The sequence below is a fragment of the Stegostoma tigrinum genome, chromosome 11 (assembly GCF_030684315.1).
Source record: "Stegostoma tigrinum isolate sSteTig4 chromosome 11, sSteTig4.hap1, whole genome shotgun sequence".
In the NCBI taxonomy this organism is placed as follows: Eukaryota; Metazoa; Chordata; class Chondrichthyes; order Orectolobiformes; family Stegostomatidae; genus Stegostoma; species Stegostoma tigrinum.
In genome coordinates, this window is record NC_081364.1 from 56905381 (window position 1) to 56977469 (window position 72089).

Here is a 72089-nt window from a genome sequence, read left to right on the forward strand (position 1 = left end):
TCCTCTCTACCTATCTTCTTTTCTCTCCATCTTCAGTCCGCCTCCCCCTCTCTCCCTATTTGTTCCAGTTCCTTCTCCCCATCCCCCTCTCGGATGAAGGGTCTAGGCCCGAAACGTCAGCTTTTGTGCTCTTGAGATGTTGCTTGGCCTGCTGTGTTCATCCAGCTCCACACTTTGTTATCTTGGATTCTCTAGCATCTGCAGTTCCCATTATCACTCATACAATTTTGTATCTGGTGATGTGCAATGAGGCAGGTTTAATGAATGAGCTCAGAAGAAGACATCCCTTAGAACCCAGTGACCGTAACGTAGTGAAATTTAGCATTTAATTTGACGGGGAGGAACATGGGTCAGAAACTGTTGTGCTCAGCTTAAATAAGGGTAATTATGAAGGAATGAGGGCAAAGCTGTCTACAGTGGACTGGAAAAGGGGCTCAGCAGGAAAAAAAAAATTAAGGAACAATGGCAGATGCTTAAGTGGGTCATTCATAGCTCATAGCACAGGAAGAAGGGGCTTAAGAAGGGGATAAGCCAAGCATGTTTAACCAGGGAAGTGAAGGATCATATCAAATTGAAAGAAAAATTGCAAACTTTTGCTCCTACATCTTATAACCAGCTGATGTTTTTGGCATTTAGTTTGAATTTGCGTCATCTTGATGTCAAATCTCCAGCCAGTGGTCAGAGTTTGCCTAATTTGTTCTATCCAAACCCATCATTCACTGCCCATGTCTGAAATAGCTGTAGAATGATTTGAATTCTTCAGCGGATTTAGCCCACGCTCCAATTCTTTGTGGGTCTCTGGGCAATTACAGGCTGGAGGGAAGAGGAACAGCAGGAGATGGGAGAAGGAGAAGCAAAGGCAAGGAGAACAGAAAAAGATCCCATAGCCTTGTATCAGAGGTTATAAATTTAGCACAACACGCCCGCAGTTCTCTCAGCAGCAGAGCATAAGGAAGCTAATCTGCTTTGGAGAGACATCAAAGTGCGTAAGCTTGTGACAACAAGGCCTGCAGCCAATTACCACAGCATTACCTGCTGCTGTCAAGTTCACTGCAGTCTTCAGCACTTTTATCTCTTTGATATCAGTAACATCACTCAGAATGCTTTTGTCACACAGCTGTTTATATGGTCTGTTTGCTGGTGCAATTTCCTTTCATCACTTTCCACACAATTACTTAGAAGACTCAAGGTGGGGCTTTCGTGCTCGTGTGAACTGTCTCTCAAATCCAGGGTCTCAAGCACTGCAGCATCTCAATGGTAACTCTACTGACTTTATGGATTATGTGGACTTCCATTCCATTCATAAGCAAGTATGTGTGATTACCACCAGGACACCTCATGTCAGTGCACCCGCCTTACTGGCAGCTGCTATGGGATGTTTCTCCTCTGCTAATACTTCACACCCCACCCACACTTGTCCCAGCACAGCTGACGGTTGACGGTTTGGTAATGGGGGAGAGGAAACTGTTGTTGACTGCAAGGTGATTGATGATATGCATGGAAGATTTTCTCTTTATTTGAGCTGCAGTCTGATCACGTACAGTAAATGTGAGCTGCCACAATCTGGAAGCTACAAGGAACAAGGGACAAGCCAGATTCAATAAGCGTCAAGCTGGAAAAACACAGCAGGACAGGCAGCATCCGAGGAGCAGGAAAGGCAACGTTTTCAGCTAAGCTGTTTCGTCAGCACTGGAGAGGGGAAGGGGAGACCTGAAGCAATTAGAAAGAGGGTGGTACAGCTGGGGGAAGGGCAGGTGGCATGGTAATAGGTGAATGCAGGTAGGCAGTTAATGTGGTAAGGGTGCAGCAGATAGTTGAGGGGGAAGATGGTTAGATCAGGTCAGGAAGGCGAGGAGGAGTAGGAGTGCTACACATGGGATAAGACTGGGGGCTGGAGGGATTTTGAAGCTGGTGAAGTCGATGTTGAGGCCATTGGGCTAATAAGCTCCCAAGGTGAAATATCAGGTGTTGTACGTTCAGTTTACATTTGGCTTCACTCTAACAGTGGAGGAGACCAAGGATGGGCACATTGCAGGAGAATGGGAGGGGGAATTAAAATGGATGGTAACTGGAAGTTTGGGTTTGTTGGTGCATGCTGAGTGTAGATGCTCGGCGAACCAATCCCTGAGTCTGTGTTTGGCCTCCCCGATATAGAAGTTGCCAGATTGGGAGCAATGGATGCAATAGATCAAGTTGGATGAAGTGCAGGGGAATCTCTGCCAGTCAGGAAGAATTGTTTGGGGCATTGGATGGAGGTGAATAGGGAGGTGTAGGGGACAGGTGCTACTCTTCCTGCGGTTGCAGGGAAAGGTAACGGGTGTGGGGGAGAGGTTGGTGGGGAGTGTAGAGCTGAGGAGTCATGGAATGAATGGTCCCTGTGAAGAGTGGACAGCGGTGGGGAGGGAAGTATCTTTTTGCTGGTGGGATCTGACTGTAGGTGGCAGAAAATTCAGAGAATGATACATTGGATTCAGAGGTTGGTGGGGTAGCACGTGAGGAATGTGTCTTTATTAATATTGGGGGAGGGGTTTTGAAGAGCAGGAAATGGAGGAGATGTGGTTGAGGGCATCCTTAATTATAGAGGACGGAAAATTCCAGTCACTAAAATAGGAGGATATCTGGAATGTCCTGTAGTAATACACCTCATCCTGAGAGTAGTTGCAGTGGACGCGGAGGGATTGGGAGTATGGATAGACTTTTTTGCAGAAGGGTAGGTGAGGGGAGGTGTAGTTGAGGTAGCAATGGGAGTCGTTGGTTTGAAATGATTGTCAGTGCTGAGTTGCTTACTGGAGACGGAGACTGAGGAGTGCAGGAAGGAGAGGGAATTGTCATAATTAGTCCAGGTGAATTTGAGGGCAGGGTAGAAGATGCTGGCAATGTTGATGGGCTGCATGGGAGCATGAGGCAGCGCCAGTACAGTCATCAATATAGTGGAGAAAGAGGTGAGGGATTGGTGCTGGTGTATTTATTGAAGAGGGACTGTTCCACAAATTCTACAAGGAGGCAACATAGCTCGGCCCCATGCAGGTGCCCATGGCCACGCCTTTGTGTTGTAGGAGGTGGGAGGATTCGAAGAAAAAATTGTTGAGGGTGAGGGCCAGTTCTGCTAAGCAAGTGAGACGGTAGGCCTGCAGGAGAGGAAGAAGCAGGGAGATTTCAGGTCCTTTGCATGGGGGATATAGGTGTTATGGGACAGTATGTTCATGTTGAGGATGAGGTACTGGGGGGCAAAAGTTTTGGAAAGGCTTGAGGGAGTGGGTTATGTCACGACAGCTTTTCCACAACTTGATATTTCTCCTTGGGAACTTACAGCCTAATGGCCTCAATATTGACTTCGCCAGTTTCAAAATCCCTCCATCCCCAACCTTAGCCCATGTTCAGCCCTCCCCCTCCTCCTCAACTCACTGGCCTGGCCTAACCTGTCCATTATCCTACTCACATATCTGCTGCACTCTTCCCACTGACCAATAACAAAAATTCCGTCCTGCAGCCATCTGTCACCATCTCTCCTACCCTTTCCCCAGCCCCAACACCCTCTTCTATTCACTGCTGGGCTCCCCACCCCCTTTCCCAGTTTCATTTTGGCCTGAAACATTGACTTTCCTGCTCCTCGGATGCTGTCTGACCTGCTGTGAGTTTCCAAGGAACTTTTTAGGATCCCCAGAATGTAACGAGTTTATCTTTTCATTCAATTATGTTGCCATTTAAGCTGTTGTCTTCTTTGGGTGAAATTGTTGGTAGGAGTTCCAACCTCTCAAAGGTGACTAAAGGCTAATGCTCATGATGATTAAAATTTAAACAAAACCTGGGGCAAACTCACCATGAGATTCATGTAAATCATGGTGATGCAATCGATAATGATGTTAGCCTTAAATCGGTAAAAGACAAGACACCATGTTAGTATAAGCTAACTAGACATGACACTTGAAAGCCGCAGTTGAAAACTTACTGCATACAGACGTAGGTAAGGGTGTGTTACAGTACATAAGGAGTCAAAGAGCCTGACATAGAGATAATAAATAAGCAGCCTCATGAACAGTTTACGTGCAGACACTGACAGTCCGAAATAATCTAAATAAGTAGCTCAATATACTTGTAACTGTATTTGCTTAAAGCACCCACTAAAGTAAGTCTAGAGGTAGACAAACCAATCGTATTCCAGGTTACTGTTTTTAATTAAGCCCGCTTCATAATTAAACGTATCGGGAAAATTTGCAGACAAGAGTTAAAATGATTTCTTTTATGTTTTCTATGACAATGTTTTGATAGAGTAAGGTGATCCCATCAAGATCCATAGTGGGAAAGCTGGTCACTATTCTGTGCTGTGATAATGGGAACTGCAGATGCTGGAGAATCCAAGATAATGAAATGTGAGGCTGGATGAACACAGCTCCTGAGATGCTGCTGGGCCTGCTGTGTTCATCCAGCCTCACAGTTCACCACTATTCTGTGCTGGTAGTTTTAGCTGGTTAAACTCCACTTCTTTGATTCAACTACTCAAGTTGGCTGCAGTTGGGATAGCCATCTGTACATGCACCATTGCATAAAATCCCGATGGACAACACCACAGAGAGAATTTTTTAAAAAAGTAAATTCTTGATCACCTGCTTGGTCTGCCATGAACATGCACACCACACCACAACTCATATCTCAACTTCCTGACTGCATTTTCCTCTGGCATTAACATTAGTGAGGTCCGCATTTTGCATTTTCAGGTTCATGGTCATCATTGTCTTCAAGCACCTTTCAAAATCAACACATTGGTTTAAAGAGGAATGCCCTTCTCCATGATGTTGTACCAAATTCTGCTCCAAAATCTGGAATATAACCCTGACCGCAATTCAAGAGGAAATTGATTTTTCTGTTTTCCACCTTCACAATGCTGGGTTTTATTTTTCTCATTTCTCTTGCTGCATCTATTCTCAAATACAGAGACCGTGACTCTTTGTGAAGCCTGAAATGCAGCTTCAGGGTGGAAGATAGGGAAATGATCATTGATGATGTGATTCCACAACAAATAGTTCACCCAATTTTCATTCTAAATGTTACTGAGGATGAAAAACAAAATGTTGTGCGCCTAAGATGCTGCTTGGCCTGCTGTGTTCATCCAGCTCCACACTTTGTTATCTCAGATTCTCCAGCATCTGCAGTTCCCATTATCTCTGTATTTGATTCATGCTATTTTACTCAATTCTGTACAGCATAGAGCTTGCTGAATGTTCCTGACGAATTTCATTGTTAAGATTATTTAAACTCAACTTGCAACTGAGCTGCAATGAACAAGCTGGTCATTTGCATTTCATTGCTCCAACTTTCGCATTTATATCTTTAGCACTTTATTTAAATCTAAGAACAAAGGAAATCAGGACTCGTTATGAGAAAGTCTGGCCTAGGAAGCTCTGAAGATTTCTGTTGGGATTGTGGGCTTGTCTTGATTAATTTAGTTATTTCAGACACCAGAGTTCACAGGCATCAGTCATATTAATTGTAAAATCAGGTTGTTATTAAGACCTTATATTGTATAACACCGATATGCTTGTATGCATCTGCACTGAAGTCATGATTCAAAATGAGAACCACTAAATCTGACAGCATCAAAGCTACATAGACATATCAGAATAACAACATGGAGACAACAAAATGCATTAAGCTCCTCTCAATCTTTTCTAAATCATTCCGTTACTATGGCGACATAGCCCAATCTAGTTTATTACTTTGAGTGCAGTAACCAAATCAACATTTTTCAGACCAAAGACAGAAGTGGTTTCTATCAGTTTATGACTTTTAAGAAATAACACTTGCTTCAGGCCCACTCATACAATGCTTGTCATGTTCAACAGAAGGCTGTTTGAACTGATTTATTTGAAACCCATGAACAGCCCACAATAAGGAGGCATGCATTCTCACAGGTTCCATTACAGTTAAACAATTATTGCACGCTGACCTGCTACCAAACTATGTATCCTTAAATAATTGATGACATTTTCAGTCAATTTATCCATGGTTTCCATTTTGCACTCACATCCACTGAGTGAAGACAGAACTACATTGTTTTTACCCAAGATCTCAGGGAGAAGAAACTATTTTTACCACCATCACGTGAACGCAGTGCACAAAGGATAGTGTTAGTTTTGCATTTCTACTAGTGACGGCGAGCTTTAACTCACTAGCACCTCGCTGAATCTCTTCACTGACTCTAAAGTTATCTGTCTACTTGCCTGATAGTCGGTCCTGATCGAAGAGAAATTTGCCCCAGTTGAATATTAGCAATACATGATACTTTGTCTCTCAGCTACTATCTCTCTGGCAACTCATGTTTGCAAACTTTGTACCATTTTTAACCCTGATGAGACATCCCAACCACATAGTTGTACCATCAGTAAGACTTCCAATTCCACTTCTATAACATAGGCCAACTCTGCCTCTACCTCATCTCATGTACTATTGAAACGCCCATCCATGTCTTTTTTACCTCTAAATTTGATTATTCCATTGCACCCTAGCTGGCATTTTACATTTCAGTCTCCATAGCCAGGTCATACAAAACTCTGTTTTCCTTGTATTAACACTAGTCAAATGTCACTCACTTAATTCCCTTATATCGTTGATTTACACTGGCTGCCTCCATTTTAATACTACCATCCTTTCAAATGTTTTCACAGTTTCAGTTTTCCCCATCTCTGTAAGTCCTTCAGCCCTGTAACCATCTGTACTGCTTCAACTCTAGCCTATTGAGGCTGCATGTTTTAACTTGCTCTACCATTGTTGGCTATGTCTTCAGCTGCTTAAGCCTTAAACTCTGGAATTCCCTCTCTCAAGCCTTTCTTGCTTTAAGATATTATTTAAGACATGCCTCTGCCCTAATGTCACTCTACGTGATTTGTTACTTTTTAAGTTCCTAATGCTTCTGTGAAAAGCCTTAGGAAGTTCTGTTATGATAAAGATGCTGCATAAATACATGTTGATATTTTATAGGTCACATTGTAAATCATACCAAACATCTGTCATGTGTTATTTGGAGTTTTATCTAAAACAGCAATTATTAGAGCTTAAATAATAGAGAGTTTATGTTCAGGAATATCATTGGCATCAACTGCTGTATAGACATTCATGAAGGCTAATGGTATAATGGCTGTACTTAAATGTGCACAAATTTCTGGCTGTTTAATTACTTTATGAACTAACAGTGACTCACCAAAGGAATGATAACGAACTATGCTTATGAGGTATAAATATTTATTACCCTTCCCGTTTTACATCCTGACTTTTCCTCAGCAAATTCTGGTTTGCTTAATCAATAAAATTCATTGATATCCTTTTACAAATCTATTTGAACACAAGTGAAACCTCATTCTCCACTGATATTACTACAGAGACTGCATTTCAAACTAAGTCATTGGCTGGAAAGCCCTTAAGTTCCACCTGAGAGCACAAAATTGCCATTAAAATATAAATTACTTTGTCTGAAACGGAATCCATGGGAGATAATAAATATTGGCAGCTAATAGCACGCCTCAAACTCGCACATATTGGACAGCAATATTATAGGGACAGGAATAAAGCTAACCACATTAATAAGGATGTACTGAAAAGAAGTTACACAATTGTAGGAATGTTTCCATTCAATCCATAATAACCTTGTTACATACAGCACTCAAAGGAAATCTCTTATGTTTGTGGAAACATCTCGCATTTTCTTAGGCAGAAACAGCTCAAGTATGCAAGTCTGCCAGTAGACCCAGATAACAACCAAACATCGAGCCTATAAAAATGCTAACACAAGCTCCAGAGTGTTTTAAGAGGGATGCAGAATGACTGGTGGAATGCTAAAGCTGATGAGCTGCGACATCTAGCTGAGAGGCATGATTTGTATTTTGACATTGTGCTGAAGACTGGTTAAGCCACACCCATGACAACTTTCGCCCTTATCCTCATTGTAAATGGAAGCAAACTGCTGCTATCCTTTTTTTTAGCACTCCAAATGTGTTACTAATAAAAGCTGTGTTAAATTCAAATAATTACCCTGCCTCTGATGCTTACCTCTCCTGATGTACGTCCTTTCCCAGCTCTCCCTCTTGCCATTTTCAAATTCTTGTTACAAACAAGGTTTCACAAGATGGGCAGCACAAAAGAGCGAGTTAACGAGTGATAGAGAAGAACTGTGAGCAGGAAAAAGTGGAAGAGAAGTTGAGCAGTACGATTGATGACTAAAGACATTGAGGAAGGAAATGGTGATGCAGTCATTTTTTTTAAGATTACACGAGCTCAATAACTGTGCTAAGGCAACATTGGTAATGGTGTTATTAGGGAATGTCCAATATTTACCAATAAAGCCTTAACAAAAACTAACTACTAGCTTTAAAACTGTTATTGCTGATTAAACAAACATATTGGAAAGGTAACATGGCACTCTGTTGAGCTCAAATGTTGACATCTCAGGGGATTCTCTGAATCAAATATTGAAAGAAAAGCTGGTTCTTCTTTCTTTTGAACAAGTCATAAGGCAATTGAATTGAGCAAATAAAGCAATGGCCCTGGCACAGATAGCATTCCAACAAAGATTTGGAAATGAAACAGTACACATCTTATTTACAAATGTATTGCTATCTTCAGGAATATAGGTCACATTGAGGTCAGGTCTCAGGAAGAAGTTCTGAAAGATCTCAAGTTTGCCCCAAACTTGGTCAGCATCTGGAACTGGAAAAGGTCCAAAAATATATGCAAAAGCAACCAAAGAATAAATCTTCCAATCTTAAATGTAGCAAAGGCCATGACAAGGATCTTAAAAAAAAACTGCTTGCTGAATGTTCTTGTGTTAATTCATACTGAAGCTAGATGGTGAAGTAGGAAACCTGACAGCAGTACTTTACTCAACATGAGATTTATTTGTAGAATTCAACATTTACTATGTCTGCTTCCTCCTTAACTAACACCCAAGAAGTACTGCCAAAGATCCTTCGAGAACAGCTTCTGAGATCACCTCTATTGGAAGGAAAATGGAAACAGATATGCGGAAACACCATCAGCTGTAAGTTCCCCTCATCATCCAGACTTGGAAAAATATCACCGTTCTTTCACTGCTACTGGGTCAAAATCCTGGAATTCCCTCCCCATTGGCATTATGGGTCTACCTACGCAACATGGACTGCAGCAGTTAAAGAAGACAGCTCACCACCTCCTTCAGAAGGGCAACTGGGGATGGACAATAAATGCTGGCCAGCCAGCAATGCCCACATCCCATGAGAGAATAAGAAAAAATCCCAGAAATCTCTCTTTACACTCTTTTGAGTAAATCAAATAAACAAATGCAGAAGTCAACCAACAAACCTTCTCCGAAAAGGCACTATAACAAAAAAAAATTCTTTAAAAGAAGCTTATGAAATTAAATAAAAACATGAGATTGTTTTTGGTTGAGATGATGTAATCCAGCTCCTGAAATGTCCACAGATTGTGGAAGAAAACCTACATTTATATGTTGTAAGATAATAAAATGTGAGGCTGGATGAACACAGCAGGCCAAGTAGCATCTCAGGAGCACAAAAGCTGACGTTTCGGGTCTAGACCCTTCATCTCTCTGATGAAGGGTCTAGGCCCGAAACGTCAGCTTTTGTGCTCCTGAGATGCTGCTTGGCCTGCTGTGTTCATCCAGCCTCACATTTTATTATCTTGGAATTCTCCAGCATCTGCAGTTCCCATTATCTCTGATACTACATTTATATGTACTGAGTCAATCATTGCCCTTCTCCTTTGATTATACTATTAATCAACCTGTTCAGAGACATTAGAATGCATGACCAGGATAAATGGAATTGAAACCAGACCTTCAGGCTCAGAGGTAGGGTGTCACAAGAGGCTTAACAGCTCCCTGTGTATCCTTAATATTAATGCTGGAATTAATATACCGTGAGAACTTTATTGAAGATGTTTTCCTTGAATCCCAGTGTGGATTTGGCGCTATCGATGCGAGAGCTGATGTGATGCTTGCAGCAAAATGATTGCTACAAGACAGTGCAGAGAGCAACATCAGGATCTGTATTTGCTGCTCATTGATTCAACTATAGATTTTGACAGTATGACTCAACTCTTTCTGTGGTACTTTGTCTCCAAGCTACTATGTCCAAGGCAAGTTTGTCAACTCTCTGCCCTGACAGCATGTTGGCATAGTTAGTTACATCTATGCCTTTGAGATGCACTGCCTTGAGAGTAACCAGTAGCTTAAATTCTTCATGCCTCTTTGACCGCCCCAACCCCTTCACAGTCCACACCCCCCAAACCCACTCTCCCCAACTTGCAATCTCTTTTGTGCCGCAATGTTTAGGAAATCGACCAATGACATGTGTTTTAGCATCAATATTAGGTTTCAATCAAACGTCTTTATTCTGACCAGATTGTGGTGCTTCCATTAAAGGTACAGAGGCCATAATCAGAAACTGTCCATATGTAGATGACTGCCTTAGCTACTCATGTTGTCTAATCCAAGCTACAAACCTCAATACCCACAATCCGAGCTACCAATCTACTCCAAAACCTTAGAGACCTATGGGCATAACACGCTCAAATTGGCAACAAAATGGGAAAACTACGCCAGATGAGAGACCGCAGCCTGTGACTGAGGGTGTTACCTGGCACGCTAATGAAACATCTGCAGAGCAATGAGCCAGCTCAGCAAGCCAACCAACCACAACACCCACTATCCAAGCTACAAATCTACTTCAAAACCTAATCCAGACTGCGGCAAACAAATTTCCGAATGCTGCCAAAATCTTGGGTCACCAAATTAAGGTCTCTGAAAGCTATATGTTAACCAAATATATTAACCAGCCCCAGCCTCATTTTATGAAGTGCCGGGCACAACTCTTGATGACACCGAAGTTGTGGAAAAATTTTTATATCTTGACATGGATACCGTTTTTGGTGAAGGTATCAGTGCACGCATCCTGAATAAAAGTTCCATCTATGACTGACTTGATGACCATGTCTGGAAGCAGAATAGCAATAAGTTGATGGTTGATTGTGCTGGGCTCACATGCATGGAGGTAACACTTCTAAGAAAATTCAACTTGCATGGCCCACCCGTGTCTCTTGGATGCATGACGACAGAATCCCTCAGCCGATCTGTGGGTGAAAGAACATCAAATTGGCCAGCACAAAGCAATACAAGGACACGTAAAAAAAAGCCTTACAACCCTTTGTATTGCAAAGTACCTCTCTTGAGAAAACATTGTAATCTACAATTGCACATGGGGGCAGGCACTAAAACTTGTTTCAGCATATTTTGAGAGTCTTCTATGCCAAATGTGAAATAGCTAATGTACACAAGGGAGAAGGGCAGCGCTAGCACAGCTGCAGATATTCCTCTTAATACCAGCAATGACTAGGAACTATCCATTTTGTGAATACCTATATCAAAGCATATCATACTCTTCAATCATGAGAAAGCTTACAGAAGGTGATGAAGTCCCTTATATATTGGATATACTCAAGTAATGAGGCATCACCACCTGCCCCGATATGCAGTTCTCATGCTTTACCAAGCTTTGATTTAATATTGCTGTAATATCAAGAAGGTTTAGCAAGGGTGCTTGGGTTACAAATCTTCTTCTGTGCCATTATGTTCTAGTGTCACCGTTTTGACTCTATGCAGAAATGTAAATGCAAATTGTGTTTTAACCATGATCTAATTGAATCGTGAAGCAGGCCCAAGGGACTTTTCAGACTATTCCTTTTGCCATGATGTTTTAACTAATAGCTAATGAATTAACAACTAAGTTGTTTTGTACACTATGATTTAAAACATAATGTTGAATAAGAAGGCAAAATCATCATTTTCTCTGGATTGGGGATTGTATTCCTTTATGTCACTGGAAGTAAAATGATAGAGAAAGAAAGAAATTCAGAAATGTCACTCTTTTTCTAGTTCTGAGTCAGCAACAGGTTTCCATATGTGTTTAGTTTAAGATTTTTAAATCAAACATTGTTGCAAGCCTTATTATTATTCAGTTGTGAAGAAGTCACATTTGACTCTAAACAATGCCTCTGCTTCTCTTCTCCATAGATCTGCTTACTATTTCCAATATTTTCTGTATTGATCCAGACCCACTTCCTTTCAAATATCATTATTCAATGCAGAAACATCTCTGGATCAAATTCCCTCTGGTCAGGTACATCGCTCTCCCTTAGCTAACATCCATCATTGGACAAAGAAGATGGCCATCAAATCCCTTGCATACATATTTAGCTTTTGGTGATCTTTCTAAGTGCTACTCGAATGGCAGAAAGGTGGTTGTTGAGTATTCCTGGCAGCTCTCTGGCCAGCTTCTTAGTTCTGACAGTCAACACCAGGCTTATAACTACATTATTGGGATGAGCATCTCAAGTTTTCAATCACTTTATATTGTTGTGTGCTTACGTGGCCTGCAATGAGAAGACAGCACTAAATGGGAAGCCTCAGGAAATAATCAAGATTTGACCATGGGCAGTTGAATGTTTTGTGCTCCTGCATTATGATGGCTTAATGGAAAGAAAAATATATTGCCCGAGTCTTTAAATTAAACACCTAATAACAATTCCAGATAGAGAATGCAATTTTTCGTATGGTGCAAACGTATTGATGGTGAAGGTATTTTGCAGCAGAAATGCTATGCCTCCTCGAATGTGTCTCCGTCTACGTGGCCCTCTTGGCAATTTGCAAACTGTCAAATACTTCCCTCATTTTCCAAAACTTCACCCATTACAGCTCCCTAAGTCCAACTTGTTCGATCTAACAGCAAGTGTTGGTATAGCTTTCATGCATATTGAGTTGGTGGCTCCAACCATTATGATAATGGAGGCCTTGCCTTAAAGGTACATTGTTAGATTTAGTTTCCCACACTGCTAGGAATGTACCCACTGCAGTTTTGTGCTCCCCGCAGCCCCAGTGATTGGCAAATACAAAAAAAAATTCATTTTCCAGCACTGTAACTTCAATTTCAAAAGAAATATAACTGGATGACTCCACAATGTATCACAACTGACACTTGAACAAGTATTTTATTGATTTGAATAAGTTCCTTCACTTTTAAATATATATGTTCTGATTAATAGCACCCCTGAGAACTAAGAATGCAATACATTTGAGTATTTATAACAGGAAGCCTAAAGTAATTTATTGTACAAACAACATATTGTATTGGAATTCTGTCATGAGCTTACTTCAATTAGCTGATATATCCAGATGCATGGAAAATTGAATGTTTTACTGTGTTAAAGGTACTATATAAATGCAAGGTTGATAGATTTATTAACATCCTATGAATTTAGGAAGTGCAAAGTTTTTTTATAAAAGGTACAGCAGCATAATAAAATTTACTTAGCTGCTGAGGAATTTCTTATGTTTGAAAAGACTGTCTAGAAGTCATGATTGTGTAGCTAAGAATCTTGAAGAAGAAGGTGCATAAGAGACGCTTGTCTTCACTTCCCAAAGTCGTAAGCACCTAGTACAAACTGCTTTTCCACATGGATAAAAGGAATCCATAAGCTGAGGCATCCTGCGTTACCTGTCACAAGAAAAGAAACCCAACCGTTCTCCACTGGCAAGTTGAAGGAAATATCAGCAGACAAGGTGACCATTCAGCCCACTATATCTATTCTAGTACCTCATGGACATCAGTGTAGCTACTATAATCTCAATACCCAGCTCTTTTCCCATACAATTTAATATCATTTCATTTCAAATGAATACATTCTACTTAAATAACATGATAGACAGATGATGAAGTGCTGTGGAGAGTGAGGGAGCAAAGAAATTTGTTGGTCATCATTCAGAAATGTCATTATTTTAAGACAAAACAGACTTACAGAAAATGTTATGGAGAGAATATGTCAAGGAATAAAATGAAGAGGAAGGAAGGGAATACCAAGATTGGATGACTTAAAAATTGAAAGAAATCATCGGCGAATGAAAAGAATAACAAGATAGAAAGACACAGAAAGACTACAATGAGTCAAGGCTGCAGGGAGAGTAGCCATGGTGGTGAGAACAATGACAATAAATCTTGTAATCAAAATATGATTGTAACCATGAAGATGAATCTTCCATTTTTCACTTTGCCCAGAAAGTACTGTAATACAGCAATCGTTCTGAAGCATTCACTGACTGTGTGTATTTAACAACTCAATGACAACCAGTGTGCTCCAGCAACCTGACAGGAATATTAAAGGAACACTTCTATTCAACTCAATTGAAAGGTAGTAACTTGATAAGAGGAACAATGCCAGGAAAAGGTAAGATTGGCATGCATTTACATTGAGGCTTTGGAAAAACGGGCAGTAAACATTGAATGCTATTCTGGAAACTAAAGAGTAACATTAATGTCATTGAGAGGTAACTCTCAGAAAAAAATGTTTCCTTTGAGCTGCATGGTTGTGTGATCATGCAGTGACTCAAAAGATTGTGTGCGGACCACACACACGTTGCGCTTTAAGTAGTTAGGTAGTTCTGTGTGTGGCCACACCAAAGGATTGAAAAGCAGCATGCACTTAAAAGCAAATTGGCCACAGACTCTGGAAAAAATAAAGAGCATACATTGTCTGAAAGTTTCTAATTTTACTGTAGTTTAGAATAGTGAAAGGAGTTGCGCAAGGAAAGATGATGGGATTAAATGTTGGATTGGGATGGGGCCTGGTCGCCTGTATTGGCTTAATCTGTGTACTTCCAGCAAGAATAAGATGGATATTTGAGTTCCTCCTGAGTTGATTGTGAGTCACTCATCCTGAACTTGCTCTGGTTACGGCAGCAAAAATGTCAACACTCGCCATCATAATCCTGCTGAAACCAATAGCAACTTTAGCACAGCACAAATACTTTGTAACACAAGGATACAAAAGCCACAATCGGTGAAACCACACTCTTCCGGATTGCGATCTCCTTTGTAATTGTGATTTGATTTCTCTATGTCCAGAACACTAGAAAACGTTACACTGTGTTCAATGAGGTGTAAACAGGATTTTAATGACTTCTCAACTTCAGAATTATTGTTAAAGATCCTCAGTGACCCAGAAAAGTTAAATTTAAATACTTGTGGGTTACCAAATGCCTCCACACTTATTTAAAAATAGTCCACATACCTTGCAACATTTACTTTTGCTAAAAGCTTGTTTATTTTTACCTTCTCTCTGGAATGATTCATAATAATTTACTTCACTGCCTTAAATTTTAAATTTAAACTGAATGACGTTGAGTGTTTTCAGCTTTCTTGGTTTGCTATCAATGGGGTGAATGATAGTGTCCCTTTCCCTCAATGTAAAAGGTCAGGATGAGTTAATCTAGTTTCACCCGGTAGAGACGTGTTGATATTTGGCTCAGATATGATCTTCCAGCTTCATCTGCCCAGTGTCAGAGGAAGGCCTGTCTCTCCGAGCTGCCAGCCAATCAAATAGCCGGCAAGGCATACAGCTGGGTAAACACAGCAGGCCAAGCTCTACACCTTGTTATCTCGGATTCTCCAGCATCTGCAGTTCCTACTATCTATGAAATAGCTGGAAATTTTGTTTTAATATTATCACACAGGCTGGGCAAGCATTTGTTGCCAACCCTTATATGCCCTTGAGTCAGAGGTGGTGAGCCATTGCAGTCCATGTGGTGCAGGGATACACGGAGTGTTAGGAAGGCAGTTCTAGGATTTTGATTCAGCAACAGTGAAGGAACGGCAATATAGTGCACCACCAGGAGCAGTTTTCAGTACCAGGATGGCTATAAACCATGTGTCACAAGCTGCCTATTCTTAACATTACATAATCACAATAGACCTGGCAAGAATGTAATACTTGGGCCATGCCAAAGTGGCTCACAGAAGTATATGGTCTTCCCTTTTGACCTAATTGTAAATCTATTGGGCAGAGTCTTATGAAAGATGTGAACTATGGTAAGACTTGTGGAATCACACAAGTAGTGTGTCAAGGCCTATCTCCAAGTCAGAAACAACTCACTACAATCTGTTACACGTCCTAATTAATTGGTTCATCATATAATCCCCACAGTTTGGAAACAGGCCATTCAGCCTGTTGTGTGTACGCCACAATGATACAACTGCATCTAATGCCACAACTTGCTTCATTAAAATTCAGCTTTCTATCTGAACAAACACGCTGAGCTAGCCAGACATGGAGAATTCTCAACACGGAAGCCAGAGTAGATAGTTAGTGACTTCAGCTCACCCCTGGCTGCCAGACGGTGGCTCAATGGTTATTGTTGCTTCCTCACAGTGCCAGGAACCTGGGTTCAATACCACCCTCGGGCAACTGTCTCTGCGTGGAGGTTGCAAATTCTCCCTGAGTCTGGCCGGGGTTTCCTCCCACAGTCCAAAGATGTGCAGGCTACATGGATTATCCCTGGGGACTGCAAGGTTACAGAGATAGGGTAAGAAGTAGATCTGGGTGGGGTTCTCTCTGGGGTGGGGGGGGAGCGTTGGTGTAGACTCAATGGGCCTGTATTACGCACTGTAGAAATTCTGTGAGTCTCCATGACTACGAGACAGTAAGGACTGCTGATGCTGGAAGCCAGAGTCAATAAATGTGAAGCTGGAAAGGCACAGATGGTCAGACATCATCAGAGGAGCAGGAAAGTCAACATTTCAAGCCAAAACCCTTCATCAGGACTGGGGAGGAGGGGAGGCCAGAAGTAAATAGAAGGAGGGGGAAGGGCTGGGAAAAGGTAGGTAGGGATGGTGATAGGTGCATGCAGGTAAGGGGTTTTCATGATTGGTCATTGGTTAGGGTGGAGTGGATGGGTGAGGAGGAAGACGGGCAGGTCAGGGAGGCAAGACTTGGGATAAGACTGGGGTGGGGGGATTCCACTCCACCACACCTGATACCTTTTCCTGCAACCTCAGGAATTGGAGCACCTTCCCTCTCACCTCTGTTCAAGGGCCCAAACAACCCTTCCAGATCCAGTAGAGGCTCACCTGCACCTCATCCAACCTGAAGTATTGTTTCCATTGCTCCCGATGTAGAACGTAGAACAATACAGCGCAGAACAGGCCCTACGGCCCTCGATGTTGCGCCGACCTGTGAACTAATATAAGCCCCTCCCCCTACACTATCCCATAAACCTTGGTCTGAACATTAGCAAATGCCATTTGGATTTGCATATACACCACATCCATAGAACTGTTACTCAACACGCCAGTGACCTTTTTACAAAAATCAAAATAGTTTTTCCCAGACATTATCTTTCCTTCAGAAATGTGGTCTCCTCTATATCAGGGTGACCAAATGCAGACTAGGGAATCGGTTCTGCGCTCTGCACACACCAACCAACCAACCTGACCATCCAATTGCCAACCATTTTAATTCCCACTCCCCTGGTTACATATCCATCCTCGGCCTCTTCCACTGTTAGAGTGAGCTCAAACATAAACTGCAGGAACAACACATGATATTTTTGAAATATCGAGGAAGTGAGGGCTATGAAGTTCTGGTATGAAAGAGGAGTTGAGGCCTGCAGCAGATAATCACAATCTCATAAAATGTTGGGGGCAGGCTTGAGAGGTCAATTGTATCCTATTTCTATATCCCACAGAAGGGATGAGGAGCTAATTGTCAGATAACCCTCTATCCATCTTGATTGTTTCTGTCCTATAGTAAGCCGTTTACTGCCCAGGATGACAGAAAGATAGATAATATGCCCAGCTGGCTCAGTCTCGGTTGAACATGAGACCTTTAATCTCAGGGTCATGGGTTCGGGCCCCCTGCTGAATGCATTCATTTGTGGACACTGCTATCTCATAGCGGCAGGGACCTAGGTTTAATTCCACACGCGGGTAAGTGTCTGTGTGGAGTTTGCCAATTCTCCTTGTATCTGTGTGGGTTTCCTCCAGGTTCTCTGATTTCCTCCCACAGTCCAAAGATGTGCAGGTTAGGTGGATCAGCCATGGGAAATGCCGAGTTACAGGGACAGGGTGAGTGGGGTAGAGTCTTTATGGCATGCTCTTTGGAGGATTGGTGTGAACTCCATGGGCTGATTGGCCTGCTTCCACATTGTAGGGATTCTATGATTCTTTTATGGTGTTGGGTTGGGTGACAGCCATGAGGGAATTTGTCCCAAGGAATAATATGAGTGGTACAACATGAGTCTTTGTGGAAGATGGGGTACAACAGCAGACAAAGAGTAAGTGAGAGCTATCATGGAGAAGATGGTGGCAGTTGCACTGATAGAATCAGAAAGGCCATGAGCCTTCTTTCTACTCTGTGCTTATGCATAACTCCAGATGACAGAGACTGAATTGACCTCGGACCAGATGTTGTGTTGGGGCCTCTTCTGTTGCTCCTGAGGAATGGGGAAGTCACATTTCTGCACCAACCCATCCAGCAGGAACTCCAGGACCCCGATCACAAAGCAGAGCATCACATTTCTGTGTTTGGAGCAACTGTGCACGGCAGTTCCAGGCTAACAGCCCTGCCTGGGTACAGAACAGCCCCTTAGAGGTAGAATGCCAGTCATTTCCATGATATCCCTGCAGACGCAATTCAGTTGATGGAATGGCATGTCATAAGGCGGGGCTGGAATCGAATGGGAGGGATGCTACAGTGTTGAGTTTGGTAGTTAATGAGATGGGTTCGGTAAGACATGGCAAGAAAACCCTCTTGGCCTTGTGGCAAAAACCTTCAAAAGACCTTGGCAAAGTTCACACTTATCTAAAAGAATGTAAGATTCAGGCCTACAATACAGAGCTAAATGCCAAGTTGACATGAGAGTGGAATTATCACCTCAAAGCAACAGGCTGAGAAAAAGCGACATGTATAGAGGAGTTGCTATTGTTTTCCTCTCACATATAGTACTCAGAAATTTATGAACAGAAATATTGACTTCCAAATGAAATGTGACAAATACTTTTGAAATAGCTCCTGAGAGAAAAAAAAGTGTGACATATGAGACACAGAAGTCTGTCAAACTGCTCAGTCAGACCAAAGTTAACCTCATTCCTATTACCAACAAGAGCTTTGTGGGAGTCAAGATTTGTTTTGCCTCAGGCAGATAAAAACAAGTTAGTATATTGGACTGAACCTCCAACAACTTTAGGAAAAAGTGATTTATTAGACAATCCTCAATGCAGGTTAACAGCCGTAGTAAGATAGCAGTGATAGCAACTCCAGACAAATACAACAATCACGCACAAATAGCTTGGAGCACAATTTCATCTCTTGATCTACCAGGCTAACGACATGTTATCTGGGGACACAGTAACTCATTGAATTTACACCCACGCAGTGTTGCTATTTAGATTTAGATCAGGAGGCCAGTGGGACAGTATGATTTGGCCTGGGGAGATCAGTATGAATTTGACTGCCAGCATATTTCCAAAGAAATATATAGAGTTATGAAGAATTTACAGCAAAAAAAGACCATTCACCCTCACCAGTTTTTGCTTTGCATTTCTGTTTCAAACACGTCTCATAGAACAACATAGAACAATACAGCGCAGAACGGGCCCTTCGGCCCTCGATATTGCGTCTCATTCACTTTATTTACCTTCTGAGGCTTTATTAACATATCCATCTATTCCTTCCTCCACAGCTTACCTAGCTACTCCTTAAATATCTTAAATAAATATTTAGGTAAAAATGGAAATGTTTTCGGTTGTACTATAATCTTGGCTGGGTATTCTAGAAGCTACTGTTTTGAGACATTCTTTTCTACTGAAAAATCATGAAACTATCCATTTTGTGTCATCAATTTCCGAGGAGTCTGGAGCATGAGATATTTCCCTGGGTCTTTGCATGAATAAATAGACCAATTTTCAATCTATTTATCTTTAGACACATGGAGTAGAACATTCTCTGAGGCGGTGGGATCAGCAATACCGGATTTGTTTCATATCCTTTTCTTGTCTGCAGCATCTTTCAGATGTTGCCACTCAGAACATGATACAACTTGATGGGCAAGCTATTGCCACTTTGAATGATGAGCAATGAACACCTTCCAGTCATTAAAGGAAATTCTGATGCCCTTCATTGAGAGCTTTGTGGTCAGGTGACACATGCCGTCCAGGATTGTTATAGAAATATTGACATTTGCTCACGATAAAAATTCAAAACGTGGAAGCCAAGTTCAAACCTAGCTAGACTCCGTAACTTGCGATCTGCAGAGCTGGAACAGACAGTATTAACACAGCCAGATCTTGAATAATCAAGTTCCTGTCAAAACACAACAGGTCCAGAACTGCCTGGTCAGGTGCTATTGGCCACATTGTTTCAGAATGAACCATTTTCCACACCGCCAGTGAACTACTTTGTCAATAGAATGTTTCACAGACTTGGGGGGACCCCGCTCAGGAAGTCAGAGACATAGTGTGACAAGGATAACACGAGATAGTTGAAGGTTCAAAACCTTGTTCTGGGGCCTCCAAATAGAGAAGGCAGTCACCGTATTGAATCTTCCTGCCTCTGCTGTTCTGTGGCCAGTATTAGACACAGGCCACAGAATCTTCAAGAAGTGCATGAAGAGGGGATAAAAAAGGCAACCTGTAGACGCAGCTCTCTCTGCTTTTGCACCTTCAACTGGCATTTGAGCTAAGCAGCATCTCCAGATCCTGTAGCTCATGGTGAACATCATCAGACTGACCATAACCAGTCTCACTCAGTGAAACAACATGAAGACCAGATGCAGCCTTATACAAGAGGGGAGGCTCAAATCGATGAAATATCATTCAACCCTCAAAGAGTGAAGAACAGCCTGCCCCAGCATTATCGAACAGTCCTTGCAAACAAACATTTCAAATCTAATGGTAGGGGCCTGTGGGTAAGGTGCAGAAAATTCTCAGAAGTCCATGTCAGAAGTAGGTAGCTATTGTAGATTTGAGCCTGTTTATTTTGAGGTTTCAGAATGTTTACAGAAAAGGCCTGTGAAGAGATTCATAGGGTTTCATAAAGTTTAATTGAAGTACATTAGTAGAGTCTGAAAAATATTGATTTTCCTTAATAAAGTACTCAATAATGTTGTGCTAGATCTTTTCCTGACTCTTCTCTCTTTTATCTATCCCCTGCATAATGCTCCTGACTTACCAAATGTTCACTGAAACCTGGTCGCGGTTAGTCGGGGTACATTTACCCACCCTGTCACTTTACACCAGCCTCAAAGTGCCTTTGAAGTCTTCACTTTGTCCTCCCATGCAACCCTGGCCATTTCCAAGTTGAAAGGAAAAGACCTGGCACAATGGCTCAGTGGTTAGCACTGCTGTCTCATAGCGCCAGGGACCTGTCTTAATTCCATCCTTGTGCGATTCTCTGTGAGGAGCTTTCACGTTGTCCCTGCGTCTGCGTGGGTTTCCACCAGATACTGTAGTTTCCTCTCACATTCTAAAGATGTGCAGATTAGATGGATTGGCCTGGCTAAATCCAGTATTACAGGGATGGAATAGATGAGGGGGTCTGGGTGGGATGGTCTTTGGAGATTCTGTGTGGACTCGGTGAGCCAAATGGCCTGCCACTATCGCTGTAGGGATTCTTTGATACTTGACCCACAGCATGCCCTATATACATCAGGTGGCTTTTTAAAATTCGCTTTTTGGTTGATTTAACACCAACCTGGCTGAATGTAATTGCATGAACAAGTTTTCTAATTGTTCCATATGATCCTTCCATGTAGTATTCTGTCTGGAAAATCCATCCAAATATCCTTCACAATTGGGTACGTCAGCTCTAACTCTAGTTATTAATCATTTAAATATAGTTAGGATGTCCTTCAATTCAAATACCATAACTTGACATTGGTACAACCCATTCACTGTGACAAATGCAGAAATTTCCTTATCTCTCATTGTCAATGGTACTTGCCAATATCCTTCTAACAAATTACAATTTATCTAAGAATGTTGCACTACCAACCATATCAATGCAATTTTTTGTTTTGGGAATAGGCTATGAATTTGTCTTTGTGACTGCATTCACATTACTATCATCAATATATAATGTAAATGAACTATCTGGTTTAGGAACCAATACTATGTGAGAACTCCAATTACTGTAGCTTGGTTCGATCAATTGATTTGCTGATATGTATTGAATTTTCTTTGTTACTTTGGCTGGTTTCCATGGGTTTAATCAATGTGAGTTTGGTTTTATTGGATCTGAATTACCTGCATCTATTTCATGTTTGGCTCATGTGATAGATTGAAGTATTTCTTTGCAAACTTCTTTGCATTTTTCTGAGCAGTCACACGACATCTCAATGTTGGTTTTAGTCCTGATGCAAAAATACAGTGTCCAAATTCTCTAATAACTGCTATTTTTTTAACCTAATAGTGGGAAATTCACTTTGTAAATTATCCTTTCCTCCTTGGCTCTCACCCTTTTGCTTATATCCTCCTCTGCTGCTCACTACTTGACACACCAGTATATTCTCATTGCCTCTTGTACAATAACTGGACTGTGTGATGTACAAACAATCATCTTTCATCTGCAGGTCCATAAGGAGGTCTCCATGCCCTCATCAGCACTCTGTTTTTAAGCAAATGAGACTCTGAAACACCTTTGGCCTCTACCTCAGTATGAGACGGCGGCACTAATTTATTTAACTCAGGGTCGGCTTTTTGTGCTTCAATTAGGAGTGTTGTACTGAACACTGCATCTGAATTATCTTCATTACTCAGGAAAATTTCAGCTACCTTTTCATTTGTTTGTGGTGTCTCAATCATCCCTATTGTTGGACTTTGTTTAACCATCACTCTGGCTATCACACACAAAGGGAAAAAGACCAGGTACCTGTTCTTGTAATTGTTCTATTTCTGGAATGCTCTGTAATTCTATAATTATGAGTGAAGCTACTACTCTTGATCCAGTCAAATCGTTACCTAGAAGTAAGTCTATCCCTCAATTGACTTTTAAAATTTATTATTGTTACATATAGCTAAGTCCAGTAAAAAAGTTTTGTTTTGCATGCTGTACAGGCAGGTCACACCATACAAATTGCATTGGGATAACAGAAAAGAGCAAAGAATATAAGGTTACGATTGCAGAGATGGTACACAAACAGCAAGAACAATATTAAACGTAAAATTTGACGTCCATTCAGCCACTAATAACAGCAAAGAAGAGGCTGTTCTTGAATATGTTCATATGTGTGTTTAAGCTTTTATATCTTCTGCCTGACAGAAGAGGTTGGAGGAGATTATAACTTGAGTGTTGGTTATGTTGGCTGTCTTCCAAGGTAGTGAGAAGTACATGTCTTAACTATTCTGATAATTACTTCTCCTGACAACAAAACACATTCCAGTTGTGCTTTATATAATGGAATTGGTACTATATTCTCCACAACTTCCGTTCATTAATATCTTATCTACTATTGAACTCTGGAGGAAAAATGAAGCCTTTCTCCAGGAAACATGATTCTGTTAAATCAAAGCCTCTAAAAGTAGACCATTAAAACTTATTCTGTGGTCAGTGGGGTAATGGAACCAACGAGAGTTAGAAGCTGCATTCCTCCAGTCATGACAACATTGGGGATTATAACAATTATTACATTTAAGTGCTTTTGCTTTCTGTGAAGCTCTGATTTGCCCTTTAGTTGTATTTTTTTTTCATCTCCCGCTCATTTTACTTAATCTGAGCAACTTTATATATAACGGGCTTAATGCACTTCACTCCAGGTGGTAAAAGTGTAAAAACTCCATTCTGTAACCTATAAAATAAAAGGCATTTTTCATGAATGTTGCCCATTAACTGTGAGTGACAGCCCATGATCCCTGCCATCTTTTATCAATATTGACATAATAGTGAATGAAGGTTTGCACTAGGACAATGGTATGTGATTAAGTTCCTCATCTTATTTTGGTGGCAGGTTATTTTTTAATGCTCTTTTTAACAACCTCCCATTTAATTACATTTCTGTGAGGCAGGCTTTGGTGGTGTGGCACCTCAGTTTTTCATTTCCCAGCTCCACAATCTCAGTTCTAATTTTCTGCTTCAAAAATTGCCCCGAGCTTTGCTATTTAATTGTAAAAATTTCATTAAGATTCTTACATCTCTGTGTGCTGGTCTAATTATTCCCTTGCCCCCCTTCATTTCATTCATTCCCAAGTGCAATGCTACAAGAAATTGACTGTTATTAAATTATGTTGAATACCGAACAAAAAAAAAGTGCTACCTCCTTCTTTTCTTGCTTTTCCCTCAGCACATTTCCTTTAACAGACTGCAATATAGGGAAACGAGCTGGGTTACTGTAGCCACTTCAGATATTACACTTCGACAGGTAATGGGAATAATAGTATTCTCTCAGTGGTGAAATTCTTCATACTGATGCTCATGTTTCCACACGAAAGACAAGGATCACCTTACTTTAAGATGTGCTATATTCCAACTGTATTTTTTAACTTTAGAAAATGAAACTTCAGCAAACAAACATGAGTCTTCATACCAAACAAAGACAACAGGCTTACAAGAATCAGATTCGACGAAAAATTAGATGAAAGATGGAAAAGCCATTATCTTGAAAGAGGACAGCTAGAATAGGAATTTAGAGAGGCATTGTAAATGTTAAATGGCACAGATAGGTTTAACCTCAGTGCACTCTGAAGTTGAACCGAATACAGGAACATGCGGCCACAGATTAAAACTGATTAAACATCAGTGAACATCAAATTAAACATCAATGGAACTTGTGGTCCCCAAATTTTAATATTTCTCTTCAGTTTTAACCAAGTCTCAGGAAGTACATATCACTGATATAATTGCTCATAACTAATTCCTCTGAGAGAGACATGCATCAGGTTTCTTCCTGAAACACTAACTTATGGTTTGGTACAATTGAATAGTTCACTGTGCTACTTCAGAGGGCACATGTACACATTAGACTGGAAATCCATACGCAACCAGACCCAAGTAAGGGTGATTATGAGTTTTTTCCAATTGGATGTTCATGAACTATTGGGATTTTATAACAAGATTGAGAGGATAAAAATCATAAACTAGCTCCCCAGGATTTAGAAAATACTTCCATGGTTCCAGGTCATTCTGACACGTATTGACAGCAATTATTGTCAAAAAAACGGTTGTCATTATTTTGCCACTTCCACATATGAATGTAGTATAGCAGTGTAAGTCGGAGATTTACACCCAGATTTACTCCAGTACAGATGTAAGATTATCTGTAATAATTGTAAGATGTTTTAACTTGGCCGTACTTTCTTGGTTGCAAAGAATTTACACTAATTTTGACCATGTTTTGGCATTGACACTTCCTGAAGCCATAGTCCTACCGAATCATTATCGATCTAACCTGACTCCTCCCTGGAGGGAGAAGGTATAACCATGTTTTTTAAATCCTATCACATTCTATTGTTTGCCAAGCAAAGCATTAAATCATTATAGGGCTTTAGCCACTCATTCTTTTCCCTTAAAACATCGGGTAATCAAAAATAGGAACAGAAATAGGCAGTTCAACATAATAATAGCTGATCCTTTATCGCAATATCACACTTCTGTTCTCTACACAATACCCCTTGATGCCTTTAGCCTCTGGAAAGCTGTGATTGTCTGAAATATGCTCAGTAATTTGGCCACCGCGACTTTCTGTGGTCGAGGAGTTCACATGTTCATTGATCACTGAGTGAAGAAATATTTCCTCATCTCAGTCTGAAATAGCTTAGCTTGGATCTTGAGACTATGATCCCTAATGCTGGACACACCAGCCACCTCATACCTGGGCAGGGGGAGAATCATCATTTCCACATCCAGTCTGTCCAGCCCAGTTGAAATTGTGTATGTTTCAATGAAATTCCTTCTCATCCTTCTAAACTCCAGGGTATACATGTCATGTCATCTCTAGCTCTCCTCTTACAACATACCTGACATTCCAAGAATCAGTCTACTAAACCTTTGTTGTCCTCCCTGTACGACAAATATTTATCTTTGTAGATAGGCCAGGAGGTCAAGGCTGAGAACAATATGTTACATGTGGCCTCCGAAAGGCCCTGTAGTGCTGCAGTAAGATTTTCTTGGTCCCGAACTCAAACATTCTTACAATGAAGGCCAGCATAACATTTTTCGAACCATTTGTTAAAGAAGTTGTATTTCAACATTTGCAGCCGATCTGTTGATCATTTTCTTGTAGTGCCTTGAGTTACTCTCTTTCCTCTGGAAGAGCTTTCATTCCATCACTGTGGTTTCTTAGTAACAAAAGAATGCCCCTTGTTTTATCATGCTAAATGTTCCTGAAACATTCTTGAAATGAGCAGCTTTGTCTATTTTATTATTTTTGGCTATGCTACTAGTCTAGAAATCATTTATCAGTTAAAAGTAAACAAGAACATTAATTGCAACAGATTATATTAAAATCTAATGTCTTGCATAGTGTAAGATGCAGGATTCTTTGTAAATATTAACATGATTCATTTGTAAAAATAATGGCTCTTTGATGTTGACTCGGTAGATAAGGCCTTGTCTTTAAACTGTTGAAAGGGCATTTACATTCAGATAACTGTGTGTCACCAAGCACCTGATGCTCCAAAATCCAGGAAATAGGAACACTGTGACTCTGCTATCAGACTGTTACTATAGCCAAAACAAATCGTGTGGATTTAATTTACCTCAAAACTGTATAAAAAGGCATAACCTGGGCTATTCTGAAGGTAATTGTCAGAACATGAAGGAAGAGACAGAAGATGATTATGAGACAGGATCATAATGGAAGGTATTCCAGGGATGTACTCTGCAGAAAACTATGGTTGGTTTTCCACATTCTGATGTGTATTTCATTTGTAAGCATTGTCCAAATCTATTGCTTATTGACATTTAACAATTAACTAGAGTACTTGCACACAAAGTGCTCATTGCAGTGTTTGTTTCGATCCATCTTCGCATAGCATCCAAAATGATCCATCTGAAAATTGGAGAGCACAAATACAAAGTTCTGATATCACTTTCATTAGTGCCTAGTGAGCAGAATCTGTTTAAAATACTTGCTGGAGATCCTCTCTGATCCACACATTTATTTTGATGCAAGAAATGCAGAACTGTTACAGAGCTGAAAATGGCTATGAAGTCATGGAAGAATTTGAAAAAAAAAATGAAGATCATTAACAAGAAACATTACTTAACTGAGAACTATTTGGAGAGTGAGGGCCAGGGGAATAGATGAATGGTACTTTACATGCTTTTAAGTTTGGGACAAAGCAGTTTTGAATGCTGTTAAGTTTGGGAAGAATAGAGCACAGAATGATGCTCAAAAATACATTCAACTGCAGAGGTAACACAGATTTAGCTGAGGGTTTTTGCAGCAAGTGAAATTGAACTACAGCCAGAACGGGAGGTGCATTCGAGGTGGCAGTTGGAGGCTTTCACAGACGAGTGTGGGGAAGCTGATTTTGAAAGAAAGTATGTCACAAAGGTTGTGAGCAGTCTAGTTCAACATCTGATAATTGTCAGATGATGAGATAACAGAGTTTGTTGCAGGGACCAGAACCAATAGCCTTGTTCTTCGGAATATTTGTTGGGGGAAAAATTCTACTTATCCACTACTTAATGTCAGATAAGCAGACTGATATCTTAGACTTGGGGTGTACGCTCGAGAGAGATGATGTTGCATTGGAACTGTGCATTGTCAGTGTTTTTATTAAGGTAAATCAGCTCTCTTAGTTAATGCTAACTTACACTGCCTCTGAAGTTATCTGGTATTTCTGTGATATTCCCATACCCACCCATGTTTTCCTTGCACCATCTTCACGTTCTTTTTAAAAATCTAGTTGCTCCTGCACTGCTTTCCCTATTTGGTGTTTCCCCTCCCATCTTATTCCTCACTCCGTGTCTGTCGAAAGCTGCTCATCTCCAACATCTTTCCAACTTGACCAAAGGTCAGCCGACCCATTTATTTTTCTCCGCACATGCGGTCTGATCTGTGGAGTGCTTTCCAGAATGTTCCAATTGTATTCCAATCCTGTCTGCGCAATGCACCTATTTATTCAATCTTCAAGCAGCAAATGGTTGGGGTTCCTGTGACACAGTGGTAGCGTCTCCACCACTGAGCCAGAAAGCTTAGGCTCAAGTCTCCAGTTGCCTCAGAGGTACGTCATTACACGTCTGACCAGTTTTCATATAAAAAATATGAAACATCAGGCATAAATGCCTCTGGGACTTCAGCAGCTTCAGGTCACAATAGATTTTTATTTTCTTTTAGTGCCTCTGCTACTCATTCCACAATGTGCCTGCTACAGCATATTCTAATTTTTTTTCAGCTTGTTTTGTGGTGTAGATGTGCCACTAGAGGATTAGAGAGCACAATATCACTACCGCAGCCACTTCCATGCTGATATAATTATGGACCATTACCCTTCACAGACACCAACCTCAGAAACTTGTGGTTTAATTGCATTTTGGTTATGCTGTTGAATCTATCAATACAGACGTATGTTTGAATTTGTCAGCTGTAATATGTTCATAGATCAAATCACCTAATGTGAAAGCTGTTCCTCTTCTCACGTGGCACTTCAAATGTTAATGTTTCTAATGTATAATTGTTGTAGATTGTACACTGCCTGCAGAATGTGCATGGTTTACACATTTCTCAGACCCTTCCTCTGTATCAAATTTTAATTCTGATTTTGTTACTTCACTAAATTTGATTTAGGAGAACACTTTCTTCTGCAGAATTTGAAGTAGATCTTTTCAAACCCAGAATACAACTTCCCATTATAATTATTGTTGTACTCCAGTATAATGGCAGACATGAGATTAATTAAAGAGAAAATTTAGTGTTTGAGAACTCAAAGTTCAACACAGTGAAATTGAAAACAGACAAGGTAAACAGTAACTCATACATTAGTTTGCAATGTTTAATTACGTTTATTGTGGCTATAATTTCATGTGGAAGTGATTAAATTGCACTGATTACATGAGCTGCTCTTTATTGTACTGCAGTACGTGTTTTGTTCAGAAAACCATTGTGTTCCCAGAGTCTAATGTGTGTTGTGGGAGGCTTCTCAAATACTGCGCTGTGATAGAATTGAGCTTCATCAAATGAGTTATGAAATCAGTGAGATGCCTTGCCATTTGGCAAGGAGCTGCAAGGAGAAAGGAAATGCACGGTAGAATGCTGAATATAGGAGAGAAAAGTGTGTTCTTAGCACATTTTATTGCATGATTAAAGATGTTAAAGTGTTAACAATTTGCCAGCACAAGTAGGACTTTGCTCAAGTGAAATGGAAACATTTACTGCATCGTACAACATAACACATAAGCAAAGAGGCAATTATGGACTCCCTTTGGGAGCAAATGTGAAGAGAAATGTAAGTTTTTTGAAGGGGAAACATTAATTCTCATGCACTATGTTGAGGTTTTAAACAGTCATACATCTCATGCTGATATGCTATTCGCTGTAGCACTGCTAAGGTTCGTTGGAGGGTTTCTGACAGATGTTGTGAGCCAAGTCTGATATCCCTTGTTGCCTAGCAACTGGTACTTAAGTGCGCTTGCAGGTCAAAAGACATTGGGGAGTTTAGTCAAAAGCCCCGTGGCAGCTTGCCTATCTGCTGGAGCATCCTTTGAGGGTTGCACACCAACTGCACATTAACAGAATGGGAGCCCTTGCAGTTGACAAATACTCCTGATTGTGCTGGGGGATGCCTGAGTTACCATCAATACTTATCAGCCTGAAAGGGCGTCACAAGCACCATCCACCATGATTTTGTCAGATAGATTCAGGTAAGGATCTCGAAGGAGTGAGATATACTGTTTGGCCCTTCTCAAAGTCTTTGTAACAATGACTCTCATATCATTAATTCCTTACCAACTTCAATAACCCATATCTGGGTAATGACTAGAGACTCCAAATTCAAAGTGGATGTGATTTTTGTCTCCTGCACTAGACCAGATAGCTCCTGTCATTTCTGACACATCAAAATAATGGTGACAATACCATTCATCATGGGCACTAGGGAGTTAGCATGCCCATATGACAGCAAGCAAACATTCCATTCATTGTCTCCACCTGCTCTTCTCACTGCCTTGGAAAGGCAGCCAAAATCATCAAAGGCCCCTCCCACTGCCGCCATAATCTCTTCCAACCTCTTCCATCAAGCAGAAAGTACAAAAGCTTAAACACACGTATTTACATGTTCAAGAACAGTTTCTTCCCTACTGTTATTAGACTCCTGAATGGAGCTCTCAAATTTCAAATTTAATGCTGTTCTTGCTTTTCGTGCATCTCCTTTGCAGCTATAACTTTGTAATCCTCGCTATGTTCAGTCACCCTATGATCTCTGTTTGTTATGATCTGCCTACATTGCACGCAAAACAAAACTTTTCACTGTACTTAGGTACATGTGACAATAATAAATCAAATCAAAATGTTGTGTAACCATGATATATCTTGCTGCTTTTTTAAACAGACATGCAAATGCTTTTCAACAAATCTCACCATCAGAACAAAGACACATGGCTAACAGTTATCATCTTGTTGTTCAATCTTGGTAGATGGCACATATTTAATCATTGTTGAGCTGCAAATAACTCTGAACGGTACCTATGTAACAACTGCACCAGCAGGTATCTTTGATGATGTTGGCTGCCTTTTCAAGGCAGTGAGAAGTGTTGAAGGAGTCAATGGATACATTGTTGGTTTGCTGTCATATGGGCATACTAACTGCCTAGTTTTTACGGTGAATATTGTTGTCACCAACAACTCTAAGTGTCAGAAATGACAGTGACTGTCTTTCAAACTTATGCACTGCTTCTTAAGCATTTGCTGATGAATTTACAGCACGCAAATAGGCCATGTGATCCATGGGTCCTTTCAGTCTGCATAACCAGTCTTTTTTTTTCATTCATTCATGGGATGAGGGTGTCACTGGCCAGGCAGCATTTATTACCCATCCTTAATTTCCCAGAGGGCAGTGAAGTGTCAACCGCACTTGCTGTGGGTCTGGAGTTACATGTAGGCCAGGCCAGGTAAGGATGGTAGTTTCCTTCCCTAAGGACGTTAGTGAACCAGATGGGTTTTTTCTTCCTGACAATCAGCAATGTATTCATGGTCATAGATAACAAGGTGTAGAGCTGGCCAGGAAGCATCAAGAGGAGAAGGAACGCTGACATTGCGGGTCTGGACCCTTCTTCAGAAAAGGGGGATGGGGACGGGGAGGGCACTCCAAAATAAATAGAGAGAGACGGAGGCGGTGATAGAAGGTGGAGAGTGGAGCAGACAGGTGGACAGAAGATGGACAGGTCAAGGAGACGGGGATGAAGCCAGTGTAGGTGAGTGTAGGTAAGGATTTGGGATGGGAGTTGGTCAGTGAGGAGGGAGGGGTAGGTAGGTGGGAGGGAAGACAGATAGGTCAAGGAGGTGGGGATGAGGCCAGTAGGTCGGAAGAGGGGGTGGAGTCTGGTCAGTAAGATGGGAGGAGCAGATAGGTGGGAGTGAAGACTGACACATCAAGGAGGCGGGGACGAGAAGTGTTGGTCTTGGGAAGAGGTTAGGGATAGGGAGATTTTGAAGCTTGTAAAGTCCACATTCATACCATTAGCCTGCAGGGTTCCCAGGTGGAATATGAGGTTCTGTTCCTCCAGCCTTTGGGCGGCATCGTTGTGGCACTGAAGGAGGCCCAGAATAGACATGTCATCCAAGGAGTGGGAGGGGGAGTCGAAGTGGTTCGTGACTGGGAGGTGTTGTCATTTGTGGTAAACTGAGTGTAGGTGTTCCACAACTCCGCTTGTTTTCCCTGATGTAGAGGAGGCCACATCGGGAACTGCAGTTACAATATACCACGTTAGCGATGTGCAGGTGAACATCTGTTTAATGTGGAAGGTTTTCTTGGGGCCTGGGATGGACGTGAGGAGGGGGAAGATGTAGGGGCAAGTATAACACCTTGTGTGGTTACAAGGAAAGGTGCCAGGGATGGTGGGGCTGGTGGGGAGTGCTGGAGCGACCAAGGGAGTCGTGGAGAGCTCGGTCCGTCCAGGAGTCAGATAAGGGTGGGGAGGGAAATATATCCTTGGTAGTTGGGTCAGATTGCAGGTCACGGATGTGGCAGAAAATGATGCATTGAATCCGGAGGTTAATGGGGTGATGCATGTGGATAGGACGTGAGGATAGACTCCTTGGACAACATATCCATTCTGGCCCCATTCCATGCCTAACCTCATCCCAAGACCAAGCCCTCTCATCCCCGCCTCCTTGCCGTGGCAGTCTTTTCTCCCACCTACCCGCTCCTCCCACCTCATTGACAAACCCCCACCCCTACTTCCTATCTACTAGCCTCATCCCTGACTCCTTGACCTCTCTGTCTTCCCTCCGACCTCTTCTCCCCTCCCTCCTCACTGACCACCCCCCATCCCAACTCCCTACCTACACTCACCTGCAGTGGCTTCATCCCCCTCTCCTTGACCTGTCCGTCTTCTGTCCACCTGTTTGCTCCACTATCCACCTTCTATCATCACTTTCCCCTCTCTATTTATTTCAGAGCCCTTTGTGCATTTAGTTCATGTGTGCTTTGATCTGTCTATGTTATTTGACGTTAAAATTCGGAGCAAGTTTCATTTAATACGTCTTTGTTTGTATGAAAGTCAGCATATAAATTCAAGTTGCTTTCCCTTTTGATCCCAAGAACAACTACTACACAAAACAAATATGGTGTAGCATGCAGACACAAAACATTAACAGAAAGTTTAAGGAATACTCACAGGTCTGTCAGCATCTGTAAGAAACGGAGCTAACCTTTTAAGTCAACAGCACACAAAAAAAACTATTTCAACCTGCCCATTCCAATATCTACAGTACTTGGCTTTCATGAAAATTGCATAGCTGAATATTTTCAGAAATTTGCTATGTTTTGGTGACCGCACTCAGCTGAGCCTTGCCACTACAACGCTCAACCACATTACTGCTCCTGAATTGTAAGACCGTCATCCGACATCCCATACTGGATAGGTAGTAATAACCAGGAACTAGTTTATTTTTAGCCTACAATTCTACCTCCCTCCCTCCTCACTCAATGAGGTAGAACCAGATTGTCCGTAATTTTGGTGCTGTGTTGAAGTGCAATGAGTGTTTTACTCACCCCAAAACCAAAACTGTTGTCTTCCACCTACTTAACGTTGCACAGTTCAATGACTACCTCAATTCATTTGCTCTAAGACCCTCATCCATGCCTTTGCATTTTATAGACCAGACTATTCCAATGTTACTCTGGTCCATAAGTGTGATTCCATCCAGAAGTCTGCTGCCCATATTCCAATTCACTAAGTCCCAGTCAGTCGTGACCCCTGTACTTACTAACCTACTCTGGCTCCTGATCCAGCAATATTTCCATTTTAAAAATGTTCTTTTTCATTTCATACTTACATGGCTTCAGCTCTCCCTACTTAGGCAATCTCCTCCAGCCCTCCAAACTTCCAAAAATTCCTGTATTCCTTAAATTCTGGCCTCTTGTACATCCCCAATTTTAATTGTTCCAGCATTAGTTGCCTTGCCTGCAATTGTCTAACCATGCAATTATCTCATGAAACCTCTTTGCATCCTCACTTTCCTCTCCTCCATTAAATTTCTGCTTAAAATCTACTCCTTTGAGCTTTTTTTTGTCATGTGCCCTCATATCTTTTTATGTGTCTCCATGTGATATTTTCTTTGATAAAACTCCTCAGGCGATCTTATTGTGCTATGTCAAACCGTCTTTCTTAGTGAAGGAGATAACAAAGTGTGGAGCTGGATGAACACAGCAGGCCAAGCAGCATCTTGGGAGCATAAAAGCTCCTAAGACGCTGCGTGGCCTGCTGTGTTCATCCAGCTCCACACTTTGTTATCTCAGACTCTCCAGCATCTGCAGTTCGCATTATTTCTTAGTGAAGGAGTACAGTTTTATTTGTTTTAGTTGGAACAAGATGGTTAATAATTAGCTCCAAGGACCAGAGATCATAAAACTGATTTTCCAGAGAATTCCAGTTACATGCAGATTGGTGTTTTGGCATTCCTCGGGACAGAGAGTGGGGGAGGTGTCAGGAAGAGGAACTCTAGCCCCTGGGGAATGATTTTAGGTCCTTGTGGGAATATTGGGTTGCAGGGTGTCATTTCAAGATCTGAAGATGTAGGTGCTCTGGAGGAGGTGTGAAGTGGGTCTGAAGTTTGTTTCATGAGTATTTAGGAACTAGTCTACACACTTCAAGAGTCGTACTTATCTTATTTTGCCTAATTTTAACAAAACTGTCCAAAGGTTCCAATTTTTATGGAGACTTGCAAATGGTTCTGGAAAGAGAAGAATTGCCGAGAGGAACATCCAGTTTTCCGGACAATTTGTTTCAAGTCTGTTGTGATGGGATTTCCGCAGGCTCCCCACCAGCTTGGCTTAGGGGCTATCTGGTCACAGAAAATCCATCTCAAGAGAAATGTTCAAATAACAGGTATATATGCAGAAAGCAAAGTCTTCATTCAATAATTATTTGAGCTATTTGGGCAATGGTTCAAACGGTTGGGATGGCGAACTTACCATTTTCCTCTCTCAAGGGAGTCAAATTTGTTAAGAGTGCAGCATTTCCAAAACATTATTCTGAAGGAAAGATCTCACATCGGGCTTAACTGGGACACAGCAGGTAGACAGTGAACAAGAGGAAGTATTCCCACAAAAGCTAACATGACAGACACCAGGAACTCCATGCAGTACGTGCAAGGAGATCACTGTTTTGTTATTGTAATGCCGTCCGCTTCCGGTCAATAAACCTTACAGTTCGACAGCTGTAGCATTTTGGAACCATTAGCTGTATTTTTTTATTTGCTGTCAAGAGTGGAAATATTGATTTTACTGTAAACCTAGATAAATATGATTCCTCCTTGTGTTCAATAAAATGACAGAAGCAACACAGAGTGAAAATAATGTCTGTGCGTGTAACATTGAAACACATCTGGTCCCAGTATTGTTGTTGCAACTGTGCAGCCTGCTTTGCACTACATTTCCCATGTGAGATAAAAAGAAAGGAGTGTCACTCCAGACTAAAAATATCTTTGGTGGCTCAGTGGCGAGCACTGCAGCCTCACAGCACCAGGGACCCAGGTTCGATTCCGCCCTCAGGTAACTATCTGTGTGGAGTTTGCACATTCTCCCCGTGTCTGCCTGGGTTTCCTCCGGATGCTCCGGTTTCCTCCCACAGTCCAAAGATGTGCAGGCTAGGTGGATTGGCCATGCTAAATTGCCCGTAGTGTTCAGGGATGTGTAGGTTAGGTCGGTTATAGGGGGAATGAGTCTGGGTGGGATGCTCTGAGTGTCAGTGTGGACTTGTGGCCCTGTCTCCGTGCCGTGGAGATTCTATGAACGGAATATTATGCTTCTGTGAATGATGCCCAATCTGACAGATCTGGAAAATGTCAAACAGGTTGGTACTGTTTTCACCAGAAAAAAGGCTAGATGATAAAATCAGAGAAGGGTTTCCATAAGTAGAGAAGTGATAGTGATGATGTGCCATATTTACCTTGAACAACAGAAGAACACGTGCTTAAGCTATGGTAGCCTAGGGAGCAGAAAGGTGGCTACTTCAGAGCACACTGTATGTCTAGATTCTCAAACAATAATCCATTGTCAGTCTGGCGTCTTTGGTGATGGATTGGTGCATTGTCCGATGAGGTATTTGTTTATGAACTGGCTTTAAGGGAAAATGTTAGTATAAGATATATCTACAGTGTGCGTTCCCAGTGCAGAAGATTGTGGAGAGGGCCTGTTATAAACTTGATGCATCCAGACATGAGCAAGTACATTTGAGCTGTTACTTCATTAGTTGGGGAGGGTGGAAGAATTGCTTTTTAACAGAGGTCCGCTGAAGCAGCAAAGATATAATTGAGACATCTCATCCCTCTGACAAAGGTTAGTAGCTACATCATGACCAGATTGCAGAACAAGTGATTTTAAACGTGCCTCTATGATTTATTGGGCACTTTGTCTGATTTACTGCAGGCAGGCTTATGGGCACTTCTAGGGCATATTTTGCATTTTTCTCAAGTTATTTTGGCTTCACCGTGTAATGTTTTCAGTCCGTCTGCTGGATCAGCTTAAATCTTCAAATGTTGGTCGACAATATTCTGCCTTAGTGGCAACATACCAAGTTGTGCCCAGCTTTGTGTATTTGGATGCAATGATCCTGGCATTGACCACATACACAGCAATGTTTATTTGCTGTAAGCACAGGCCCACAAATGAAGTGGGCAATATGAAGTCAGCTCGGAAAATATAGTAAGTAATATAGAAAGAATAGATTCTAGACCTCGAAAAAAATGCTGGATTTTCCTCATAAGGTTTCAAAGGTGAGATGCAAGTCTCATTAATAAGCAGTAAGGTGTCAACTTGCATATATTAAGATTTTGTTACTACCTGGCCTTGCCTCATTTATATGCAAGTTGTTATTTCCCCAGAAGAAAGTAGATGGCAACTAATTCCAAAAAGAATGCAGAGTGGGTACCTTGAGGTTGCAACTCCCCAACACCTTCTCTGGGCATCCAGCTTGGCCAAAATTCTTCAATATCTCTGGGCATGCTCCACGGACAGTTACCACTCACATCTGTTGGCCGTGAAGATTGGCACCAGCAAAGCACTGGCCTCACCACATCAGCAGGGCACATTTTGGACTCACTTATAATTGAGGTCACCACTTTAATACTACATTTTGGAGCCCTCTTACACCTTATATTGCGATTTTCTTCATCTGAGGGCTCTTAGATTGCTTTCTTAGGACTTACTAAATTAGCACCCACTTGGATGTGCACAGCATTTCTGTGTTGCATTGCCTTTTTTAGCATTGGAGCATTGGTCATAAATTACAGATTCACAGTAACTCTATCTTGCCTTCAGTTTTAGACACAAAACTAGCGCTGACAAACTGGGGTTATCAGGGACCACTGCTGTGGCGGGGAAGTTGGGGATTAGATGCAGCAGGCTGGAAATGTACAGGAAACATTCATTGTGAAGGAGGGTAGCTCAACATACATGTGGGTGGGAGGAGAAGATAGTTCATTAGAGGACACAGGTTACTGCATGAGGGATGTCATTAATAATCACCACTGCCTTGGTTTCGATAGGGGCATAGCACATCATGATGTTTGGCATAACTAAGCTGTGGGTCTGGGGATCGAGGGTAACATGGGGAAATAAAGAGTTAAATGAAACAGTTGAGTAGGAGCACGGGAAGACTCAAACACAATGGAGTTGACAAGTTGGGCAAGAAACAAAGGAACACAAGATTTGGGAAGGTCACATAGATTGGCAGCTGAGCTTGCAACTCACTCTTAACCTTCCATCCTCACCCAAATGGTCGGTGTGCAATGGAAACGAAAACCTGCAGCCACTGCACCTGGAGTGAGCAGAGTAAATGTCTTTTTTTTTACTTCAGGGAGAAGGCTCTGCTTGTGAACAATGTGTGACCTTTTAGGGAGAAATTTCGTTAATGAGACACTCACACAAGTTCAAGTTAAAGACATTTGTTCTGTCAGAATTCTGGAAGTGAACCTAATGTATTGACCAAATGTGCCAGCTACAAATCCTGGCCAAAAACAATCTTGGCCATATTATTGATCATTACAATTACTGAGTAAATTCACTAATGTGGAAGTTACATCAGGTGAGCTATGAAGTTTCACCTAAATCTCATAAGTTCCAAGTTCTTACAGACTGAAAAAAGCTTTAGGAGCTGCTCACACCTCAGATCTTGACTATAAAATGCCTACATGATTATCTGAAATGCACTGCTACATTTCTCGAGTAATGTTAGGCTGGGTGTTAGGGGGAGAAGATCTCAGCATGGTAGATCAATGGCTAGCACTGCTGCCTCCCATCTCCAGCAACCCGGGTTCGACTCAATCCTCGGGTGGCTGTCTGTGTAGAGTTTATACATTCTCCCTGCATCTGCATGATTTTCCTCCAGGTGCTCCGGTTTCGTCCCCCGGTACAAAGATGTGCAGGCTAGGTGGATTAGCCATGGGAAATACAGGGTTACAGGGATAGGGCAGGGCTTAGGTTTGGGTGGGGTGCTCTTTGGAGGGTCAGTGTGGATTCAAGGGGCTGAATGGCCACACTGTACGGATTCTATGATTCTATGGTCACATTCTTCCTACCACATTTGCAATCTCTGACTGTGTGCGTGGCAAAAGGCTTGCACAGCATACAGCTGAATCAGGTCTACATTATAAGGATCTCATTGCCATCCTTGTCAGAGTTCTCCATTTTGCAATGTTTGGATGAAGCTGTTTCTTTTTGATATTCTCTGACATAGCTTCATTAAAACCATCAGCAATGAATCCAGATATTGAACCTGTTCTTGCCTCTATATCTGATGTACTTTGAGTGCCAGCACAGCTCAATGAGAAGCATAAGAAACAGACCCAGCAACAATCCCAGAGATAGTAGGAGCTGCAGATGCTGGAGAATCTGAGATAACAAGGTGTGGAGCTGGTTGAACACAGCAGGCTAAGCAGCAACAGAGTAGCAGGAAGGCTGACGTTTCGGACCTAGACCCTTCTTCAGAAGGTTCTATGCCCGAAACGTCAGCCTTCCTGCTCCTCTGATACTGCTTGGCCTGCTGTGTTCATCCAGCTCTACACCTTGTTATCTCAACAATCCCCAACAAATGTGGAACACCCACCTAATGGTAGAATTCCCAGCAAAAGATGTCATCACAATATGGAGAATATGCAAGCAACCCTCATTCATTCATCTTCAATGCAATATCCTTTGGATTAGAGATAGGTGATGTGTTGAATAAGGATTCCCAGGGCACCATGACAAAACAGTGTCAACTGAACAGTATGGGAGAGGCAAGATGCTATTATCCATCTTGAGGTGATAGTCAGAACGCCACATCTTGAGACCCAGTGCATGTATGCAATGCAATGCACTCTTCTACTGGAGTGAAAAAAGGCTGTAAGGTCTCTCCTCAATATGAGCTTCCTATGCTTACTGTGTTCTGTGACGATTGGCGGGGTGGGGTCGGGTGGGTGGGTGGGAATCATTGCAGTATGATAGATACAGGGGTTGCAACAGGAGCCTTGCTTAAATTATTCCAGACAAGTAGAAGATACAACAAGGGTGATGGGGGATGGGTTTCTGTGAGAGGCACAGCATTGTACCAAGTTGGTCATTGCAAGCTCCCAAGAGAAGGCCATGGGCTGGCTCACTGTCAATACATTGACATGATTATTGCTGTGAGAAGGTGAGCCACCGAAGTATATTATTCTGAATGTTCCGACATTCAAATGCATACAAGTCTGGCACGTCAAAGTGACTTTCCGTGAGGGGTAAAGGGCAGTGATGGGTGCACCAAAACATTCTCTATCTCAACTTGTCTGAACACAAGTTTCTAACATTTATATTGGCCTGGTGCAAACTCCAGGGGTGCCCATGTCAGGTCTTTTGTACCTTTGTACAAAAACTGACAGTTGTTGCAGCCTGGGAAATTGTGATTTACTAGTAAGTTTCTCATTTCTATTCCCTGTTACTTTGCACAAGTCAAAAATGGGGCACCTACAGGAAGTAAACATTATGTGGCAAGCAGATATAGGAAATCCACAGACTGAAAACAACCCAGCTAAACAATTCATTTGTCATTGTCAACTTCCATGATATATTGCACAAAAGCACTGATTCACCTGAGATTTGCACTTAAACATGAACTGAATGCTATCAGTTTATGTCATACTGTACAGCAGCTCTCCCTGTAGATCCTTACAGGTCATTCTCTGTACATGCACACCGTCAGGGAGAGTTGCCTGTTTACTGAACAAATCACGTCAAAGCCAGACACTAAAATGTCTTAATCTGGAGCTTGTGCATTTCATCAAGGGTGAACTAAGCATATTTTCTAAAAGATGATTTTCATGGGATACGGATATTAATGGGAGACTGAACATTCATCGTCCTTCCCTAATTGCCCTTGAACTGAGGACTACAAGGCCGTGAGAGGAATCAACCACATTACATAAGGCCAGGTAATGGGGTGTTCTGTTCCAAGATTTTTCTTATTGTTCATCTATGAGATGTGGGTGTCATTGACTGGCCAGCATTTATTGCCACCCGTAGTTGCCCTCGACAAATTCGTGGTGAGCTATCATTTTGAACCATTACAGTCCACCCACTGTGGGTTGATGCACAATGCCCTTTCGGGAAGAAATTCCAGGGTTTTTGACCCAGCAACAGTGAAGAAATGGCGATATATTTCCAAGTCAATAGTGAGTAACTTGGAGGGGAACTTGAAGCTGATGCTGTCCCCAAGTATCTGCTGCCCCTCCTTGTACGTGGAATTGGTCGTAAGTTTGGAAGATGCTCATGAAGCAACTTAGGTGAATTCCTGCAGTGCACATTGTAGATAGTCCACACTGCTGCTACTGAGTTTCAGGACTAGACGGAATGGATGCTTGTGAATGTGGTGCCAATCAAGCGGGCTGCTTTGCACTGGATAGTATCAAGCTTCTTGAGTGTTATTGGAGGTGCACTCATCCAAGCAAATGGGGAGTATTCCATCACGCTCCTGGCTTGTGCCTTGTAGATGGTGGGCAGTCTTTGGGGAGCCAGGTGGTGAGTTGCAGTATTATGACCTGCTTTTGTAGCCACTATGTTTATGTTGTGAGTACAGTTGAGTTTTTGGTCAATGGTAACCCCAAGGATGTTAATAGCGGGGGATTCAGTAGTGGTAACACCACTGAATGTCAGGGGCAATGATTAGGTTGTCACCCATTGATGATGGTAATAACCTGGTATTTGTGTGGCACAAATGTTACTTGTCACTTGTCAGCCCAAGCCTGGACATTGTCCAGATCTTGCTGCATTTGAACATGGACTGCTTCTGTATCTGAGGTGTCACGAATGGTGCTGGACATTGTGCAATCATTGGTGAATTGATTGCAACTTCAATTGCAACTTCTCTTGTTGAGAGAAGTGAACTTCACTTCTTCTGACATGATAGAGGGAATGTCATTAATGAAGCAGCTGAATCTTGGATTTGTACAAACTGAGGCTAGTCTTCTGAGTTCTTTTTTGAACAATGTTTATTGGTAGTCCATGCATGATGTTGGAGTAGCATACTCTGTTCCAATCTCTTAACAGAGTACTAACACATTACTATTAGGAGTCACATTTTACAACCTAGTTTCACTTAGAAGCTCATTTATATATTCTTTAGACACTATCTTCATGTCTGCCTCAAAGCACTTTCCCAGTTTCCAACATTATTAACTGAAAATATTTTCTTGTCATTGTTGCTGAATCATCCAACTCAAAGTATTCCCCTCACGACTGAAATTTTTCTCACCCCAGAATCCCTTTACAGAGTCTGATGTTCACAAATTCCCAGATCCAATAAAGTTAATTCAACCGTTCATTCAGATTCAAAGGCTGCAGGTTAGAAGAATGAGGTGCTGTAATCTCAATGAAACCCAAAACAAGTCAACAGGTCTAAACAAGAGTAAATGTAGAAAGGATATTCCCAATGACCAGGGGTCACTGTTTAAGGATATAAGGTAGGTCATTTAGGACTGAGAGCGGTGAGCCTGTTGAATTCTCTGCATGGAAAGTGGTTGAGACCAAAATATTGATTGCTTTCAAGAAAGTGTTGGGCATAGTTCTTTGGGCTGTAGGCATCAAAGGGTGTATGGATGAAAATGGGACATGGTACTAAGTTGGATGATCAGCATGATCATATTGAATGGCAGCATGGGCTACTTCTTCTCACATTTTCTATGTTTCTATGTTTCATGATTCTCCCTCATTTAATGGGTTAAATTAGTGTTGGAGGCCAATAACTTGAAGGCTGGCATGAAACCATACTGTCAGCTTAAGAGGAGTAACAGTATCATAAAGCTCATGGCACTGAAATTAATCAGCAGGCTACCAATTAAGATGAAAATGAGGTTTCCACTTAACAGGGCGCCGACTGATTTTGTTTCATTCACGATAACTTTTGTTGGAGAGAAGATCCGACAATGGGACACTGCTGGAAGTTAAAGGTGCTCCAGTGAAAAAGGACTGTGGAGTATTGGTGTTCATCTTCGGAAACACAACATCATTTGATTCTGGTGCCCTATGTTGATGACTGGGACAATGAAAGGATCAATCATCAGCAAGACTGCAGAGTATAAATTCCCTTTTTCAAGAGACTCACACTAAGATTGCACATAGTTGATGAAACTCTCCTCAGGGACTGCTGGCTGTGCTCAGAGATTTACAATCAAGGCCATCGAGACTGCAATTGTAGGTATTGCAAATTATTCTGAATGTAAGGATAGCATGAGAGGAACTTCAGCGTTGTTTACTTCCGCATCTGCAAGTATCTGAAAGATAATTTATTTTTTGGGGTCTAATACAAAGTAGGATATCATTCTCATATTTCACCATTGTTGGAAGCTACTCCTGCCTTTGCAGAGTTTCCTGTTCTTTGTAATACTGAAAGATCTCATTAGGTGCACTCTGCTGCTGTTTGAGGGGTCATTGTGACTGTCCAGTGAACTGAACATACTCATCCATTCACATCCTCAGATGACCCTCTAGTGTTTCTTCATTAATGGTGTTGATTGTAGAGATTGTCATCACCATGGGAGGAGGTGAAGAATTTGCTCACACTGAGCTGCAAGAGTATCAGAAGCATCTCACAGCTTACCTGAGAGACTCCTCTATATAATCATTAAACTCATTCTCTACAGAGTGCAAATTTCCTTTCCTAAAAGGTGATTTTTAGAACAAGATAGTTGTGGTCATTGATGCTGAGATTACTTTTCAATTCCAAAATTATTAGTTGAATTAAAATTTCATCTACTGAAATTTGAACCTTTAACCCCAGAGCATTGGTCCAAGCTTCTGGTTTACAAATCTACTCCTCCACTTATAGAGTGATCAGATTAGGAATCTCCTAACTTTAAAACTTTCTAACACAAAAAATACTAAGCCTGATTATAGCACTGAGTTGCTGTTTTGCCTAGAATCAATAAATCAGCATGGATTGAGCATTATATCCAAGGTAAGCCATTCTATTCAGCTTGGCTATTAGGTGAATATCTTACCTTTCTTACATTGAGCTCAGAGCTCTTTCGTTTCTTTCTTCAACAAGATTTAAGTGACTGTGCTGTAAACTGAGCTTCACCTGTGGTCTGCTGCAGAATGTGCCCTCACATTTTTAGTTTTGCCTGTGAAGAGCAGGATATAATGTTAAAGATAAAATTGTTCTACTTTCCACAATTTAATGCTGAATCCAAGCAAATTATCACACAGTAGCTCAAATACCATGCAGTATGAAAAGGCACACTTGCAGCCTGACCTACATGTGCAAAGTGAGGACAATCTGCCATTCTGTGCATTGAAATGTTATAATTCAGTGTATACAATATGTTGAAGACTAATGGTTGAAGCCACAAAGAAACATGTGAAATATCACAAGGTTAGTATTTGATACCATTAAATAAAATTTTCCCAACTAATACAATGCAAATAACTTTCTAAAATAAATTGTAGGAACAGTAAGTTTTTTTTAAAATCTATTTCACGAACTATAAATTGATTTTGACACAGCATGGAATAGAACAATTATAATTTACACAAATTGTGAAATGAGCTGTAATACAAATGTAATTTCAATATCATAAATGATAAGTGTAGGTTAGTAAGGTAGTTTTTTCTTTATAATCTGAGTAATAATTAAATATAAGTTAATTATTATCATGGAAGTATTTCTGTAGTCATGGTGATATCTTTTAAAACAGTTTATGTGAGCTACTTTGCCAGCACTAATGGCTTTTTGTTTACCTTAAGATGTTTTAAGACTTAGCAAAGTGAACCATTATGCTTTAAGGTCTTATTTTGTTTTGTACAGTTCTATAAACTCCTTGGGTGGAAAATGATGTATATCACAGTACTCTTGAAAACATTACCTTCGTGAAAAGAGTTAGTGAAATTCCCAAACCAGAGTGTTGGGATAAGCCCTGAAGAGGTTACTTAAAGATCAAGTGTGTAATAGCTCCCGGAAGTATTTAGCAACATTGCTAGTCTAGGAGTCAAGGTCACAATTACCTTGAACCTATTGAGCTATTAGGAAAATATTTCTTTTCCTCTGGAGTAGCGATAGTACAGGGGGTGCTTTTGGTTACAGAATAAGGGATTTTTTTAACATACCCTTTTTAAAATCAAAATGAAACAAAATATGATCCATCAAACTGGATTTCAGCCTGAGATCTAATTTCTCCAGTAATAACACAAACTTGGATCATAATAAAATAGTTTGCATTTTGATCCAGATCTTCCACAATACTGAGAACAAGCATATCATTCAATTTACAATTTGAGACCCTTCTGAATTTCTGACTCAACGACAATGTAGAATTTTCCCAGTTTCCAGTGAGGAGTTATTTTATATGGTATACATACACCATTAAGGGGTTGGATCTTTAATTGCTGTCAATCATTTATTTTGACAGGATGTGATGGATTGGTCCATTGCTTAAGGGCAGACTGCAGAGATAGTGATTGGAGTCAGCTATGTTATATTTAGACTTTCAGTAAAGCTCCTGTATATAGCCCTATTTCCAAAAGTAAAACTGCACATCACTGTTTAATCAATCTTTTTGAGTTATTAGTAAGCAGAAATAAGAATAAAGACAGCAACTACCCAATGTCTGCAGCCCTCTCAAAAAAAGTCTCACTCTGGCTTGGAATGGAAGACTTGTGAAGATTCAGACTGTCTTAAAAAGTAGTTGGGTGATGTTAGATAACTCCTAGGTAACTACACAAGTGATAACCTTGCCCCACCCTGCCACCCTTGATTCCCTCTCCCTCTCCAGGGTCTTGCTCCCTCTCCTCCATCCCCACACCCATCTCAGCCTCTGCACAACCTAACCTGACTTCACTCCCCTCCTTATCCAGCCATCCTGTCACTCTGCCCGGCTGGAACACTACCATCCTGCCACCCCAAACAGATGCCACCTTTCCCAGTAACATATTACCCACCCTATCCTTATCCTTACGCATATACTCATACCAACACAATGAAAAGTTCTGAGGCATTTAAACTTGCTTCAATGGGATATGGCTACTGTTCCAGAACCTCTACGTTGTTCCCTGAAAATTTTGCAGCACTGTGTCAGACATGAAGCATCTTCAGTTGGGAAATAACTTTGGCTCATCAGTGAATCTGGTTTATTGAATACAATGTGATAAGGTTAGCTGAGAGTGATTTGTCTTCAAATCAAGCCAGCATATAGAGAGTGTGGTATCAACGAGGCCTAGCAAAACTGAAGGCAATAGAAAGCAGAGGGAAATCTCTCTCACATGGAAAGTTGTAGTCATACCTGGCATAAATGAAGAGTGATATGGCTTTTGGAGCTCAATCGTTTCAGCCGTAGACAGTTACAGGGTAATTGAGTCTTTCCAGTATGGAAAAGGGTCTTTTGACTCACTGAATCTGCATCACGTATTTGTCTATTCAAAGGTTTATGTTATAAGGAAATATTGTACAATTTAGGTTGATACTGTCTCGAATTTAGAAGAATGAGAGGATATCGGATCAAGGTATATAAGATGCTAATGGAGATTAACAACATAGGCATAGGGTGTATGTTTTCTCTTTGGGGTGATCTAGAACTAGAAGTCATAGTTTTCGGCTAAGCGATGGCTGATTTAAAACAGAGGAAGAATTACTTCTCCCAAATGTCCGTGCATTTTTGCAATTCACTACGACAGAGTGTGGTAGAGGCAGCGACACTGAATACATTTCAGAAGGAGATAGACATATTTTTTTCAATCAATATTGGTTTGAAGAGTTATGGACAATTGGCAGAATGTGGACTTGTGAATAAAGTAGGATGAGTCATGATTTTACCGAATAGAGGAGCGGACTCCAGGGGCTGTCTTGCCCACTCCTGCTCCTATCCTTCTTGTATCCTTCATCCTTATTCTAATCCCATTTCCCAATACCTGTCTCATAACATTGTATACTATGACATTTCAAGTGTTCATCTAAACAGCTCTCAAATGATGACGGTTCCTGCTTAATTCAATGAGTTCCCACCACTTATTGAGCAAAATTTTCTTCCTCAAATCCTCATATAACCACCTTAAAATGGTGTCCCAAGCTGATGACCTCTTTGAGGGGAAAGACATTAACCCTCTCTACCTTACCTATGCACTTTATAACTTTGTACACCTCAATTAGGCTCCGCTTTAGCCTTCTCTGCTCTAACAAAACCAACCCCCAGTCTACATAGTCTTTCTTCACAGTCGATTCCCTCCAGCCCATGCAACATCCTGGTGAATCTCCTCTGCACTTTCTCCAGCGTAATCACGTCCCTTCATTAGTGTGGTGACCAGAACTGCGCACATTATCCCAGTTGTGGCCAAACCATTGTAATATGCAACACTATCATTACATCCTTGCTTACCAGCTCATCACCGTCATGTGTAGGGCAATTGTGGATGGTCCAGCAAGAAACATCTGTGAAAGATTTTTTTTAATGGAGAACTACAAATATAATTATTTTGGCTCAAAGTGTCAAAGATGAACAGCTAATTAAAAGTTTGTAATTTTCATTAAGTATATTTTAGCACTTTTTGTTGAATTATATTTCTGTACTGATTCCTGAGCAAATCTCTAAACAGCAATACTTTAAGGATTCAACATGAAGATTACTGTATCATACTGTCCTTTCAGTTCTTCAGCATTATGTCTGATATTATATGTGTAGATATTGAGCCAAGGGCTGAATGAAAATGGGGAAGATTTTTTTAGCTCCCTATGGGAGTGAGCACAAAGAGAGTTGGGAATGGAAAATATTGCCGTTGGCTGTGTGCCATTTTCCCCAGCTCATCCCACAACCACTGGGGTATTTTCAAGGTGGCAGGATGAGGCAGTGACAGCTGAGTATGTTAAAGGCCAGGCAAGTTTATTGCCAGAGGCCAGCTGGAATTTTATGGTCAGCCTTTAGGCTTCTGGTGCTGTCAACAAAGACTGTGCGGAGAAAGCCTCCTTGCGCCAGTGACTCAGCCAAGCTCATGACAACCTGCTGCTAAAGGCTATCTTGTGTTGTATTATGGCATGGAGTTCAGCAAGGAATTGTATGTTTAAGATGGCTAACTGATATCATGACATTCAATGCTATAGTGTAAAAGGTCTCCCTTACTCTAAGCAATCATTCATATGTATTACAAATATAAATAAAATATTCATATATATTACAATAGCAATCAAAGTAAGGAGAATATCCAGACCATATACATATGTCCGATCTTTCATTTTCTCATTACAACAGGTTAGAAACGCAAAGTATGATGGATGATGTCAACTGGTAATTCCAAAATATGTTTTTTTAAAATTAAATGTGCTACATCCATAACATGATAGCAGATAAAAAAGTCAATCATAGTCTGTTAAAGTCTGAAGAAGGCATTTATGAAGAAAGGGTCAGACCCAAAACATCAGCTTTCCTGCTTCTCTGATGTTGCTTGCCCTGCTGTATTCATCCAGCTCTGCACCTTTTTTTATCTCTAATAAAGTCTTGTTTGAGATCCATCTGCAGAATGTCAAAGATAATAAAGAGAAGTGTAACAGGAAGAAATAACAAGTGGGGTGATTATCTCCCTCCTCTCAGTTAAAAGCCACCTCTTATAGAAATGCTGTTTTAGCCTTCTAGGAATCCAGAAAAAAGTGTTTTCTGTATTTTTCTCTTTATTCATTAATGGGATGAGGGTGTCGCTGGCTAGGCAGCATTTATTGCCTATCCCTAATTGTCCAGAGGGCACTTAAGAGTCAACCACATTGCTGTGGGTGTGGGGTCACATATAGGCCAGACCAGGTAAGGATGGCAGTTTCCTTTCCCAAAGGCATCAGTGAACCTTAGCTAATTGCAACACTAGCCTTCATGTGTTAGTGGCCTAATTTCCTGATTTTGTGGACTACTATGGCAGTTCACAACTCGGAGAACAGCCATTTAAACACACCTGAACTGTAGGTAGGGCAAGAATAAAATACTTTTGCTCATTCTGAATGTTAATAGTTCGCCACTTCCAAAGGTGCTCAAGGCAAAAAAGTTAGAATGAATCTAAAAGGCAAGAATCTCAAAAATCAACAGTTTAACTATGAAACATCATAGTTACCAGTAATAGCTATTGCAATATCTGCAACATTCAACTACTAAAACTTCAAAAACAGTTCAAAGACTGAGTTGTAAATCTCTTGTTTTAAAAATGTAATCATTTTGGAGTCACTTCTTATTTCTGATTTGTATATTGCTTTTCTATTTCTTCTCCATTCAGTGCTTAATAACACTACCCATCTGTTAATTCAAGAAAGTCTGGTTAAATAAGTTGCTTTTAAAACTTAAGCTTCGGCATTATCCTCTGCCTGCTGTCCCTAACTAAAAGTAAAATGAACCTGCCCTCTAGCCATTAACTGGCCAGTTGAGGGTAAGTCACAGTCAGGTGACTGCTTTGCACACAGTCCAAAGTTGTGCAGGTTCGGTAGATTGACCATGCTAAATTGCCCTTAGTGTCCAGGGGTGTGCAAATTAGTTGGATTGGTCATGGGAAATGCAGGGTTACAGGAAAGAGAAGGGGGATGAGTCTGGGTGGGAAGCTCTTCAGGCAGGCAGTGTGGACTTGTTGGGTCGATTGGCCTGTTTCCACTATGAAGGGATTCTATGATTTCTGCTTGGATTCAATGAGATAGGAGGCAGGAAATGGATGGCATATTCAAACTCTACTGTTCCTTGCCTCTCAGGATCTGAGTAACAAGTGAGTTGGCCCAGACAAAACCTATCCAACAACAATTGAAGCCCATAAGTGGCCAGTTAAGGACAAATTAAGTGCATTAACCTGCTGCCACTAGGATTGACCCAGTTGCCATCCTGCAGGCTCACCATGGGGTGAAGGTTTCCTTGATGAAAGGCCATCAGTACCAGGCTGAGGCACTGAGGGAACATCATGTAGATGAGTGCCTATTAGGAGTTGACTTCTGCTTTTGCCTTTGAAGACTATTTCCTCTCATGCCCACAAACTGAGAAGGTCCTTTAACCTTACCATCTAGATCATCCATGATCTTGGGGCCCCAGAGTGCTTGCCTGGCAGGAGCCACAGCTTCTGACTGGCTGGCAAATTTCATTAGTCAAAACTGGCATCCCTGGGGTCTTGATTCTGGGGACAGACTACTAAGTGCCCTTGTCACTGCCTGTTTGTTTCTTATTTTGATTGTGCTTTCCCGGAAGAGACAACACGACAGGGTAGATCCCTGATTCTTCAAAAAGGCTTTACCCTTAGTATAGAATTCTGACACCGCTTTAATCCTAAAACAGCACCCCCAACCTTCCACATTGGTGTTTGAAAATATTTTGAAAAATTCGTCCAATGAATTGGTTTGCATAAAGTGCAGGAAGTATTTGGAACAGTTGGTGGAGCGAGAAACCTGAATGAGTTTCCAGTAGGGACGAGAAAGTTTCCTATTAATAGATAGGATTCAGAGTTATTTGAAATACATCAATCAGTTACTGTGGAGAGGTAAGCAAGATACTAAACGAGTATGGCGTTACTTCATAGAATGTAATCTGATTGACAGGTTAAATCTTATCAATGTGGGAAATAAAAGTGAGTGTTGTTATATATATGCTAGGAGATAAAATATGCACACACAGCTTAGAAAACATTAGAAAACATTTCACAGCAATTTTAAGTCTGGACTCATCAAGCTATAGTCTCTGGTGTCAGGCTGATCATATGTTTCAGGACAATCTACTGAAATAGATATAAATATGTGCTTTGTCTGCCTCATGTTTCATTAAACATAAGAAACATTTAATTCGGAGGAAGCTCTGAGTGCAGAAGGAGTAAAAAATATTCACCCTTCCGGTGAAGGGTCATTGATCTGAAGTGGGAAAACAGTCTAAATGGATGCCTTACCAGGTGAATGGTCACAGCATAATACCCTGTTCCACTTTCAGATTTTCAGCATTCACAGTATGTTGCTTTTGTAGAATCAGCCTGTGTAGTACTGCTCTGCATGTCCAGACATATCCCTGCTCTACTGAACACAGAAATATAGAAAATGTCTGGCATTCAGTCTGTATTGATCAAAAAGATGCAGTCTAATCCCACTTTCCAGTTCTTGCTCCATAACCCTGTACGTTACTAAGCTTCAATATTCTCTGAATGCAATGAGAATTTCTGCCTTTGTCATGTTATCAGACACCCGCCATCCTTTGGTACAAAACATTCTCCTCAATTCCTTCCGATCTTTTTATGAATTACTTTAAACCTGTGCACCTTGAATATTGACCTCTCCTCTATTCAGTCTTCTCCTAAATTTATACATCACAACTTAATCACCCTCCAAGTTCCAGCATTCCAATGAAAACAACTTCAGCCTATCCAATCTTTCCTCAAATGGAGAATTCTCTACGCCCAGAAACATAAATTTCCATCCTCCCAATTTAATGTGATCATAAGTCTGTTGTAATGTAATCTCCAGAAATTCATGCTGTGACTTCATTCTTCACATTTTGTAGAATTCTAGGGTAATATTCCTATTCTTAATAACCAACTAGAAAAGGAAAGCATACAACACATTTTGTTCAAATTATTTCTGTTGAATCAGTTTGAAGTTGGCATTGTCATAAACAGTTGACTGAACTCCAAGATTGATGAGCATATTCAGCCCTACATGCTATACTTACACTGTTATGATAAAAGGCCTAACTGCGTCCAGTTCTGGGCGCCCTATTATAGGAAAGATGTGGATGCTTTGGAGAGGGTTCAGAGGAGGTTTACCAGGATGCTGCCTGGACTGGAGGGCTTATCTTATGAAGAGAGGTTGACTGAGCTCGGTCTCTTTTCATTGGAGAAAAGGAGGAGGAGAGGGGACCTAATTGAGGTATACAAGATAATGAGAGGCATAGATAGAGTTGATAGCCAGAGACTATTTCCCAGGGCAGAAATGGCTAGCACGAGGGGTCATAGTTTTAAGCTGGTTGGTGGAAAGTATAGAGGGGATGTCAGAGGCATGTTCTTTACGCAGAGAGTTGTGAGAGCATGGAATGCATTGCCAGCAGCAGTTGTGGAAGCAAGGTCATTGGGGTCATTTAAGAGACTGCTGGACATGTATATGGTCACAGAAATTTGAGGGTGCATACATGAGGATCAATGGTCGGCACAACATTGTGGGCTGAAGGGCCTGTTCTGTGCTGTACTGTTCTATGTTCTATGTTCTATGTTTTTTGATTGACACTTTTATGTGGCTATAATACTATTTTTAATTTGTTTTTTTAATGCCTTATCACTCACAAAATTGGAAGATTTTAAGAGGAGTAAAGTATTGCTTTCTTTGATACAATGAATAACTGTATTGGATTGGCGCTTCTATGAGGTTACAAGGCTCTAGTTCAATTGAGATTTCTGAAACCTGTTGGCTTATTGTATCAGTATCAAGAGAATTGTGAGCAAATAACTTGCCGATGTAATTGCATGGCTCACTGGTTTTGTACATACTTGGTACTGGAACTGGACATAGGGAGGAATAAGAGGCATGGGGATCATGAAAGGATTATGAGAGGGGCATGGGAGGAATTGAAGGGGCATGGAAGTAAGAGGGGGATGGGACAGAGGAGTCATGGAGTTGAGAGGAAATAGGACGGGGTAATGGGGGGTGAGGAAGGCGAGTGCTAGGGGACTTGATAATCATGTTGAGGATTAGAACAGTGTCTGAGCAAACCTTGGCAGGAACGTTAACCAGCCTGTCTCACTAATCAAATGCCTCCATTGCCACCTTGTGCCTGGTTCTGAGCATGATGTTCTGAATCCAAGTAGCAGGAGTGCAATGTCAGTAAATTATCCAACACGTGTGGTTCTTGACTATAAGGAAAGATCCTTGAATGTTTTTTGAACTGAGGAGGTGGTGGGATAAAATCTCTGGACGCTATTTAGTCATCCTTGTGAAAACCTATATGCATGTGGATATAGGCAGAGGGTAGGAAAGACCTTGGCAGTGAAGACGTGCACAGTCATATAGCTTGCTGGCCCTTACTGTTAGTTTGGAAGATATCTGTTCAAATAAAGTATTACAGGGCTGTTAATGTATCAGTTGAAGGTAACAAAACTGCCTTGACAGCAAGGTCACGTTATCATAAATATTGTAAAATTTTCATTACCCTTCAGCACATTTCAGTTTCAATTTTATGTGGCCCATCATAGAATAATTATGTTTCCATGGCATATACACAATCTCTTTACCATGTGCAGAGCTAAGAAAAACTATTTACACGGTGCTGCAAAATAAGTAATAATGCATTTTAGATGGTTCCATCTTACTGTGCTGATGTACCGTCAGAAGCAACTTTCAAGATATAATTTCAATGTGTATACATTGAAAATCTGCTGTTAATTACTTCCTATTTCTTTTCCCCTGCCCTCCTATTGTGGTAAGCAATTATCATGCAAGTGAATGTGGTCCCACAAGAGGCAATGGAAAATAATGCAACATACAGAGATAGGGTGGAAGGTGATGCTACTCCTAAATAGCATCATTCGGCACGCAAAGAAACTATTCATTCCATTACGCTTGCACCAGGTTTTTGAAAGAGCTTTCCTAAACAGTCTCAATTCCATGCTGTTTTCCTACAGTCCTACAGGCTTTTCCTTTACAAATGGGCATGCAATTTCCTTTAGAAAATTGTCGCTGAATCTGTCTGCTGAGTATTCCAGATTACAACAATGTGTTGTTCAAAAAAACTTCATCGCCTCTCTCGTTTTGATGACTGTTTTCTTACGTGAAATGAAGCGGCAATAGCCAATCATGAAATGCAAAATGGGTAGAGAACAAAGTAGGAACATTGTCATAAAGCAAAAGAGAGTGAGCCAAAGGAGACAATCATATTGATTTTTTTAAAATAAAAGCATAGATTGATAAAAGCCAATGTAGAATAGATTGCACACAGTTGCCACTCCTAAAAATCGTTAGAAATTGAGAAAGCAAGAAGGCAAAATTATAAGGAATATTGAAAGGGATTAAATAGAATACCAGAAAAAATGACTATCAGATAATATAAAAGGGTATTACAATACAGATTAGACATACAAAGAGGGTAGGAATGAAAGTGCATGTTTTAATTGTGGAGAATGTCAGTGTGACAGATAAATTAATTTATTTGCACCAGTTATACTACAGTGTGCAAGGAGAAGATGGTGGATACTTAATGGAGATGGATGTAGAAAACCAATCTGTCTGTAAAAATATAAAAAATTCCAAGGTGTTCAAGCCACTGAGCAATGATGGAATGCCAAGGATTTCTTTATGGCTTCATATAAGACAATCTTTGTGCCACCTTCAGATGCCACCTTCATTGTTTATGATATTGGCTGTCTCACAGTGTAAAGGTTAAAAATAGCACAAAAGTAAACGACAGAGATTCATCAGGATGGTGCCTGAGATGAGAATCTACGTTGATAAGGAGAGAATTGGGATACAGAGATTACCACCAGGAGAGCAGAGAGATTGAAGAGAGATTGAACAGAATTTATTTTAAAAATATGTTTTAAAGGGTTAATGTGAATGGCAATGGAAAGTTTTCTCTGGTTGGACAGTGAGTGTAGAGAATGGCTTTATGCGGAGAAAATGGAACTCTGTCTGACACTAAATGAATAGTTCGAACTACACCACTGTGTATCCAAAGCAAAGACAATATGATTGTTTACAGCAGAAAAAAATACACAGGCTGCAGACAGAGATCAGCACAGTTGGATTAGTTTTGGATTATTCCAACACAAACATGATGGGCCTAAAATTTCAGACTGTAATTTTATTGTTGATTTCATGGTGCTGTGCAGATACACAAAAGTGTTCTCTGGCCAGGAATTTTCCAGTGGAAGTTAAGAAGTAGTAGCAAGCGAATTTCATTGTGTCATTGGCCCAGGACAATGTGCTTCTCCACTCATTATTTATGCAAGTACTATGTTTAGCATATTGCTTAGAACAAGTTAGAAATTGCAATGCTCTGAAAACCCAGCACGTCAACTCTTCAGAAGCTGCAAACCAGGTATCGCCCATCATACTGTGGTACCCACCTCTATAGCATCAACATGTGATGTAGTAAAAAGCTGAGCTGCCTCTCCACTTCACTGAAAATGGCCAGCAGGCACTGGAAGTTGTTGAGATAGAGAGAAAGTCAGTTCTTTTCCCAGCTAAATACAAAAAGATACCACCCAACCAGACAGTGGGCAGCCTGGACAGGGATAGCAGCATAGGTTTGCATTGACACAAGTGTCAAAGGAATGGGCAGCAAAGACTCAAGAAGGTCAATGATCTCTTGCATTGCACAAGGGTGAAGTGGCACAATCTTTTTCTCTGTTAATTCACACTTACTGGGTCATTACACACTCCAATTCAACCACTGCACATGCATCTCCAACAAAGTTGATGGACTGCAACCCTCAGCATCACACATGTGGTGTCCATTCAAGGGCTCGCAACCACCTTATCCTTTCTGACCACTTGCCCTGTCAGGCCCATGCTCCTCATACTCCCTCAATGGGGACATCTCACCACCTTTCTTGCTCAAGCACAATCACCGACTTGTCTTGTAGCCACTTCCATTAGGCTCACTTCTTCTTGTTGTTTCATGTCATTCAGACCCAGACAACCAACTCTAGTGGGGGGTTTGGTAGATGTCAGTATGCTGACTCCCTTTGAAGAGAACATTGTGGAGATAACTGGGGAAGACAAAAATCACTCACGTGACAAAAACTGTAGTTGCTGGAAAAGTTCAACGGGTCGGGCATCATCTGTGAAGAAAAATCAGGGTTAATGTTTCAGGTCCAGTAGCCCTTCCTCGGAACTGACTTTTTCCAGCAACTTCTGTTTTTGTTCTTGATTTACGGTATCTGTAGTTCTTTCGGATTATGTTCACTCATGTGACGTTGGCTAGACATCAACAGACAACCTATCCAGTTCCAGAATGCTATTCTGCTTCTGTATTAACCAGCGTGAACTAGTTCGGTCCACCTCCCCTCTCTCCCTATTTATTTCAGAGCCCTCTCCAAATCCCCCTCTCCGAATCCCCCTCTCTGATGAAGGGTCTAGGCCCGAAACATCAGCTTTTGTGCTCCTGAGATGCTGCTTGGCCTGCTGTGTTCATTCAGCTCCACATTTTGTTATCTTGGATTCTCCAGCATCTGCAGTTCCCATTATCTCTGAACTAGTTCACTTCCTGCACAATCTTTTCACTATCTCAACTAACAAATTCCATCTCTTCTCCAGCAGGTGCTAACAGCACCCAGGGAACCTTCACAAATAAGAATCGCCCAGTGACAACTTCATCTCTGAACGGGATAGCCCTCAGACAATGCACCAGCAGCAGATTTACCTCCACTCCCCAGCAGTAGAGGGATTTTGGCCAAAGTGGTAACTCTATCTAGAATAAACTCAGAGGGGTCTTAAAGCAGGGTACATGGTGTGATCGCATAGTGCATTCAAACAATTACCAACCAATACATGATATTGCTTCATTGTCAGTTACATAATCCAGTAGTATTAACTGGTAAACAACTTATGTCACAATGTTTAGGTTACTTTTTATCTCGCCATATAGCGCCATAACATTTGCTACTGAAGGTCAGCTAGAATGGCTAGTCCTGCATTATCCTATCATTACTGCGTAATCTATGCAGCTCTAACAGAACTCAGAGTTCCCAGGCTAAAAGAGCAGCTCTAGCAGAATTTACAGTTCTCAGGCTAGAAGCCATTTTGTTGCTAACTTGCCTTCCTATGCCTGGACCCAAATTTCAGATTCTCATTGTCAGCGTTTTACTGACACTACTCCAAGTCAGTGGAGGAGGAAATGACTGAGGTCTGAGTCCCTCAAGCACATGCTAAACCCCAGGCTATTTTCTGTACCTACCTTGTGGTTTACTTTCAAATCAATATGGCAAGGCTCGAAGTTGGCGTCTGCTTTAGTGACTTCCAGGCTCCTACTAGATTCTAAAATATCCCTCATTTCTCACTTGATGGCCAGGGTAAGAACTTGGCATGCTGCAAGTGCCACTTACCCATTCTGTTGGAGATGTCAAGAAATTGCATACTCAGAGAGGAAGGGGAATTGTGAGTAGCTTAGAAATAAGACATGTTGAAGATTTAATGAGATGCAAATGCACAGAACTAAGGTTCTCACCACTTGATGTCAAGATTCTAATTTTTTTTCTTATTGTTTTCCACCGCATTTTTCCCATTTTTCTTGCTATTGCTCATGTGACACTAGGGAGAAGAAAATTCAGTCCAATGTATTTTTAAAAGACAATGCGTGAGGCTTTTCATGGATTGATCTGCTAAGTAATCGTTTGTTCATGTCAGCATTATTGTACGTGAAGATCATTTGTGGTGTCATAAAATTCACATACACCATTGGGTCAATAAGATTGAATGTACATTTGAAATTGAGAAATATTATGTAATTACATAAAATTACATAGAATGGGCAGTACAGAAACAGGCCATTCAGGAAAACTAATCTATCCTGGTATTTATACTCCATAGGAGTTTCCTCCCATCTCTTCAGCATTGTTTGTTTATTTTAGTTCCTGCTCTGCCTCACAATCCCTTTGTCAGTACCTTCCAATCATGTCCTCCTAGAAGGACTAAGGCAGTAAACACATGAGAGTGTGAACATCTAAACGTGCCCCTCCAAAACATATAACATCGTAACTTGGAAGTATTCCTTCATTGTCAATAAATGTAGTCAAAGCCCTGGGTCTTTCTAACAACATAGTAGGTGCCCCTGAAGCTCATGAACTGCAGTGCTTTAAGAAGGCACCTCATCACCATCACCTCGAGGGAAATTTGAGATGAGCAACACACGCAGGCCCTTCCAAAGGCATCCATATTGCATAACGCAATAAAGGAAAACTCTCTTTGCCTTGACAAAATGCATCAAAGTCAAATATATTATTCATTGTTTTCTTCTTATATAAAAAATTTGCAAACATTTTTGTTGTCCTATAATTCATTTCAGTCTACCTAATTCACTTAATGGCTTGAGAAATTTATTTTGCAAAATGTTTTGTGCTTGTCAAAGGAGGTTTGAGGGTATGATATTTTTGCTTGAAAAGGAATCTGTAAACTATTCCTACAATAAATCTTGAAACCAATATGTGAGGCACATGCTTTGCCATCAAAAAGTCGTTGCCATGGAGTAGGCAGAGGAGGAATTCATTACCAACAGCCAAGAGTGAAGTAGGAGAAAGAAAATGAGCCAGTAGACATCTCTGCTGATTATGGGAACTGCAGCTACAGAGCAAAGCTGCAGAGATGAATCCTTCACCGGAATGCTTCATCCGCTCATTTCATACATACACATTGCAGCAAACCTCTTACCCCAAATCTACATCTGCCAGCATTGGCAATCTCCACTGATTTGGCTACTATTCTTTACATTCAATAATTTGTTGCAATGGGTGTGAGAGAGAGCGAAGAGAAGAAAGCAAGGGAAGGTAATGCAAGCAAGGCTTGTATTGCTCTTTAGTGAGACCTGAAGCTTCATTATTCCATCTGCTTGCTTTATTCTCACTCATTTGAACATGTCACAAATGGCTTATTCATGTGGAATAAAGGGTCTAAAATTAGGGGTCCTTCTGCCTTCCACTAGCTTCAGCCTGGTTGCCCTGGCTTTCTCTTTGCGATGCGGAAGAAACGTTGAGGTGATGGAGAATGCACTGTTAAATGGTTAGTTTGGTAAGGTTGCCTCACCTGGGCATATGTCCAAGCAATTAAGCAGCGACAAATTCCAATTTTGCATGTACCTTATTGCAGTATTAGAGAAATTTTCAATGAATTGTTTGCTTGGGGCTTCATCTGTCAGGACTTAGCTGGGTGATTGAAATGGTGTAGTATATCTTAGTGCATGTATTAGACATCTACCTGGTGTAACATAATTCTGAGCAACCTTATCTTGGAAGACGTCCTAGGAAAGTTAATTAATTTTCTTTTTCATCTGTCCCAGATTCTCTGCATGTTGGAGGTGGCAACTTCTTAATATGTTACTTCCTGCCAGGCAGCATGCTCATCAACCTCACAGGGGAGCATGCATCGGGAAAGGATGAGACTAAATCTCATTTGCTACACTTCACCAAAATAGCTGTTACATTTTGATCACAAAATTAATTGCCCACGCACCGCGCCCCTCCATTCCAAAGCAATGCTGGCATACTCCAAATGATAGTTTCTGATACTCATCATCAATGCATGCAGTCACTGGGTTGTGAATGAGTCCCATTTTGGAATCTATTTGCAAGTTGATTTTGTGTTTCCATTACAATTTCAATTTGTCTTGTCCTGACCTATTCGCCACTGTATTATGCTGTTATGTAGTGTATTTAGTTTGAGCATTACTGTATGTACGCATATATCAATAAAGAATAGGCAGTGGGTTGAAGATTGGTGTTACATTCAAAGCTATTATCAGTATGTGTCTTTTCGGTTACTAGTCGTCATAATACCTGGTGAGAAATAGGCAACATAATAATAAAGAGCTGCATTTGAAAAATGAAAATCCAACCAAGGCAACTTGATCATGCAACTTTATTTTATTTCTGTAAATTAATCATGATGCTTTTAGACCACTGAGAAAATCCAAACAGTTTGCTAATGTTCTTTAGAGAAATCCCCTAACTGTCCTTATTCTGTCTGGTCGCAAAGTAACTTTAGTCACACACCAATCCCAGAGACCTTTAATTGCTGGCCTAATAGGCTGGTTAATTTTATTAAATTGCCGTTATGAAACCAAATGTTAGGCACTTAATATTGATCGTACTGGTGTTGTCCATATCCCTGGAATGAATTAATTAAAAATAATATTATTTTTCTCATGAATCAATAAATTTATAATCAATAAAGATTGACTGAACTTACATTCTGTGGAATTTTACTGCATACACAATGTCTTTATTACATCTTTACCTATGAAATAACAACAACTACATTTCAATGCAGCTCATTATGCATGAAGCACTTTGTGATATTTTGAGACGAAACAAGACTGCTTAAATATAATTCTTTTTTTAAAAAAGTGGGATGTTATAAAATGTTAAAATTTACATAGATAAGAAAAAAATGAGAATAATGTTTAAAGTAAGCTAAGAAAATAGAATTGAAGAAAATAATATTAAATGATTGTAAAGTATGGCTGAAATAAAGATTTGAAGCCATCTGCACATAAAACCATTTCACTTGGTGGTTGGACTTGTATATGTCTTTATTCCATGCCAATAACATGCAGGCATGCGGCGGTCCTCAACTTATAAATGTCCAATTTACAAAGACTCATACTTATGAACACACTCTCATAAAAGAGCGTAATTTCAAAGACCCGACGCACAACACATCCTGAACTTACAAAGGGTTCCTTTTATTGTCCTGTGTTGTGTTCAGATTTATTCATTGATCTGGTATCTCGATTGAACACGAGCATATGTTGCTATTTATGGTATAGTATGCTGCGTATTATCTGGCACTGAAGAGGCATCCTCTGCTCAGAGTAGTTTTGTTGCCAATTAACGCTCACACAAGATGTCACAAATCCAAATTATTCCTACTTAGAATCAACACCCTGTTCATCAATGTAATTAAATTAAGCACCCATTCAGTTATTCAAGTTTCATATTCTAGCTATTAATCAAGCAACTTACTTGTAGCAGCATTGGTATGCCAAGGGTATTTGTTCCCCAATCTAACTGTCAAAATAGGTTAATTCTTATTGTTCTGAATGCAGACACGTCCATTTGGAAAGAGTTTCCTGGTCATTCACAGAATCAGAAATAATCTGTCCTATTACTCTTAGAGTGGAGTTTATGCATTAAAAAAAAACAGAATTAATTTATTCCAATAGCAGCTTGGGTTAGAAAATGTAGCATGTTTATCATTTTCCAGAAAGGGACACAATTTCCTTAGTAATTTAGGTAAGGGAGACTCCTTCTCTAAAATAAATAGTGCCAGCACATTATATACAACTGCTTGATGACCTTTATCCATGCAAGGTAACAGAAGATTCCCAACATAACACCACATAATTCCTAGATTAAAAGATAACCTTTGCAGAACCATAACTAATACAAAATTTCAATCATGATATATATGCAAAAAGTTGTCATCTGAGCACAAAGATGGTATTCTGCCCATTAGAGGAAACATCCTTTTTTCATTACCATCGATTAGTCCATCTCTGATTTCCATTCTCCACTTGAAAGAATGAACTTACATTTATGTAACACATTTCACAACCTCTTGATTTCTCTGAAATTGATGCAATGAAGAGACTAGAGACAAGATTGATGGATATGTGATGGTATGCCTTGAGTAGCTGATTACTCACTTGTTTGATGTCTCCCTGCTCTCAATCTCTCCCTTTCTTTGGTTCCTTTCGTTTTGTTCCAAATCTACACCTTTTTCACTATCTTGAAACTGGTTCAATGGGAAGCTCTCAACTCTTTTGTCAACCCACATTTACCCATGAAAACTTTAAATTCACAGTTCTAGCTGTTCAACAGTCTATCACAGAGTTCACAATAAGTTGGTCAGAATAATCAATATGTATTAGCCAGGAAAACCTATATAACATATACAGACTGGTTTCACTTTCTAGGATTTGAACCGTCAGAGGTACATAATCACCATTTATTTATGATATAACAAGGTGTAGAGCTGGATGAACACAGCAGGCCAAGCAGCATCTGAGCAGCAGGAAAGCTGATGTTTTGGGCATAGACTGCTCTTCAGAAAAAAAAAATTCTGAAGAAGGGTCTAGGCCCAAAACATCAGCTTTCCTGCTGCTTGGCCTGCAGTATTCATCCAGCTCTATACCTTGTTATCTCAGATTCTCCAGCATCTGCTGTTCCTACTATCTCTGGCCCCATTTATTTATGGTTACTCATTCTGATTTATGCAAAAAATAGTAATCAACTGGAATTACTCAACTAAATAAAAACTTTCTGCCACAGGGCATGTGCAGCCTTTTCATCTGGAGGGCCACATTTCAGTTTTATTTCAGACTGAAATGCTAATGAAAAGTAGGAAAAGGTCTTGGAAAGGGCATGGTTTGGCATAATATTGGCTATGAATTTTAAAACAGACAAAGTAAAACAATAGTTTAACAACTTAATAAGGATGAGTGCTTAATAGATGGTCGTTAAAAAAGGGTCAAGCAGCAGAGCTAACTAATAAACAGGAACAAAAACAAAGTTGCTGCAAAAGCTCCACAGGTGTGGCAGCATCTGTGAAGAAGAAACAGTAAATGTTTCAAGTCCGGTGACCCTTCCTCAGAACTGATGGTGGCTGGGAAAATGTAAGTTTATATGCAGAAAATAGGGAGGTGGGTGGGGTGGGGAGTAAACGACAAGATAGAGCCCAAAGAGAGAGAAAGGCAGTTGGACAGACAAAGGTAATAGGAACTGCAGATGCTGGAGAATCCGAGATAACAAATTGTAGAGCTGGATGAAGACAGCAGACCAAGCAGCATGAGAGAAGCAGAAAAGCTGATGTCTTGGGCTGAGACCCTGGTCAGACAAGGGAGTTGCTAATGATCAGTCTGGGAGGGTGAATATTTGTTCATGGGGACTGTTAGTGACTAACAACAGGGGTTGTGTAATGCCAGGCTATGTGGGCAGGTAACTAACAAAACCTCTTTTGCATTTTTGGTAAATAAGCAGAGCTGGACAGAGAGAATTTGTGCCACAAGTCCAAAGCACTGACAAAGGAAGTAGATACAGAAGCCATGTTAATGCTTTGCTTTTAACTAATCTTGTGTTTGTCTCTGGTGACTCAGAGCTGTTTTCAGTAGAATCAAATAAAAGTGTAGAAGCAGGTTGCCTATCAGTTTGGGTCATCAGCCCTTTCCAATCTGTCTTGTGGATAGGATTTTAGGGAGAGCAGAAGAGAGCCGGAGGGCAAGAGCGTGTGTACCTGGTGAAGCCGTGAGTAATGGCGCGAAAACATGTCGAGTCTCACAAAGGAAACCCTCCATAAAACGTGACAAAATTGACCAAAATAATATGACACTTGGCACTGGTTCCAATCTCCCCAGCCAGACAATTTGCATGGTTTGAGATAACCTAAAATAACGAGGGCAAAGAAATAAAATAAACAAACAGACGTGTAAAAGTCCCGTACATAGAGATTATACGTTTTCAGTGTGAGGGACAAGTAAAGCTGCCTGGATTATTTTAGCTATTCTTTGATTGGATGTGGGCTTCGGTAGTAAAGTCAGCATTTGTTGATTATTCTAATTGTCCTTGAGCTGAGTGGCTTGCTGGGCCATTTCAGAGGACAATTAAGAGTCACTTTTGGCCAAGAGTAGCCCATGTTTAACTTCCGTCAAGGATGTAAGTGATGGATTTCTAAATAACCACTCAAAGGGAGGTAATGGCCAAGCGATGCTGTCACTAGACCATGAATCCTGATATGCATGTAAAAACCGAAAGAACTGCAGATGCTGTAAATCAGGAACAAAAACAAAGTTGCTGGAAAAGTCAGCAGAAAACAGAGCTGAGGAAGGGTCACCAGATCTGAAATGTTAACTCTTTTTTCTCCTTCACTGATATGCATGTAACGTTCTGGGGACCTGGGTTTGAATCCTGCCATGGCAGGTGATGGAATTTGATTGTGGTATCTGAAATTAATTTAATATAATAGTGACTATGAAACCATTGCTGATTTTCTGGAAAAACCCATCTGACTCACTAATGCCCTTTAGGGAAAGAAACCACCATCGTTACATCTGGCCGACACATCACTCCAGATCCACAGCAAGATGACTGCCTTTTAACAATTAGGGACAGGTAATAAATACTGGTCTACCCAGTAACACCCACATCCTGTGAACGAAAGGGAAAAGAAAAAAGAATTGAATTTGATTTTCCACTCACCAACACCAAAACGAACTTTAAACCCAGATTTGTTATCCAGTTTAAGATAAATGAGTTGCTGTGGTGCCATTTGAACACATGCTCTTAGCACATTAGCCTGAGACATTGAATGACTACCCCAGCAGCATTACCTGTATGGCATTACAGTCATTGTTTGGTTGCCATCTTGAGGGGGCTGTGGTTTTACTCTTTTGTAGCAGTTGAGTGACATGCATTTATATCTAAAATCCATACTGTAAACACATGGGATTGGGGAGTTTGGAGGGATGGTAGTCAAAGACGTTGAAAAGAATCTTAAATGCATAAGCCATAAAGAATAAGGAAAATTATTTAAGTTTCCACATTGCAAGCACATTTTTTGAGGATGCACTTTTGTTTTAACAAATCTATTTATGAGGATAGAGGGAACAACATTGCTATCTTGTTTTTACCCCCGTCCACTATTTTGCAGTAGTACCAAACTAATAAATTGTTAATGAAATTGAGTGTTTTGCTATAGTCTTTGATCATGCAAAGGGTTGGTATTTCCAGCAGCTTTAACAAAGAATTTCCACTATTTTCTACCTGAACGTTGTAGAGGAACATCACTTTATTGGAAACAGTAACATAGGGGTAGTGTTGGTTGTGCTGGTGAAATGATAACGTCACTGGACTCGTAATCCAGAACCCCAGGCTGGTAGTTTATGGGTAGCTAGTGAAATTTAAATTCAATTAAACTCCAGTCTAAAGCTAAGCACGTAACTATGGTCAGTTAGTGCAAAAAATCCATCTGGATCACGGATGTGTCTTTGAGAAGGCAATCTGTCATACTTGCTGGGACTGTCCTACATGTCCTACTGACCTACATGTGACCCACACAATGTAGTTGACTCTTAACTGCCCTCTTGACAAATTATGGATGGGCAATAAATTCTGGCCAGGCCAGCAATGCCCACATCCCTTGAACGAATAAAACAAAATTTTTAAAAAAGCCAAGGTGTCTTAAATTATGATCAGACCCAACTTTTGTAGAAGCATGTTGAAAATATTTAATAGCTTTCTTTTTATATTTTCATTGAGAATATTCAGATATTTGGAATCATTAGTTATACAATGTTACCTGTTGAATTTTGGCAAAAGATCAAGTTGCCATAGTCTTACTGGACCATAGGGCTGCTCTCCTACTAGAGAGAGAGACAGCTGGGAGTGATTTAACTTAAGGATCATAATGCCTCAGGTGAGAGGAGAGATTGAGAATGAGATTCCCACTCCTCTACTCCTTCTCCAAATCTTTACAAGTTATTTCTTTTCAAGGTTGCATGCAATTCCTTTTGTAAATAACAAGTTCATCTCTTTCCAGCGCCCTTTCTGCATCACACTCCAGATCGTAATAACTCACTGTTTAAAGAAAAGATTTAAAGTAAAGCAAGTTTTTTTTTGGCAAATTTCTTTGTGTCATTTCATTACGTGGGGTCCTGCCAGTGGAAAGAGTTTCCCCTGTCCATGAAGAATGGAAAGTATAATTTGAGGGCATATTCAAGACTCAAACACAAATGCAATTTTCAGAGATAACAAGATTTTTGATGAAGGGTCTAGGCCCGAAACGTCAACTTCTGTGCTCCGAAGATGCTGCTTGGCCTGTTGTGTTCATCCAGCTCCACACTTCATTATCATTGGAAAGAGATTTCACCTGTTGATGAGGATTGGGAAGTATAATTTGAGGGCAAACCCTAGTGGAGGTGTGTAACTCTTCCCAACCAGGGACAGAGTCTCAGGATGCAGGCAGGATTCAGGCAGTGGCAGGCTTTTAATCAAGCAACAATAGGTTAATGCAGGAGAGAACCAAAGATCTTCCCCAAATCTGGTCTCAACATCAGAACCTAATCGTTCTCTAATCTACAGTTCAGATCAAAAGTGAGATCAATGATGCACTCTGATTTTCACAGTGAAATACAGCATTTTTATGCATTTTCTGTGACAAGAATCACGTATAGCGTGGTCACTGGGCTCTTCCCCCTTATTCCATACAGCAACACCATGAAACACCTAATCAACAGTGGGCTTACATATGGACATCCCCAGGTTCCCATGATCTCATGGTGTTTAATGGACATTGTAATCTCCAGGCCTTGGGAACTTTCTAGGCATCCTATTAATTTGCATTCCAAAGTTACGAGTTATAGTCCTTCAAGTCTGCCCCGACTTGCTTATCTCTAAGGACTTCTTGAAGTCTGTTGTTCATTGTATTCCATGTGCTATCTCTATCAAATTCATTTACTCCTCATATTTTCCACTGTCCCATTTTCGTATATCAAAAAATACAAAAGACAGTTGCTTTCAACTAACTGTTATAAGATTTGTAATATTAATTTCTGTTATAAAATTAGTTATAAAGTGTAAAGTTATACAGCTATTTCTACTGTTAGCACTTTGTAACTAATATGTTCATTCTTGGCATACTAGACATCTTACAGGAATAAAAGAAGCATTTTCTGAGATTAATTAATTTTCACATCCAGGTTTAAGTGTTTTTCCCCTGATGCTTCTATTATACTTTACTTATATGTGTGTCTATAATTATGTTGAAAGCTATCTCTATTATTATCTGAAGAATCTTTAAGTAGAACCAGTTTTTTAAAATATTGTGAATAACTTCAAATATGCAACTAATCACTACAAAATAATTTTAGCTGTTGTTTCCACTGCTGCTTAATGAGTTCGGTTGGCTGGTTCATGGACTGAGATTTACACTCCTGTTTCTGGATGGTGCTGTTCACTTAATAGGACAATACTCTTTCATTAATGAGGATGGAATCAATCAATTGTCTGTCCTTAGGCATCCTCTTATCAAACTATCCTGGATGGTTGCTTTCAAAGGAAATCATTTCTCCTTATCTATTCTGTCAAATCATTTGAAAATTTTGAGTGGGTTGATCTTGTGACCCTTTTAAAAATAACTTGGGGGCCATAGCTCATAATTTGATCATCGATGCATCCATGTGCAAGAGATGGCTGAGATCAACTCCACGGCATCCCTCTTTCCCGCTTGCAGGGCCTCCCGTTCATCTTGGAGTAGCCTTGTTCAAAGGTACAATTATGTTTCACTTAAATGCTAGAGCAGGCTGTTTAATTCCGTTTCTCTCTTTTGTGTCTTTCAAATATGGTCACCCTTGTACCTTAGCTCAAACATCAGTGCAATTTTCAGACATTGTTTTTGTGCAAAATTTATGCAGTCTTTTCCCATATACTAAAATCTAACCTTCCACAGTAATATTTCTGCCAGCTCAAGATTTGAATCCACACAGCTGGCATCACTTTGCATTGCAAATCAGACATCTAGCCAACTCAGCTAACTGACCCAACCAACCTGACTTAATATCGTTGATGTATTTGAGTCCAAGAGAGTAAGTTGAGGGTACATCCTAGGCTCAAACATCACTGCAATCTTCAGCCTTTGTTTTGTACAGCACTGATGATGTGCTTGTCCCAATAATATAAGCTAGCTTTCCAATGTTAAATGTGACTCTAAGCTTAACTCTTGGGTGGTAACCTGCAGAATAGATCTTCCGCTTGGGTGTGGGATATTAATTTTTAATTTCTATCACCTGATTATTATACTTGGATAGGATGTTTTTTTTAAAAAAGGAAGAAACAACAATTGAGACCAACTTTGCGAGATCCGTGTGGAATATGCATTAAGATTCCCATTTTACCCCGAGGTATCAAAACCAGAAACTGAATCAGTATCAAGAAATCCATACAATTTGGTTTAATTCACATGTGTGAGATAATTTCATGTGTTAAAAGATTAAAGTATTGCCTGCCAACTAGTCAGCTTGCAAAGACAATGGAACTTCAGCCTGGAATGTACAATGAGCATTTCAACAGCTGTGTTTGAAGAGTAGGGCAAAGAAACAAGGGATATGGGGAAAAGGCAGGCAAGTGAAGTTGATGGTTTTTCGATTAGCCAATTATTGAATGGCAAAGCAGGCTCGGTGCCAACAGTAGATTGTTCACAAACCAGGCATCACATTCAAGCGTGAGATGAATACAAATTAGTCTCTTCACTGTAATTGTCTATTTCCACCTCCATAGTATCACCTGCCTTTGCCCTGTCTCAGATCATCTCTTGCTGTCTCATTGTGTTGTCATGCATAAGCTTGACAATCGCACCTACTTCTGGATAAGCTCCCACTTTATATCCTCAGTAAAAATGAGGTAATCTAAAATTCTCTGGTCTATGTCACAATTCAAGCAAGTCCTGTTCATCCATCACTCACCCTATTGCACTGCTGATGTATTGGCATAAGTCAAAGAAGACTTAATTTTCCATCCTGGCTTGGAAATTTCACTGCTGCTTCAATGTTGCTGGGACAAAGTCCTGGAAATCCCTCTCTAAGGCCATTGGGGTCAAGCCACAGCACACGAACTGCAGCTATTCAAGAAGGCAGCTCACCGTCACCTTCTCATGGATAGCTAGGAATAGGCAATAAATGTTGGCCAGCTAGCGACCCCCAAGCCCCACAAATGAATAAAAAGAAACTTAATTCTGTTTAGGCAGGGGCATTTTAAGGTAATTGCAATATAATACTGACATAATAAAATCAGTAACCTGCTCTTTGCTTATTTTTTCACCATTTATTTAAATTGTTTGACAGTTTTAGCCCGAAATGAACATATAGTATGGTTCTGTTCTCCATCTGACGATGGCAAAGAGAATATGGAAGCTTGAGTTAAAAATTAATAGGGCTCACCTATGAGTGTAGCTGTTATGTAGAGTCATGAGATGATTAATACAAACACTTTAACAAAGAAGCTGGATCAACACACGACGGTGAAAGGAAGAGAAGGTTGTACAAATGAGATTAAATGCAGTTGTACGGTCAGATGCTCATATGAAACATGAATACCGACACAGACAATCTGAACTAATAAAGCCAGTTTGTGATATGAAATTCTGTATTAAATCTGAACATTGTAAATCAAAAACTTCAAAGTAAATGAGTAAGCAAATTGTAGGGTCACAGCAAATTCACAAACAGGCTGGTGTCTCCCTGTGTAAAATGCTCAGCCTCTGAGTAGACTGTAAAATTGAAATGTTAAGAGAGTGAAAAAGTTTTGTTAAAGCTGCTTTGAAGGGTGAGAACTGGAGTCACATGTAGCTGGAAAGATACCATCAAGAGAGAGAAATAAAGCAAAAGGGATTTGTTCACCAGCAACTGGTCCCTTTGACTGTGGCATTTGGGCTTCACAAAATGATTTCACACAATCTGAGGCCAGTGTGATGGAATTCTGCTATGTGGGAAATTCCTTTCTGTGTATAAGAGACTGCCCTCTGATTCAAGCCAATATTAAAGATCCCATCATACCTCAGCCAACACCAAAAGGGAAATTAACAGTCATTTCAGTTGTTATTTGAAATTATATCAAAAATGAGAGGAACAAGAAAGGAAGAGGTGCAATGATGATACAAAGGAGAACCTATCATACATTGGAAGCAAATGAACAACATGAATATGTCCAAATTACCCTGGAAGGTCTAACACTGGACCATATCTTCATAACAATGCACAAGATGTTGTACCACTGCTAATCCATTGTGAAAAACAAATTTTAATCATAATGAGATAACAAGGTGTCGAGCTGGATGAACACAGCAGGTCAAGCAGCATCAGAGGAGCAGCAAAGCTAACATTTCTGCCCCTCTGATGCTGCTTGGCCTGCTGTGTTCTTTCAACTCGACACCTTGTTATCTCAGATTCTTCAACATCAGCAGTTCCTACTAGTTCTGTTTTAATCATATTGTCCTTTATTAAATATAGTGTTACTTTTGGGCTGATGTGGTGCAGTTGCAGTACTGTCCCTGTCACTCACTAGGAGGCCAGGGTTCAATACTCACCTCCTCCAGAGGTATGTCATGATATCTCTGAACAGGTTCATTAGAAAATACCAAAAAGACATTTTATTTGATTACATTTTGAAGACTTAATTACTGAAGAGTTGTGGTGAAAACAATTTATTTCTAACTTGTTGAGCAATTCTGGAATGTCTTCTTTAAAGGAGAACTGAAAGTTCACTCTGGACATTGGAGATTTTCTTTTTTTAATAAGTCTTCTCAGGAATCATATGATGTGACAATTAGTGGTTTTGTTGTAGACCCTGTTCAAAATGGCTTTGAATAGTTATTCACTTGGAGAGGTTCCTGTTTATCTGGTTCATTTTGGACTCCAGCTGCGGGCCAAGCAAACTGTTGCATTGATTAAAGCATTCAAACCAGTTTGCAATCAATCAGCTCTTCATCAGGTCCTAAAATCTTTGGGCTTGCATTGACAGAATAACAGAACTGTGACAGTGCAGAAGTAGACCATTTGACCTATTATGCCTGTACAGGCTCTTCAAATGAGCATCATTACTTCGTCCCAATCTCTGCTTTTCTCCCCACACCATTGCCCACTGTGTTTTCTTTTCAAATTGTGATCCTATGTCCTCTAAAATGCCTCAGTTGAACACCCACCACCAAACTTCTAGGCAGTGCGTTCCATGGTCTAACTACCTGCTGAGTGAGATTTCTTATCTCACATTGTGCTTGCTTCTTTGGTCTTCACCTTACATCTAATCACACATGTTCTTGTTCTGTCTAAGAGTGAGAACACCTTCTCCCTAATCTACTTTATCCAGCTCACTCATGATTTTGAAAACGTCCCTCAAATCTCCTCTCAGCCTTCTTCTCCTTAGGATGAACAGTCTGAACTTCTTCAATCTACCCTCATAACTGAAGTTTCTTGCTCCTGGAACCAATCTTGTAAACCATTTCTATACTCTCTCCAATGTTTTTCATGTCTTTCTTATAATGTAGCACCCATAGCTCTACACAATACAGCTGAAATCTAACAAGTGTCTTTTCACAAATTCAGCATCTCCTCCCTGCTCTTGTATACTGACTAGCAAATGGCAGATTTTTCTGAAGTAACCTTGACTAGATCAAATATGACTAGCAGTTGCACCGACAGTAATCCTCCTTCAGGAAGAAAAACACAACACTTCTAAAAAGCAGATTTACAGAATTAAAATTAAACAGTACATTTCTAATGCAGCAATGATGTCATTTCAGCACGAGACAATAAAGACCATTCACACAAACCTATGGTTTGCAAAACCGAATGAACCCATTTGAGTTATGTTCATTTCATTCTTCAGCCTTTTATTGTCATGCTACACCACGTTAAATTAAACTCCACTTTAGTATATGACTGAACATAATAATTTAAGCTTTTATTTCTGCTTAGTTCAATCAGATCTGATTAATATCCACAATTTAACCTACAAATTGGAATGGATATTCACATCAGGTGGTTGAAGGCACCAGGGGCCCAGAAATGCATGCAGACACAGGGTAACAAAAGCGATGCCTGTTTGATGGCTTTGCCCGTGGAGAAAATTGCAATGCAAATATGTGCACAAAGCTACATTAATGCTTGCTTTACTAGAAAGGTTCTTTGGAGATTACACAAAAGCAATTGGGCTCTGCTCACCAGAGGCAAATAGAGACTTTAGCATTAAATATGTGGAATGCTGTTCCACATGGAAGAATTTGCAATCAAATCCTCTGTCTGCTCAGACTTATACATGGATTCATTAGATTAGTGAAAGAAAATTCACCATCCATTTACAGATAGAAGACAAATTGTTTGTTGCTGAGGCAAGTCCACAGAATATCAACAAACATTTTCATTTTCCCTGTATAAATATTACAGGTTGCAAAACGTAACCTAAGGGCGAGTGACCCTCTATTCACCAGTGCAGTGATATGCCCACTCTTATCTGGCTGTGATCTCACCAAGAATAACAACGTAAATGAATGGAATTTTTAGATTTTCCTGGGTGCCTTAGTCAAATAATCAATAGTGTTGGGGTTTCGTTGATATGAAAGTTAAAATAAAATGCTGACTTTAAAAGTAAATACCTGGACACAGTCTTACTGATCTTTTAGAAGTTTTCCCAATCAACCTGTTGTGTGTTGCAATGACATCCTTCTGCAGCAGGTGAGCTTTGAAGTTGGTCCTTCTGGTTTCGAGGCTCTACCATGTGCTACAGGACCCTCCCTAACCAACCTTTTGCCCTCTGGTGCTTAACATGCAGGCCAGCCTAGCAGGAGTCTAATCCCAGGCAATAGGAAAAAGCCCTTAAATTAACCACATAAGGATCTTAATTGATGGTAAAATGGGCAAGTCCAGCATGTACTTTTCTGCTTAAAACTTAATTCTGGTGGAAGTATTGAAGCAGTGGGGTTCAGTTCCATCAGCATACCACCTAATCAATTTGTTTTCCTGTCTTTGGGGCCTGTCACCTCCAGGACAGCAAGATTCTACCTACTGTCTGGCATAACTTGAGATTAGAAAGTGTTCATTTCTCCTCTTGAAAGTTCATAAGCTGCAAATAGCAATGACAACAGCCTAGAATTTGCTGCTTTCGATGGAGAACATCAACAAAAGATCACCATTTTAAGCACAAATTGTAAGAATTGCACATGGACTCATAGAGATGCACAGCACAGAAACAAACTGGTCCAACTCAGCCATGCCAACCAGATGTCCTAAATTAATCTAGTTTCGAGGAACAATGAAGCTGCACTCCAAGGTCTCTGTTCAGCAACATTCCCCAGGACTTTAACTGAAAAAGTCCTACCCCGATTTGCCTTTCCAAAATGCAGCACCTCACATTTATCTAAATTAAATCTCATGTGCCATCCCTCAGCCCATTGGCTCATCTGTTCAAGGTCCCATTGTACTCTGAGGTAACATTCTTCACTATCCACTTTATCAACTCTCTATGCTAGTTTGACATTGAGATAATCACCTATTTCACACATTGACTGGGAGATAAAAAGATAGCAAGGACACTAAATAAACTCTTCTACTATTCAAACTAGTTTACCATGTCCTCATCAGTATTATACTAGAACGTCAGCTTAAATTTTGCATTGAAGTCTCTGGAGTGGAACAGGGACCCACTGACTTCTGACTTAGGGACAAAAATGTCATGGGTCATGAAGATCTGACGCAGAAAATTGTGATCACTCGGGTGGCAGGGAGGATTTAAAATTTAATATAGTGGGGAAGCACTCTGGAGAGGGTATATAATGGCATACAAAGTGAAATAAATGTCAACATGGCAGGATAGCTATTCATGTATGTCACCCAGAGTGGGATAGGAAGGCACATAGCTTACAGACATATTTCTAAAGAAAGCAAATCGGTCCAAATAGGA